Source organism: Cervus elaphus, chromosome 9, assembly GCF_910594005.1.
Source record: "Cervus elaphus chromosome 9, mCerEla1.1, whole genome shotgun sequence".
Taxonomy (NCBI): Eukaryota; Metazoa; Chordata; class Mammalia; order Artiodactyla; family Cervidae; genus Cervus; species Cervus elaphus.
In genome coordinates, this window is record NC_057823.1 from 97,424,495 (window position 1) to 97,492,823 (window position 68,329).

The 68,329-nt window shown below is 44.3% G+C and overlaps 1 protein-coding gene and 1 long non-coding RNA gene across 3 annotated transcripts; one reads left to right on the plus strand and one right to left on the minus strand.

Moving 5' to 3' along the window:
• Positions 1–17,760: 17,760 nt before the first annotated feature.
• Positions 17,761–31,269, minus strand: LOC122700643. Its single transcript, XR_006342845.1, has 4 exons — positions 30,798–31,269; positions 26,500–26,561; positions 22,086–22,213; positions 17,761–19,811 (listed from the first exon to the last, which is right to left on the minus strand). It is a non-coding gene; the product is annotated as an uncharacterized LOC122700643 (long non-coding RNA).
• RGMB (repulsive guidance molecule BMP co-receptor b) lies at positions 30,453–58,865 on the plus strand. Of its 2 annotated transcripts, none has more exons than XM_043913684.1 (5): positions 30,453–30,506; positions 31,532–31,607; positions 35,280–35,563; positions 40,711–41,219; positions 55,393–58,865. In XM_043913684.1, exons 2-5 carry the CDS (start codon positions 31,603–31,605, stop codon positions 56,056–56,058), a joined length of 1,464 nt encoding a protein of 487 aa, XP_043769619.1. In that variant the 5' UTR covers positions 30,453–30,506; positions 31,532–31,602; the 3' UTR covers positions 56,059–58,865. The 2 variants fall into 2 exon arrangements, with proteins under 2 accessions (XP_043769619.1, XP_043769621.1); XM_043913686.1 differs by lacking the exon at positions 30,453–30,506 and adding an exon at positions 31,278–31,434.
• Positions 58,866–68,329: the final 9,464 nt, after the last annotated feature.

Sequence of the window (68,329 nt, forward strand, 5' to 3'; positions counted from 1 at the left end):
ACAGTCCATTGTTTCCCCATGTATTTGCCATCAACTGATGGGACCAAATGCCATGATCTTAGTTTTCTGAATGTTGAGCTTTAAGACAACTTTTTCACTCTCTTCTTTCACTTTAATCAAGAGGCTCTTTAGTTTTTATTCATTTTCTGCCATAAGGGTGGTATCATCTGCATATCTGAGGTTATTGATATTTCTCCCGACAATCTTGATTCCATCTTGTGTTTCATTCAGCCTGGCATTTCGCATGATGTACTCTGCATGTACGTTAAATAAGCAGGATGACAATATGCAGCCTTGACGTACACCTTTTGCGATTTGGAACCAGTTTCTTTTTTCATGTCCAGGTCTAACTGTTGCTTTTTGACGTGCATATAGATTTCTCAGGAGGCAGGTCAGGTGGTCTGGTATTCCCAGTCTTGAAGAATTTCCCACAGTTTGTTGTGGTCTACACAGTCAAAGGCTTTGGCATAGTTAATAAAGCAAAAGTAAACGTTTTTCTGGAACCCTCTTGTTTTTTCGCTGATCCAACAGATGCTGGCAGTTTGATCTCTGGCTCTTCTGCCTTTTCTAAAACCAGCTTGAACATCTGGAAGTTCTCAGTTCATGTACTGTTGAAGTCTGGCTGGGAGAATTTTGAGCATTACTTTACTAGCGTGTGAGATGAGTGCAGTTGTGCGGTAGTTTGAACATTCTTTGGCATTGTCTTTCTTTGGGATTGGAATGAAAACTGGCCTTTCCCAGCCCTGTGGCCACTGCTGAGTTTTCCAAATTTCCTGGCTTATTGAGTGAAGCACTTTCACAGCATCATCTTTTAGGATTTCAAATAGCTCAACTGGAATTCCATCACCTCCATTAGCGTTGTTCATACTGATACTTCCTAAGGCCCACTTGACTTCACATTCCAGGATGTCTGGCTCTAGATGAGTGATCACACCATCGTGGTTATCTGGATCATGAACATCTTTTTTGTACAGTTGTTCTGTGTATTCTTGCCACCTCTTCTTAATATCTTCTGCTTCTGTTAGGTCCATACCATTTCTGTCCTTTATTGAGCCCATTTTTGCATGAAACGTTCCCTTGGTATCTCCAATTTTCTTGAAGAGATCTCTGGTCTTTCCCATTCTGTTGTTTTCCCTATTTCTTTGCACTGATCACTGAGGAAGGCTGTCTCATCTCTCCTTGCTATTCTTTGGAATTCTGCATTCAGATGGGTATATCTTTCCTTTTCTCCTTTGCCTTTAGCTTCTCTTCTTTTCTCAACTATTTGTAAGGCCGCCTCCAATAACCATTTTGCCTTTTTGCATTTCTTTTTCTTGGGGATGGTCTTGATCCCTGTCTCCTGTGCAATGTCACGAACCTCCATCCATAGTTCTTCAGACACTCTATCAGATCTAATCCCTTGAATCTGTCACTTCCACTGTATAATCATAAGGGATTTTATTTAAGTCATACCTGAATGGTCTAGTGGTTTCCCCTACTTTCTTTGATTCAAGTCTGAATTTTGCAATAGGGCCTTCATGACCTGAGGTCACCCCTCTGTTATGGCAGAGCCAGCTACTGTGGGTGCACTGTATGCATCTCTAGCTCCAGTCCAGCTGGTGACCAGTCCTGCATTGTGTGGAGGCTGCCAGGCCTCTGGTGGGTGAGTCTAGGTCCTGGCACAGCTGGCACTGGGGCCCAGAGTATCCCCTGCTGGTGGGGAGCAAGCCCCGGGGCAGCTACTACTGCAGGGCCAGGGCCGGGGGAAGGGGCCTCAGGACTGCTGAGTGGCTGGTACATAGATAAGCCTCCAGTGCAAGGAGGATGCCAAACGGTGCTTAGCAGCACCAGAGTCTTCATGGTAGAATGAGCACCCCGAAGGGTCTATGTCCCTAGAGGAGTTCCCCGTTGCCTCTTGCCTTTTGGGGGGCTTCCCTGGTGGCTCAGCAGTAAAGAATCCGCCTGCAAATGCAGGAGATGCTGCTTCGATCCCTGGGTCTGGAAGATTCCCTGAAGGAGGAAGTGCAACCTACTCCAGTATTCTTGCCTTGAAAATCCCACGGACAGAGGAGGCTAGTGGGCAACAGCCCATGGGGGTCACAAAGAGTTGGATGTGACTTAGCGACTAAACAACCACACCACAACCAAGATCAGCAGGCAGATTCGATCTAATTTGAAATGACTGCTTCTGCCCTAGGTCTTGGAATATGTGAGATTTTGCATGTGCCTTTAAGAGCAGAGTCTCTGTTTCTTATAACTGTCCAGCTCTCCTGTGTGCAAGCACCACTGGACATTCTCAGGGCTCATCTTCCTGAGGCAGAAGCACCAGGCCTAGGCAGCCCAATGGACTCCTCACTCTTGGGGAAGATCTCTGCCATGGTGATTAACCTCCTATTTGTGGATTGCCTACCTGGATCTTCCCTCGTGGTTCAGATGGTAAAGAATCTGCCTTCAATACAGGAGACCTGCGTTCAATCCCTGGATCTAGAAGATCTCCTGGAGAAGGGAATGGCTGCCCACTGCAGTATTCTCGCCTGGAGAATTCTATGAACAGGGGGGCCTGGTGGGCTGCAGTCTGTGGGGTCACAAAAGAGTCAGACACGACTGAGCAATGAACACTTCACCTGGGCCATACTCATACCTGGGCCCCTCCTACCCATCTCATTATGGTTCCTTCTTTAAACTTTCTGTTGTAGAAAATCCTTTCTGTTCATCACCAGGTCAGTCTCATCAACAGTTACTCTGCAAATAACTATTTTGGTATGCCCATGGAAAGAAGTGAGCACAGGGTCTTCCTACTGCCTCTTGGCCATATCCTAGTATCTTAACCCCCAAGTTATGATGTCTCCTTTTCAAAAATGCCATTCGTTCCTGCCTTTGATATCCCACCTCACATGTAAATACTCAATAACTCCATCTTCCTGACCTTAATTCTAAAAATCAGGAGTCCTGCTTCACTCAAATATGATTGTATCTACCTGCTTCAGGAGAAAATGGAAAGGAAAACTAAATGTATTTTCTGGTAAACACAAAATGGAGAAGCAAAAGAAGACATAGAAGCATTGCTGTATGTAGTAGACAAGATAGAAACACTTTTCTTGACTTCCAAGTCAAACATTGCAATGAGGTCGTGCTTTATAGACCATCTACTCCAAGCCACAGCAATAATAGGTGAACTATTAAGATAGACCCAAAAAGACATACTCAGATTTGTACAAAAGATAATATCCAGGCTATCCAAAGGGTAGATGGGGGTTCCCACCCAGGTGAAGAGAGAGCAACAGCCATTGGGAATTTGATTCTTATGGAGGAAGAGGAAAGTACTTTGTGCAAGAGGGGGATAGTAATGTCACTACTTGAAATCAGGGCCTGACGTGAGTTCTCTCACGTGTGAAAGGAATATGGCAGATCTGTTATCAGGGGCTGTAGCTTATCAGTAGCTCTGAGCCCAAGGAAAAGCATAACCTTGCTACTAGAAGCTCAGCTAAACTGCTTACTAGGTCTTCCATACTCCCATATATTATTCAAGTATGATTATAAATCTTAGTTTTTGACTGCAGGCCAGAGAACTAAGTGGAGTCAACCATAAAACAGGGAGTTCCCGAGCAGTCCTGTGGTTAGGCATCAGAGCTTTCACTGCCATGGCATGGGTTCATTCCCTGGTCAGGGAACTAAGATTCCACAAGCCTTCTGGTGCAGCCAAAGCCCAAACAAAAACATAACGTAGCAGTAATACAGGGGATAGAGAAACCAAAAACAAATGCACTCAAAATAAGCCTCCAAATTTTAAAACAAATTTTTTTTAAAAAATGAGAAGAGGAAAAGAAGCAGTGGAGAACATAAATTATACTTGAAGTGGAATTTATTTCATACAATGTAAAAATGAGTTTGAAATAACATTTGGAGATTTTCAAAGAGAAATAAGGGTGCAACATCCACCCAGAAATAAGAAGACACCATGACACCAAATGAGGCACAAAGGATATAACATTAAGTTCATGTTAAGAGGAGTTAATCAGGGTTCCCCTTATGATGTGGGTGTATATCCTCTTACCACATCTGACTCCCCTGCATATAACAACCATAAACTCTCAGTTCAATTCAGTTCAGTCGCTCAGTCGTGTCCGACTCTTTCCGACCCCATGAACCGCAGCACGCCAGGCCTCCCTGTCCATCACCAACTCCTGGAGTCCACCCAAACCCATGTCCATCGAGTCAGTGATGCCATCCAGCCATCTCATCCTCTGTCATCCCCTTCTCCTCCTGCCACCAATCCCTCCCAGCATCGGGGTCTTTTCCAGTGAGTCAGCCCTTCGCGTCAGGTGGCCAAAGTATCAGAGTTTCAACTTCAGCATCAGTCCTTCCAATGAACACCCAGGACTGATCTCCTTTAGGATGGACTGGTTGGATCTCCTTGCAGTCCAAAGGACTCTCAAGAGTCTTCTTCTCCAACACCACAATTCAAAAGCATCAATTCTTCGGCACTCAGCTTTCTTTATAGTCCAACTCTCACATCCATACATGACTACTGGAAAAACCATATCCTTGACTAGATGGACCTTTGTTGACAAAGGGATGTCTCTGCTTTTTAATATGCTGTCTAGGTTGGTCATAACTTTCTTTCCAAGGAGTAAGTGTCTTTTAATTTCATGGCTGCAGTCACCATCTGCAGTGATTTTGGAGCCCAGAAAAATAAAGCCAGCCACTGTTTCCACTGTTCCCCATCTATTTGCCATGAAGTAAAACTCTCAACAAAATACCAAAAGCAGCAATGTGAAGGCATCAGAGAGTAAACCAAAGCAAGGGCTGAGGTTCTCATTTTTTTACAGCTTTTGGCTTAAGGGCAACTGGAAGTTAACATTGCACAAGGTGGCTAAAACTCCAGTAGAAAAACCACAGTCTTTCTTGCCTCAAGAATCAGAGGACAGAATTCAGAGTAACCACAAACACTGCAACAGAGAAGGAAAGTCCCAAATTCTGTGTTTAGAATCTGCACAAATCTCTGGTTAATCCCTGAACCATGCATGTGTTGGACAGACTCCACTAAAGAAAAAAGAACCCAGTCTAAGATTTGAACTGTTTCCCAGGAGTCAGCGTTTGCAATTTGAGTGCAACCAAGTTGATGTCTGCTAAAATACAGAAATCAACACTCTTTGGAGGAATATAACAGACTTTGCACACAGAACATTTCACAATATCTAGGATAAAATCCAAAATTACTCAATGGAAAATGTGATCCATTTTCAAGAGAAAAATTTTATAAACAGAGACAAATCCTTGATGATCATAAATTGAAAAAAGCAAACAAGGTTTTTTAAAGCAGCTATTCTAACTATGCTCAAATACATAAAGGAAAAAATGTACACAATAAACAAATGTAAAAGATGGAAATTCCAGAACTAAAAAACTTATGTTTTTGTCCAAAATTTTTAAAAATATATATTTGGATAGTTTAATAGAATGAAGGTGACAGTGGCTAGCCAATGAACTTGAGGTTTGTTCAATAGAAATAAGAAAGAACAGAAAAATCCTTTTAAAAATTTTTTAAGAGATTAGAACTTTAGGGACCTGTTGGACAATAAGAAACAGCACATATATGTTTATGTGTAAGTAGAATCATCGCATTATTCATATTCTTGAACTTGTATGCATCTACTAGCATGCACTTAAAATAAAAAGCATATTCAGTTCTTCGCATCAGGTGGCCAAAGTATTGGAGGTTCAGCTTCAGCACCAGTGCTTCCAATGAACACCCAGGACTGATCTCCTTTAGGATGGACTGGTTGGATCTCCTTGCAGTCCAAGGGACTCTCAAGAGTCTTCTCCAACACCACAGTTCAAAGGCGTCAATTTAGCCCCCAGCTTCCTTTACAGTCCAACTCTCACATCCACACATGACCACTGGAAAAACCATAGCTTTGACTAGATGGACCTTTGTTGGCAAAGTAATATCTCTGCTTTTTAATATACTGTCTAGGTTTGTAATAGCTTTTCTTCCAAGGAGCAAGCATCTTTTAATTGCATGGCTGCAGTCACCATCTGCAGTGACTTTGGAGCCTGAGAAAATACAGTCTCACTGTTTCCACTGTGTCCCCACCTATTTGCTATAAAGTGATGTGACCAGATGCCATCATCTTCATTTTTTGAATGCTAAGTTTTAAGCCAGCTTTTTCGCTCTCCTCTTTCTCTGTCATCAAGAGGCTCTTTAGTTCCTCTTTGCTTTCTGCCTTAAGGGTGGTGTCATTTGCATATCTGAGGTTATTGATGTTTCTCTGGATAATCTTGATTCCAGCTTGAGCTTTATCCAGCATTTCACATGATGTACTCTGCATATAAGTTAAATAAGCAGGGTGACAATATGCAGCCTTGATGTACTCCTTTCCCAATTTGGAACTAGTCCATTGTTCCATGTCTGGTTCTAACTGTTGCTTCTTGACCTGGATACAGATTTCTCAGGAGGCAGGTCAGGTGGGCTGGTATTCCCAACTTTTGAAAAATTTCCGCAGTTTGTTGTGATCCATACAGCCAAAGGCTTTGGCGTAGTCAAAAAAGCAGAAGTAGATGTTTTTCTGGAACTCTCTTGCTTTTTCGATGATCCAAGGGATGTTTGCAATTTGATCTCTGGCTCCTCTGTCTTTACTAAATCCATCTTGAACACCTGGAAGTTCTCAGTTCATGTACTTGTTGAAGTCTGGCTTGGAGAATTCTGAGCATTACTTTGCTAGCGTGTGAGATGAGTGCAATTGTGCATTGGTTTGAACATTCTTTGGCACTGCCTTTCTTTGGGATTGAAATGAAAACTGGACTTTTCCAGTCCTGTGGCCACTGCTGAGTTTTCCAAATTTCCTGGCTTATTGAGTGAAGCACTTTCACAAGATCATCTTTTAGGATTTGAAACAACTCAACTGGAATTCCATCATCTCCACTAGCTTTGTTCATACTGATGCTTCCTAAGACCCTCTTGACTTCACATTCCAGGATGTCTGGCTCTAGGTGAGTGATCACACCATTGTGGTTATCTGGGTCATGATGATCTTTTTTGTATAGTTCTTCTGTGTATTCTTGCCACTTCTTCTTAATATCTTCTGCTTCTGTTAGGTCCATACCATCTCTGTCTTTATTGTGCCCATCTTTGCATGAAATGTTCCCTTGGTATCTCTAATTTTCCTGAAGAGATCTCTAGTCTTTCCCATTCTATTGCTTTCCTCTATTTCTTTGCAATGATCACTGAGGAAGGCCTTCTTATTGCTCCTTGCTATTCTCTGGAACCCTGCATTCAGATGGATATATCTTTCCTTTTCTCCTTTGCCTTTGCTTCTATAGGAGTCTACTTGCTTCTCTTCTTTTCTCAGCTATTTGGAAGGTCTCCTCAGACAGCCATTTTGCATTTCTTTTTCTTGGGGATGGTTTTTGATCACTGTCACCTGTACAACGTTACAAACTGTCCATAGTTCTTCAGACACTCTATCAAATCTAATCCCTTGAATCTATTTGCCACTTCTACGGTATAATCATAAGGGATTTGATTTAGGTCATACCTGAGTGGTCTTGTGGTTTTCCCTACTTTCTTCAATTTAAGTCTGAATTTGGCAATAAGTAGTTCATGATCTGAGCCATAGTTAACTATGTCAATAAAATATAAGAAAATACATGTCAACTGTTGAGAGCTAAGCGAGATTAGATGTTTTCTTATGTATAATCTTACTGAGAGTAGGATCTGTGTCTTTTGCATGCATTTAACTGGATCTGAGATGAAAAAGGACTACTAGAAAAGCCAACAGGTGTGGAGAACAATGACAGTCAATGGCTGTTTTTACCACTCAGGACTGCTCGTGTTTCTCTTGGCACGGTGCCCTGATGCTAGTTCTCCCTCCCTCTCAACATGTAGGTTCCAGGTGAGCTACCCCAGATAGCTTGGGGATGGTGTGTTACACAGACCTAAACCAACCAGCATGGCACATTACCAGGGCCAGGCTGACTGACTCAGTGGTGGGCCCCTGAGCCAGTTAGAGACACTTCTTGGAATCCGAGCACAAAGATTTGCACTCTTTTTTGCATGGCCTTTGATGACCAGACCACAAAAGGTTAATAACTGCTGCCGATCATGAGGGAGGACCCTCCTGAGGTCAAAGTCGGCTAGGACAATGTAGAGATGAGAGATAGACAGAGAAATCCCAGTCCCAGTTGGCACTGGTTGAGTGCCTATATCCAGCTGGACCACACGTCTGCCCGTCAGCTGCTACTCTGAAACCCAGGCTTCATCAAAGAAAAAGGACCTCTTTCTCTTTTCTTCAGTCTTCCATAAATGATTTCTGTGAGCCCGCTCATTCTGCCCCTCCCCAAATGTACCTGTGTTTCAGAATGGTCTTATGTGTGTGTAGGACTGTTTACCTTCCAAAATATGAGTTCACCCAGGAAAAGGATTATAATCTTATTCTTTTCACAGATCCTACACAATTTAACTTCTGGAATATAGTAGGCACTCAAACTAATTGTAGATATCGTGTGTGTGGCACTGTGGGGAGACTTGGACAGGAAGCACAACTGGGTTCAAACTAGGCACTGTCTGCAGTCTAGAGCATCTTAGGGCTTCCCTGGGGCTCACAGTGAAGCGTCTGCCTGCAGTGCGGGAGACTTGAGTTGGATCCTGGGTCAGGAAGAGGAGGAGGGCATGGCAACCCACTCCAGTCTTCTTGCCTGGAGAATCCATGAAGGGGAGCCTAGCAGGCTACAGTCCAAGGGGTCACAAAGAGTCAGACACAGCTGAGTGGCTAACACACACGCATAGACACAGAGCAATTTGGTACCTCAGTTTCCCCATCTGTAAAATGGGAATAATAGCTTTCACAATTTGTAGTAAAAATTAGATAAGGTTTGACACGTCTCTATGATCCCTAGCTTACAGAAAGTCCTCAGTAATTATTGGTTTTTTCCAACTCCATTCCCAGTAAACATTATATTAATTGATAATTCAAGCAAGTGGTAATGAGAATGTGATAGAGAACTATAGTTATAGGAAAAAAGAAGACCAAGTTTAGGAGCTAATATAAAGTAAAACAACACATTTTAGTGAAGGACTAAATTTAAAAACAAAAACAAAAACACGTAATTGAATGTAATCTAGAAGATGTGAGGACTGAGAGACCACTGATGATTTCATCATGATGCAGGGAGAAAAAAAGCACAGACCATGTTATTGCTGATTAACAAATCCTCCTCCAAAGTTCCAACAATGTAATTGGCAGTTGCAGTGGTAAACTATAATTTAACCACTGTGAACATGTTTATTAGTCAGACTCTAATTCTCTGTTAGGGCCTCCGTCAGCCATTCCAGTAACTAATTGCCCAAATTAAGCTGTAAGCATTGAGCTCATTGATAAACAGTTTCATGATAACACATAGCATATGGCAACAGCAAAAAAGAAATAGCTGAATATCCAAAGTGAGGTAAAGCTACCCTTAGAGATAATCTTAATATTTGGTTGGTACCAGGCCTTCTTATGGAATGTCCATTGCATCCATCTGATGAAATTTGCCAACTGGAAACATGAGGAATGTCTAAATAATAAAAGGAAGTGAAGGCTCAAACATCTATTCAGTATATGGATAGGGTACAGATCAGTGAATGAAATAATTTAGCCCAATAATCTCTTTTTCCTTACTTAGAAAAGAGTTCAACTTAATTTTGACAATGCATTTCCACTGATGGAGTGGACAGTGCCAGTAAGGTCAAAGAGATTATGTGTATATTATCTGTAGTATTAAGCACATTTCTATTCAAGCAATATAAATCTCTGTAACAAATTTAGACAAGAGAATTCCCTGGCGGCCCAGTGGTTCGGACTCTGTGGTTTAAGTGCAGTGGCCCAGGTTTAATCCCTGGTCTGGGAACTAAGATCCCATAGGCCATGCAGTGTGGCCAAAAGGAAAAAAAAAAATTAGACAAAGAGTGTGGCATCTAGGCTATGGGACCCTTGGTGAATAGATATATCTGGATAGTTGACTTTTTTTGAAAGTTGATTTCATAATTTATGCACCCAAACTCTTTTAATTGTGTTGAGTAGAATTCTTTCCAAAATAAACCACTAATTTTGCCTGACTCTTTAAACAAAGAATATTAATGACTCAAATTGGTCATTATAAATGACAATTGTTAAAGCCTCAAATACTTGAACACCCTTCCAACTATTATTTTCATTACTAGGAATTTACCTTTAGAGCATAATCATAAAGGTATACAAGTATTTTACTTCAAAGATACTCATATAATATCAGTTTCAGAAATGATTATTTGATGTATACTCAAAAGCCATGGAAATAGTATAGAATATGAATAGAATAGGCAACAGTTACAATATGTTTACAAAGTGAAAAATGACAGCGAATATGTCACACTATTTAAAAAGAAAAATATAAACAGTACTGTCAGAGATATTGTGCCGTGATGTAATGAACTTTGGAGCTACTAATGAGTATAGAGCTATTTGCTCTAACACACATACAACAATCAGGCTCTAGTTTAGTCCTTTTCAGGTCTGGACCTGACTTCTGAAATGTTTCTGCCTTTCTTCATGGCTGTAAGACTGTCTGCTCCATCTTCTCAGCACTGACAGTTACTTGTCCCTAGCAGCCCGCCTTTGTTTTCATTCTCTTAGCAACATGAGGTTGAATAGGACATCAGTGGTCACTGAGACCAATCACCTTCCAGATGTTTATGTCACCTCATTGACAACTCTGTCAAATGCCATCCAGCTGAAACCTGCACCCATCTACCTGGACAGCTGACTTCATCGTCTGGCTGCATATAGCTCCTTTCGGCCTTGTGATTTTTTTTTTTTTAATCTATTAGTCCCCTTACAATATTAATCTTTTGCTTTTATTGATAGCCATTCAAATCTCCTTTCTAGTTACAGCTTTTTTTAATATTTGAAAATAACTATCAAAGTTTTCTCTCTTCCTTCATTTCTCAATGAATCATTACTTACACCCTAGGAAAAGGAGTACATCAAGGCTGTATATTGTCACCCTGCTTATTTAACTTATATGCAGATTATTGAGAAACGCTGGGCTGGAAGAAGCACAAGCTGGAATCAAGATTGCCGGGAGAAATATCAACAACCTCAGATATGCAGATGACACCACCCTTATGGCAGAAAGTGAAGAGGAACTAAAAAGCCTCTTGATGAAAGTGAAAGAGGAGAGTGAAAAAGTTGGCTTAAAGCTTAACATTCAGAAAACTAAGATCATGGCATCCGGTCCCATCACCTCCTGGGAAATAGATGGGGAGACAGTGGAAACAGTGTCAGACTTTATTTTGGGGGGCTCCAAAATCACTGCAGATGGTGACTGCAGCCATGAAATTAAAAGACACTTACTCCTTGGAAGGAAAGTTATGAGCAACCTAGACAGCATATTAAAGAGCAGAGACATTACTTTGCCAACAAAGTTCCGTCTGGTCAAGGCTATGGTTTTTCCAGTGGTCATGTATGGATGTGAGAGTTGGATTGGGAAGAAAGCTGAGTGCCGAAAAATTGATGCTTTTGAACTGTGGTGTTGGAGAAGACTCTTGAGAGTCCCTTGGACTGCAAGGAGATCCAACCAGTCCATCCTGAAGGAGATCAGTCCTGGGTGTTCATTGGAAGGACTGATGCTGAAGCTGAAACTCCAGTACTTTGGCCACCTGATGCGAAGAGTTGACTCATTGGAAAAGACCCTGATGCTGGGAGGGATTGGGGGCAGGAGGAGAAGGGGACGACAGAGGATGAGATGGCTGAATAGCATCACCGACTCAATGGACATGAGTTTGAGTAAACTCTGGGAGTTGGTGATGGACAGGGAGGCCCGGTGTGCTGCGATTCATGGGGTCGCAAAGAGTCGGACTCAACTGAGCGACTGAACTGAACTGAACTGAGGGCTTCCCTGGTGGCTCAGAGGGTAAAGTGTCTGCCTGCAGTGTGGGAGACCCGGGTTCGATCTCTAGGTCGGGAAGATCCCCTGGAAAAGGAAATGGCAACCCACTCTAGTATTCTTGCCTGGGAAATCCCATGGACAGAGGAGCCTGGTGAGCTACAGTCCACGAGGTTGCAAAGAGTCAGACATGACTGAGCGACTTCTCTCTCTTTCTCTTTCTTTCTTTCTTTCCTTCCTCCCTTCCTTCCTCCCTCCCTCCCTCCCTCCCTCCCTTTCTTTCTTTCTTTCCTCTCTCTCTCTCTCTCTTTCTTTCTCTGGTGAGGGGCACTGCTCTAGACACTGAGAATGTAGCAATGAATATATCCAATAAGGTCCCTGTCCCCATCCAACTCACATTCTAGCAAGGGAGATAATATCAAGAAAATGAAGGAGTGAAACAAGATAATTATAGATCACAGGAGTTATCGGGCAGAACCTAAATGGGCTTTTGTTCCAGAAAGGCACTAGAAGAGACTGAGTACCTAAGGAAGCACCATATCTGAGTAGAGACCTGAAAGGTGATGCTCCACCCATGGGAAAGCACTTGAGGCAGAAGGAACAGAACATGAATTCACTCCTAGGTAAGGAAACTCACAAAGTGAGTGAGGCAAACAGCAGTGACTGGAGAGGGTGAGGAATGGGAGCAGCAGGGAGCGTGAGACGAGGTGGAAGAGGTACGCAGCACCAGGTCGTGTAGGGACTTGGTACGAGGCTTAGATTTCCTTCCAAATCCAAAGGCAAGTGACAGGCATGAATGTGATAAAATCTGATTTATGCTTGAAAAGATCATTCCGGCTGCCCAAACATTACAAATTCCTGCAACCATTTCTCACAGGAATGACTTGCATTACTTCTCTTGGGGCCACCCCTCTAAACATGCTCTAGTTTTTCTACATTCTTCTCCAGGAGGGAGCCCAGAGCTAAAGGTGGTGCTTTGGGTGCAATCTGATCATCTGCAGGAAAGTCACCTATCTTACCCAGGATGTTCTTCTACCACGTAGCTGAAGATTAAGAAGTCCACCAAGGTTGAAAATAGTCATATAAAGATGTTTGTCAAGAACAAAAGTAAATGAATGCTATTTGAGGGCTCAAAACAGTGGTTCTCAACCTTGCCTTTACAATAGAATCAACTGGGAAGCTTTGAAACAAAGATGGTGTCTAGACAACATCCCAGGCCAGTTAAGTCAGAATCTCTGGAGGTAGGCTTTCCCAAGTGGTTTCATTATGCACCCAAAGCTGAAAACCATGAGAGAATGGCTAGCTTGGTGAGTTCCAAATTTTATTTCGAGAAGGAGAAATGTGATAAAGGCAGGTTAGCAAATATGCTTTTGTGAGAGGGAAGCTTAATGTGCAGAGATATCATCTGAGGATCTAGTTAAAATACATATTCTGATTCCCTGGGTCTGGGGCAGAGTCCAAGAATCTGTATCTCTCAGTAATTTCCAAGTGATACCGTTGCTGCTGGTTTAAAAACCACACTATTGAATCAGCAAGGGGCCAGCCCAGAAATTCTCACAACGAGAGAATTTCAAGCACGAGAATCATTTGGAGGATTTGTTAAAACACAGGTTACTGGACCCCAGTCTCAGATATTCTGACTCAGCAGATTCAGGGTGCGGTGAGACCCAAGAATTTGCATCTCTAACACCTGCCCAGGTGGTACTGGGGAACTCCCCAGGTGATAGCTTGTACAGGGACCACTCTTTGAGGTCCACTGAGCTACCCAAGGAGGAAGAAACACACAAATTATGTGTTTGAAGTCTCTGAAGTCTGGAGCACACACTTTATGTTTGACTTTCATGACCTGCAAAATGTTTCAGGTCCTTTTGTTCTCCCCTGAATTCCATCCAGGCACACTGTTAATGTATATTTTCCACAGAAAAATGCTAACTAAAAGGAATTTTATTTCGAGAAGGAGAAATGTGGCCATGGCAGGCTAGCAAATATGCTTTTGTGAGAGGGAAGTTACTTTGGAACACTGAAACTAATCTTGATATGTTTTATCACTAAGAGAGGCTTTTGCTAAATTTTGAATTCTCTCTCTCATAGATTTTTAGCTACAGTCTGCAACCAGTTTCCCTAATTAGTAAAACCTCAAATATTCTGAATCCTTTTATTTCTGTTGTGTGTCTACCTATTCACTTCCTTGTTCGCTTTGTTTCAATGCATCTTTGTGTCTTATGAACATGCTGCATAATGTAAACTAATAAAAATACATACTACTGAAGTGTAAACAGTTGAGAAACATAAACAGAAAATAAAGTGAATTGCTCTTCCAGCACCAAGTGTTTTCAGCACATATTTTTCAGAATAACATCTTTCCTTCAGACTCCTCTGCATACCAAACATTTGACAGAGATATTATATTCCATCTGCTATATATATTTCTGATGTGACATCATCCATTTCCTTTTTCTATCATTCTGTGACTATTTTGTTTTATTAATAAAATGTATTTAACACAATAAACTAGAAAGTCTACTTTCCCTATCAAAATATTTAATCAACATATTTTTTGTTAATGTCCAGGGACTACAAAATAATACATGATCCACTGGCTATAACAGCTGCCTCCAACATTTTTGGCACCAAGGACTGGTTTCGTGGACAACAATGTTTCCATGGACCAGGGTGGGAAGGGTGGTTTCGAGATGACTTAAGCACACTACATTCATTGTACACTTTATTTCTGTTTGTGGCAATCTCAGGATATTCCGCCTTGACTTTAGTTTTCACACCTCTATGAGAATCTAAGGCCACCACTGACCTGATAGAAGGTGGAGCCCAGGTGGTAATGCAAGCAATGGCGAGCAGCTGTAAATATAGCTGAAGCATCTCTAGCACTCCGGCCATTCAGCTCCCGCTGTGCAGCCTGGTTCCTAACAGGCCATGGACCAGTCGGCGGCCTGGGAGTTGAAGATCCCTGGTCTATAACATACATACAAAAAAATCTACCAAGCTTAGCACTCTTCTGTGAATCAGTGAAGAAGTCATACAGGTGTGATGCAGCCTTTTTGTAAAAGCCCAAAAACAATTATAGCACAGTTCTCCTCAATATACCATGAATTCTTACAGCTGTCCGTTATAGTGTGAACATGCAAACTGCATACTTGTCAAATCAGACACGGGAGGGTAGATGATTGGAAAGCTTCACGTGTTGTTTCAGTTTTGACTCTTATTCTCAGAACAAAAGACAGTAATAAAAAGTACACAACAGAATTCTGTCTCCTATTCAATTTGTTTATTGATTTATGGGGATGATGGGGTGCTCTCCTGAGCTACAGAGGGGATGGTCTCTTGGTTAAGATAAACTACCAGTCAGATTTATTAGATTTGTCCACAGTCAGCAACTGTGATCTTCTGCTGGTCTTGCCTTTCTTGGACTGCAGAACTTCCACCGAATTCACATCCTCTTTCACTTTGCCAAAGACCACATGCTTGCCAAGTCCAGCTGAAACCGTTCACCTCAGATTAGAACTTGAATCCATTTGTCAGGACTGGATCCCAGCCAACACCCAGTTTGGGACCCAAACCTACATGGCTGGGCCTGGGACCCCACAATCTTCCAACAGAGATCATAGACCTCGTTTCAGGACCTAGTGAAGCTCAGGTTCTTGATGTCTCATCGCAGAAAGAATTTGGTGAGGGATAAAGTGGTAAGAAGTCAATCTATTCAGAGAAACACACTCCACAGACAGAGTGTGGGCTGTCCCAGAGGGTGAGTATGGTCTCCTATTCAATTTAAAATGTCAAATTACTTTACTTTTTTTTAACCCTCCTGATTAGAAACATCCTCTGAAGGATAACAGAAAGGAAAAGAAAAAAAAAAATCCTATCAAGGTACATTTTATTGAGTTATTTTTAAGAAAATAAAAGAGAAAGATCAACTTGAGGACTTAGTAAAGCTATTCTGGCAGAAACCCAAACAGAAACTAGAAGTTTCACACCGGGAAAAAAAAGAAAAAAAAGGGATTTGATGGGCATCTTGTTTAACATCAGTCTTGACAGTTTAAGAAATCAGTGAGTTAACATGGAAGGCCTTGCAAAAAAGTATAGAAAAACTAAACGATACACCGGGACTCAGATTCCTTGTGATAAGTGTTAGGTAGATGTCAGACAGTGGAATCAATAATAAGTAAAATTTTTATTTACCTCTTTCTCATGGAGTTTAGTTACACCCCTCAACCAGCTTTGTAATTTCTTTAACAACTCGCTTACTGGATTACCCAGTACTGACTAGCTCCAGGATACATGGGTGAAACTGCATTCCTGAAGTCACTAGGCTATCAGTATTGCAAATGCGCATAGCCTGAGGTATGCTTTTTAAGTGAGTTAGCCCTTGTAGGCAACCCTTGAACATTAGCATTTTGGCAGCTGGGAGGGAAAGATGACTAAAAGCACTGGTAGCCAAAACAGCTGTACCTGTCGACGTTGTTGTTGTTCAGTTGCTAAGTCGTTTCGGACTTTGCGACCTCATGGATTGAAGCACGCCAGGCTCCCCTGTCCTTCACTATCTCCTGGAGTTTGCTCAGACTCGTGTCCATTGAGTTGGCGATGCTATCTAACAATCTCATCCTCTGCCGCCCCCTTCTCCTTTTACCTTCAGTCTTTCCCAGAATCAGGGTCTTTCCCAGTGAGTCAGTTCTTTGCATCAGGTGGCCAAAGTATTGGAGTTTCAGCTTAGCATCAGTCCAATGAATAGTCAGAGTTAATTTCTTTTAGGATTGACTGGCTTGATCTCCTTGCAGTACAAAGGACCCTTGAGCGTCTTCTCCAACACCACAGTTCAAAAGCATCAGTTCTTCAGCACTCAGCCTTCTTTACAGTCCAACTGTCACATCCATACATGACTACTGGAAAGACCATAGCTTTGACTAGACGGACTTTTGTTGGCAAACTGATGTCTTTGCTTTTCAATATGCTATTTAGGTTTGTCTTAGCTTTTCTTCCAAGGAACAAGTATCTTTTAACTTCATGGCTGCAGTTATTGTCCACAGTGATTTTGGAGCCCAAGAAAATAAAATCTGTCACTGCTTTGACTTTTTCCCCTTCTATTTGCCATGAAATGATGGGATCAGATCCCATGATCTCAGTTTTTCTTAATGTTGAGCTTCAAGCTAGCTTTTTCACTCTCCTCTTTCACACTCATCAAGAGGCTCTTAGTTCCTCTTCACTTTCTGCCATTAGAGTGGTATCATCTGCATATCTGAGGTTATTGATATTTCTCCCAGCAATGTTGATTCCAGCTTGTGATTCATCCAGTCTGGCATTTCGCATGATGTTCTATGCATACAAGTTAGATAAACAAGGTGACAATATACAGCCTTGTTGTACTCCTTTCCTAGGAATTATTCAAGCCAATACTAAATGTGTGTAATTTCTTGGGGAACACATGTAAATCCATGGCTGATTCATGTCAATGTATGGCAAAAACCACTACAATACTGTAAAATAATTAGCCTCCAGCTAATAAAAATAAATGAAAAATAAATAAAAAATAAAAATGAAAAAATAAATAAATGTGTGTAATTTCTCCCATGACCAGAGATGGGAGAAACTAAAATCAAATTACTGGTTAGAAAATATTGCTAAACAAACAAAGAACAAAAAAAAAAAAAAAAATCAAATGCCATTTGACAAAAAAACAAGCCCAGAAAGTAATTATATGCAAATGTAAGATATTCCAACTGAACTGATCGGGAGAAAATGCTACTTAGAGTTCTATAGTAGTCCTTTAGAAACCAGTATCTTCAACATTTTGATTAAAAGCTTGGAGTGGAGATTTTAATACTAATAAAATTTATAAATGACTAGGAGAATATATATACGATGATATTTTTGAAAAATTAGAATTAAAATAGAATATGAACCTGAAAGTTCGTAAAATGGGTTAAAAACAAAAATAGTTCATTCGGTAAAGAAAAATGTGAAGTTGTTCACATAGAAAGCAGTGAGTAGTATAAAACAGTAATGAGAACAGAACACCAAAGAGCATTAAAAAAATGAAAAATATCAATAATGTGTCACTAACACAAAAATCCTGTAATGCACTTTATTCTTCATTAAATATAGTATTTAATACAATTGAGTGAGTTTCACTTGGAATGCTTTGTTTTAGTACCAAGTGGTTCATGCGGGTAGTATTACATAATAAAAGAGATACAAATTCGATCATTCAGAAGAGAACAGAAGAATTACTAAAAGGTCAATAAGGAAATTACTTCAATGCAAAAGTGATAGAAATGTTTTAGCCCAGAAACAAAAAGAAGACAAAGCAAAAATGATAGAACTCTTGTATAATATATAAATGGAAAATACTGCTAGGTGTAGTGTTTAGGAGATTTTATTTTTTTTTTAATTGAGGTAGAGTTGATCTACAACATTGTTAGTTTCCACTGTTCAACAAAGTGATTCAGTTATGTCTGTGGATACATTCTTTCTTGTATTCTTTTCCATTATAGTTTAGCACAGGATGCTGAATATAGTTCCCTGTACTATACAGTAGGACCTTGTTTTTTATCCATTCTATATATGAAAGCTTGCGTCTGCTAACCCCAAACTCCCAATCCATCCCTCTTCCACCCAGTTCCCACTGGCAACCACAAGTGTGTTCCCTGTGTCTGTGAGTCTGTCTGTTTTGTAGATGGGTTCATGTGTTGCACATTTTAAATTCCACATATAAGTGATGTGTTATTAGTCTTTCTCTTTCTGACTTACTTCATTTAGTACAGTCATCTCCAAGTCAATCCATGTTGTGGCAAATGGCATTTTATTTCATTTTTTCAATTCCTGAGTAGTATTCCATTGTATATATGTACCACATCTTCTGTATCCCTTCATCCTGCAGATGGAGGTTTAAATTGTTTCCATATCTTGGCTATTGTAAATAGTGTTGCTGTGAACATTGGGGCCCACGTATCATTTTTAATTATAGTTTTGCCTGGGTATATTCCCAGAAGTGGGGTTGCTGGATCACGTGGCAACTCTATAAGAGACATGTCAGACAGTGATTTTTAATTATCTCCTTCTCATAGATTTCAGCTATACTGTTCAACTAGCTCTTCAGACTCTGAAGTCTCTTATAGACATGTGTTTGAATCCTACCTCCTCAACTACCAAGCATGACTTCACCTTTTAATTTCTTTATCTGTACAATGCAGAAAATAATGGTGGCAGATTGGAGGGTGGTCATGAGAATTTAATGAGATAATAGTGTAGTTTACATTGGTTTCTGAGCTAATTTCCTACATTAATTAAGAGAATTTAGTTATGATTATGCCTTTCTAAAGCCAAAAACAAGTAACACAATACAGATCTCAACTATGGATTATTTTAAAATCAAGTTATTTTTTTCCCCAAAATAAAGGGGATAGTCTAAAACATATTCCCAAATGTGCAAATAACACTTGTTTATAATATTTTATTATATTTCAAGACTGCCTTTTGTCTTTAGACAAAACTATACTTTGTTCTCACCCTTATTATCTTTTGTTCCTTAAATTTTAACTTCTAAGATAAGATTTCTAAACTCAACATGTTCTTTCCTGCCTAAAACCTCTCTGTACTCATCTTGACTCATTCTACATTCATATGATTTCCAATCTACTTTTTTTCAGTCTTTTTCCCAAAAGGCCTACATTTCCTATCACTTCTCTGGCTGCTTTGATCAAACTGGCTGTCCTGAATTTCATATGAAATATGAGGCACTCTAGGTGTTGGCAGGACATGTGAGAAAAACCTAGATCATTAACCTCTAACACTATAACCAGATGCATCATTTTATGTATTTTATCATATATCGTTATCAAAAAGGTCTTTGTGTATCTTTACAAAAATTTACTAAAGATAGGTATTTTTTTTTAAGTGACTGGTCATCTGGGTACCTACAAGGAAAAGAACATAAGATACACATAGTTAAGTATGAATACGAAATCAGTCATAACAAGTACCCTGCAATCTTTCATGATCCATGAATCCTATCACTGAAAAGTGAAACATCTGAAGAGTCAGATGAAGGAAAATTTGGTTGCAATTTCATTAAAGTAATTTTAGTAATATGAAGGCTGTTAAAAACAAAAATATTTATACAAGAGAAAAATAATTCCGAGACTTCATCTGCTTACTGAAGTGAAATAAAATTGATTATTCAAATTGCACATTTTTGCATGCAGCATGAGAATTCAGGGCTGGATACAACACACATCTTGATGTCAGGCAAGGAGGTGTTAAAGAGATTTTTCACTATGAAATCTAACAGAAATCTTAGAGCTGATAAGTCCAAAACTAAAGTTTTGCTTTTCCTCACAGAAAATATTTAACTTTACCTGCATCCTCTGCTCCCACTCTTTTGTGCTTGAAGAACTGGCTAACCAAAAATCACCACCCTTCCCTCAAATATTTGAAGATAACTCACTTCCACTCTTCCTCAAATGACCCAGATGGGAAAGAGCCCTCCCTGTCCTTCCTCATGACTCCCATGAGATGACCTGATGACTCCATTTCGTATCTGCCTCTCTCTCAAGGTACTTTCCTTTTCTTTGAGATGGCCACCATTAATGAATTTTCTCCTTATTGCAACGAACTGAATAAAATCATCTCCTTAACTGGTGCATTTTGTCTTTCATACCCAAAACCTGTTCCAACTCAGCTCGGCTGATAGCAGTAGACCTTGACGGTGCTTCAGGCCAAAATCCTGAGAGCATTCCTTGACTCCTGTCTTTCTAACACCTCCATTTGATCTATCAAGAAATTCTCTTGATTCAGACATCGAAATATATCCAGAATCAAAACACTTCTAAACAATTCCTTTGCTACCACTATTGGTCTGAGCCACTATCATCTCTTACACAGTTCATTGAAATAATCATCCCACTGGACTCTCAGCTTCCACCGTGGCCTGGTCATCATGAATTCTCAACCAAACAACATGAATGAATTCCTAAAATTTAAATCAAATCATTCCTCTGCTCAAATTTCTCCTAAGCTTCCCAAATTCAGTTAGACTCCAGACTTCTTACAAAGGCCTTAAGGATCTGGGGCCCTATAATACATCTGAACTCATAAGTCTCCCTTGCTCACTCTATTCTGAGCAAACTGGCCTCAAAAATGCCAGGCAAGCTCCCACCTCAGAATCATTGCACTGGCTATTGCCTTGAACTCCCTTGCTTCAGATAGCTGCCTGGGTCACGCAATCAAATCCTCCAAGTCTTTGCTCAGATGTCACTTTCTCAGTTAAGCCCACCTTCACCACTCTTTTAAGAACCGTACCTACAAATAAACATTCCACATCTCACTATCATGTTCTATTTTTCCCAGAGCATGTTACTCCTTTTTATATACTCTACACTGTCTGCAAGTTTATGTTTATTTTCTCTCTCTCCCTCTAGGAGGGAGGACTTTTATGATTCATGCATTAATATATGCCTCAGTTCCTAACTTTCTTTTTCTTTCATTGATATATCCCTAGTGCCTAGAAAAGGGCTTCCCAGGTAGCTCAGAGGTAAAGAATCCACCTGCCAAGCAGGAGATGTGGGTTCAATCCTTGGGTCGGGCAGATCCCTTGGAGTAGAAAATGGTAACCCACTCCAGTATCCTTGCCTGGAAAATTCGATGGACAGAGGAGCCTGGTGGGCCAAAGTCCATGGGGTCACAAAGAGTCAGACACGACTGAGTGTCTGAGCATACATGCCTGGAAGAATAATGGCACATAGTAGGTAGTTCAGTAAATGTTTGTGGAAAGACAGATGGGCCAAATAGCTAACTGACTGAATGAGTGAAGTAGGGATAAAACAGCACTAACTCTTTTAAATGTAATAATGAGTACTGTAATGAAGCTGTGCACCAATAACTCAGATGACTTTCCATTGTGATTCCATCAGACTTTTTCCACAAAGTTACCTCTAGCACCCCTTCCAGGCTCTGAATGTGGTAGGAAAACCACTAATATTACTGTGCCTCTGGCATCATGGACACCACAGAAGCTTCGCCATAGTCACACAGCCCTTACTGGGGAGAAGACACAAGCTGTGCTGTGAAATGGGCGCGATTATGTCCTTAAGATAGTCCTGTTTGTGAATTCACCAGAAACATACTGGCATCCCACTGAAGCTGTGTGCATCCGACCACGTAGTTCCACAGTCAAGCCATAGGCTACTTACTGGCCATTTAATCAAGTGAAGACTGTTCAAGTCTTGACGAGAGCTGTACAGAGTGACAGATGTGAGCGGAGAGAATCTTCAGGTCTTTGCACAGTTGAGGAGAGATTCTTGCGTGGGCTAGATGAGACCTACGGGTTTAATTTTACATTTCTAAAATTAGTTCTTAATGTTTTTTTCCCAATAAGCTCACTTTTTAATTCTCCTATTAATGACACTCATGTTATAGGTCGGTGACACCAAATCATGATGATCTCTGTGCACGCTAACGCCAGGCCTGTCCCTAAATAACACAGAGCAGTGAAGTCTGGCGGAAACAAAACTGGACTTTAGAATCAGAAAGACTTGGTTCAAATCCTGCGCCAACCATGTGTCACGTACCTTTGGACAGGTTTTTCAATCTTTCGATCTAAATTTTCTCATCTACAAAAGGAGAACAATAACCTGTGATTAGAGAGAGGTTACCAGGCAGTTAGAGCTCATCCACCCCCAACCTCCGAGTCAGACACAAGCTAATTTAATACTAATTAAATAAATGTTCCTTCTGCTTCTCACCTTCCTAAGGCTTGGAAACAACCAGGACGTCTCCCTCATTCAAATTCCAACTGGGAATTGAAGAACTCTGCCTTAGAGTGCTAGAAATTCTCCCAGGTAAGGTACTTTTTTGACATAGTTTTTTCTTCCTTGAACTCTACAAGATTGTTCATACCTTGAGACACTGCCCTCTGTCTGGAACCCTTTCCCCCCACGTTATTCCAGGCCTTTCCATGATATCTCAGAGAGCCCTTTCTGCTGATGGTGACTCCTTCTCACCCTCGTTACTAACAAAAGCCTATTCCTTAAACTCGATAGCATTACTAAAATGATTGTGCTTATTGGCTTATTTACCTGTTTGTGTTCCCACCATCAGAATGTACATCACAATGTACATTCAGAGCCCTGTCTGAATTATTTGCAGCAACATCCATAAATTTTGAAGCTTGCCAGGCTCATTGGTGGATGCTCAAAAAGTATTTGCTTAATGGAAGGATTAAGAGAAAGGAATTACATTTGTGCATGATCCTTTCTGTAACAAAGACCAAGTATCCTGGATGCTGTCTGCTTCAGGGGGGCTGGGGGTGTGTATCCCCCACCTCCCTTGCGGCAGCCCCTCCAGGGGCCAGGGGCAAGGGAAACGTCATCTATTTCACATAGACCCCTGCACCAGGCATGCATTCCTCACATTCTTAGTTGATGGACAGCCCCAGCTGGGACAGCTGAAGAGCACGTCAACAACTCAGCAACAAGGGCCTGACCTCTGAGAATCCTCTCCCACTCTTGGTTTGACATGAGCCCCACTCTTGAATTCAGGCAGATTTATTTCATTCAAACTTCTGATGAACACGCACTGTTTTCATCCATCCATAAGTTCATTCACAGGCTTGAATCTAACCTTTCTTCTGGCATGGAATAACACTGCCTGAGTCTCTTTGTGTGGTTAGACCACTTGAAATGATGGCATGATGAAACATGAGGAAAAAAAACAAAATACTGTTTTTTGCATTTGTGATTATTTGAACATTGATTCCTTTGGCCCCATTATTTTTTTCAATTTTTTTAAGTTGGATTAAAATATATCTCCTTGGAATTTTCTCTCCTATCTGTAGGTATAAACATATATCATTTCTATATTAGAGCACACTTTTTTTATTATTAACTCTTAATTGGTAATGTTGGCTATTAGAATTGAAGTTATCCAATTTCTCAAATGTCTTAGGTTTCATGGTATTTTAAGGATTTTCATATCTTCTGTTGCATCATATTTTTATAATGTTCCTACCACTGTGTATACAGGTGAGTGTGGGAAAAGAGATTATACCTCTGTAAGAAGTTATGAATTACCATGGTATGTCTAAATTGGTTTATAGAAGAGTAACTCCACAATTTTTTACCTCTCTAAAAAGGTTCTTTTACAATTTCTTGAACTTTACCTTTTACAGAGTAAATGTCATGTAAAAGAAAGTGAATATTTCGGGGATGTATATGTTGCCTCTTAAGATTTAATTACAATAAACAAGTGGGTCCAGGAAATGGCAACCCACTCCAGTATTCTTGCCTGGGAAATCCCATGGACAGAGGAGTGGCAAGCTAGAGTTCATGGGGTCACAAAGAGTCAGACATGACTTAGAGACTAAACAACAACAATAAAATAAGTGGTACCTAATTAAGCCTAAAAGCTTTTGCACAGCAAAGGAAATTTGTCAACAAAACAAAAAGAAAACCTACTGCTTGGGAGAAATATTTACCAGTGATATGACTGATAGGGGGTAATATCCAAAATATATAAACAGCTCATACAACTCAACATTTAAAAAAAAAAAAAAAAAACAATTAAAATAGGCAGAAGAACCGAACAGATATTTTTTGACAGAGGAAACACAGATGGACAATAAACACATGAAAAGGTGTTCAACATCACTAATCATCAGAGAAATGCAAATCAAAACCACAATGAGATATCCCTTCACACCAGTCAGAAAGGCTGTCATCAAAAAGAACACAAATAATGAATATTAACAAGGGTATAGAGAAAAGAAAATCTTCATACACTGTTGGTAGGACTATAAACTGGTACAGCCACTGAGGGAGGTTTCTCAAAAAACTAAAAACAGAACTACCATCTGACCCAGTAATTCCACTGCTGAATATACGTCCAGAAACATACACACACAAATTAAAAAAAAAAAAAAAACATATGCCCCAAGTTCATAGAAGCATTATTTGCAATAGCTAAGATAAAGTCTGACTCTTTGCGACCCCATGGACTATACGGTCCATGAAATTCTCCAGGCCAGAATACTGGAGTGGGTTGCCTTTCCCTTCTCCAGGGGATCTTCCCAACCCAAGGATCGAACCCAGATCTCCCGCATTGCAGGCAGATTCTTTACCCACTGAGCCACAAGGGAAGCCCCTAAGATAAAGAAACAACTTGTGTCCCTCAATAGATGAATGGATAAAGAAGATATATATATACATACAGAAAATACTACTCAAAGCCATAAACAAGAACACAATGTTGCCATTTGCAGCAACATAGAAGACTCTTGAGAGTCCCTTGGACTGAGATATCCAGCCAGTCCATCCTAAAGGAGATCAGTCCTGGGTGTTCATTGGAAGGATTGATGTTGAAGCTGAAACTCTAGTACTTTGGCCACCTGATGCGAAGAGCTGACTCATCTGAAAAGACTCTGATGCTGGCAAAGATTGAAGATAGGAGAAGGTGATGACAGAGGATGAGATGGTTGGATGGCATCACTGACTCGATGGACATGGGTTTGGGTAAACTCTGGGAGTTGGTGATGGACAGGGAGGTCTGGCATGCTGCGGTTCATGGGGTCGCAAATAGTCAGACACGACTGAGCAACTGGACTGAACTGAACTGAACTGAAATGGGATGAACTTGGAGGGCATTATGCTATGTGAAATCAAGTCAGACAAAGAAAGATGAAATCAAGCATAGAACAAATGAGAAGCAGACTCACAGATACAGAGAACAAAGGAGTGGTTACCAGTAGGGAGGAGGGAGAAGGGTAACACAGAGGTAAGGCAGTAGGAGGCACAAACTACTGGGTTAAGACAGGCTGTATGTACAATGTGAGGAATACAGCCAAGATTTTATAGTAACTGTAAGTGGAAAATAAAATTGTGTGAAATTTTAAAAAGAATTTAAAGGACAGATTAGGAAATCTAGAAAATGTAATGTGCATGTGTTTATAATGAGTACAAATGAAAAACACTTATAAATACAATAAAGAGAAGGTCAGTCCCTGCTGTTCCTTGTTCTACTATCTCACACTAGGCTCAATGGCTGAAAGATTCATGACAAGAGCTTTTCTAATAGCAAGTCCATAAAAAATTGTAGTATCTTTTCCTAGCACTTAAAGGAGATCATTCTATGCTTTCTTATCACATATGTGTTCAAGAATATTAACTTTATTAATGCATTTATATATCTACTTTTTTGTGCACATATATAAGAATACTTCTATTTTTTTAATTAGATTGCTCTTCAAACTGTTTATTTGGGGTTTTTTTGCTCACTCCTCGAAGTATGTAGGGTGTTAGTTCCTCAACCAGGGATTGAACCCACACTCCCTGCTATGAAAGTTCAGGGCCTTAGTCACTGAACCTCTAGGGAAATCCTGTTCCTAGGAATACTTTAGAATTGCAGGGTTTCTCCAGAAAATCAGGCTTGCATTGCTGATAGAATGTAATAGTTTTCATCTTCTGAAGGATTTTTTTTTCTCTGCTCATTAGCTGTGTGTTCAGGGGTCTTATTTTAAAATTTATAATTTACCAGAATTCTTTACCTCAACCATCATGTGAACCATCATGTGAATCTTTGTATGGAGGGGATAAAAGCAAAGCAAATTCTCACCCTTTTACGAGTAGACGTAGGTCTTAGATCCTTTATGATGTCAATCAATTTAAACATTGATCCTGCAAAGTAAAAAAGATCTTGAGAAACTTCAGTAACATTTAACTAATTAAAATATTTTTATTAATCACTTATAAAAAGTAGCATTTTCTCCCAGCATTACTATATAAGTATTCTATTCCTTACCAGTCTTATTACTGGTATTACTAATATTTAAAACAGTGTGATTTATTAGCAATAACAATAATTCTCAGACTTTATGAGTAAATAGATCTGAGCATTAACCCAAAACTAGAGAAGAATTACAACAGCACATGCAAGCAAAGGGAAACAGGACTTCTGTGGTGGTCCCATGGCTAAGAATCCACTTGCCAATGCAGGGGACATGTGTTCGATCCCTGGTCCGGGAAGATCCCACATGCCTCAGAGCAACAAAGCCCTAGGGCCACAACTACTGAGCCTGCTGGGCCTGGAGCCCATGCCCCAGGACAGAAGCAGCCACTACAGTAAGAAGTCCACAAAGGACAAGACAAAGAGCAGCCCCCTCTCACTGCGACTGGAGGAAGCTGGTAAACTGGTGTGCGGCAACAAAGACCCAGGGCAGCCAAAAATATATGAAAAAAAAAAAAAAAGGAAAGGAAAAGAAGAGAATCTGAAAACTGGATTCATATGGTGCTTGATCATTGAGGTTACTCTTTCAATTTACAAAAGGACAAACTTAGAAATATCAAAAGTAAACAAACTATAAACTTGACAGCTGGAGAACTGAATGTGTACATTAGCTGAACATTTTAAATGCTAAAGTTCTAGCACGCGTAAGTGGAAATTCAGAGGATGATACAAATGCACATTGAATCATTAGAAGGTTTCTTTGCAGTCAATAGAGAAACGCTGAGTCAAACACTGAAAGCTATTTTTCTGTCTTTTTTCTATCCCCATCTTTGGTTTATTCTGGCTGGTATGAGAAAAAAGAGATTAAAATGAAATAAGAGAAAAAAGTTATGGAGCACTAAATAAGATAAAGAATGGGGAGGGGTGGATGGGAAATAAACCATGTTCATTTACTAATGAAACATACAGTGTGGTATTTAATTAGAAATATAACCATTGTTAGCATATATGAATGGGACGGTCATGAGGGTAGTGTGATGGATAGAAATGAAAGGAACAGAATTAGACAAGCTCAAAATGTTCCTCCATCACTATTGTTTAAACAATAACTTATATTTCCCAGAGAAAGTGTACTTAAGAATTATCTTCAATATTATAATTTTTAAGTGTGCATTGGTATGAAAGCTAAGCAGTTGTAAAATTCTTTCGTTGAAACTGAAGAAGAGATTTATAGTTTAAAAATTAATACTTCATTATGAAATTTCACCTTTTTTTGTTTTGCTTTCATAAAGGATTCACAGAAAACAGTCAAGTTTGTCCAGAGGGAGAAGTAAGGCTAAAGATTCCAAAGTGAGTAGTGAATCAAAAATTTTGGAAAGAATCATGAAAGAAAGTGAAAGTGAAGTCGCTCAGTCTGTCTCTTTATGACCCCATGGACTGTAGCCCGCCAGACTCCTCTGTCCATGGGATTTTCCAGGCAAGAGTACTGGAGTGGGTTGCCATTTCCTTCTCCAGGGGATCTTCCTGACCCAGGGATCGAACCCAGGTCTCCTGCACTGCAGGCAGACGCTTTACCCTCTGAGCCACCAGGGAAGCTATCCTGCTTTCCCATGAGGCTAAGGGAAAGTTATGTGTATTGATTTGATTAATGCATTTACATGATGACTGACAAGTTAGCACACAGGTTCCACTGATCAATATTTATGGAAAGAGGTGAAGGGAAAGGGGTCTGGCAGCTCCTGCCTACTATTTATGTGCTGTCCAAAGCCAGCTTTAGCAGGGGTTGTGGTGAAGGACTGGGGCTGCATTAGCAAACGTCCTCTGGGCTGGCTCCCTGGGCTTGCTTTGAACTCTTGTTCATCATTATTTTATGTGGCAGCTTGTCTTTGTGTTGGTGGAAGGGAAAAGAAAAACACAGGAGGCTTGCCTTCAGGTTTTAAATCAAAGCTCTGCGCTACTGATTGTTGGGGTGACTTTCCAAAGTGAGGACATTAAAATTCCTTGTTTCTGTGGACCAGGAGCTGAGGGTGATTATTTTTTTTTTTAATTCTCAGTAGCAAAAAGAGCATTTTTCAATATATCTAACGTTTATCATGAAACATCCCCAGTTTGGGTTTTTTTTTTTTTTTTCCAATTTGATTGGCACTTGGAGAAGATAAAGCCAAGTGGATAAATGCTTCAAAAGCGAAAAAGGAACCTACAGAGAGGGTGCCAGAGGGCGTGTCTCATCATAGGATTTCAGAACCAGAAGGAACCCGGCCACTGTCCCTAACCGCACCTTTCCGATAGTGACCCAGTTGTCTGACTCCTCTTCAGAAAGTCCCTAAAGGACCCGGCTCCCTGGATTCCCACTCCGCCTTCTTTGCCCTGCTCTTCGCTGCCTCTAGCGACAGACCGAGCAGCCCCAGAGGCGGGGCTGCAGAAGGCGAAGAAAAGCTAGAGAGGGTCGGAGAAACTTCTAAGGAGGCAGAAGGTGAAATGCCTAGGTCAAGACGCTGGACTATTTGCCCAAACGAGGAGAAGCAGCCTGCTTGTCTCAGGCCTTGATTGCACAGAATAATCATAGCTACTGCTGAGTAACCGTGATGCTTATTTTCAACTTTGGAAGGTCAGCTAGTCCCTTCCCTCTAGCCCCCCGCTGCCATCCCACCTTCTGCTCTTACACAAGGGACTGTCTTCCCTTGAACATTGCGTGGGCTGGGCTTGTTCTTTTTAACACGCTTCCTCACCTGTGTCTTAGATGTCTCTCCCCTGGTGGTGGTGGGGCGGGGGGGTGGTTTAGTCGCTAAGTCGTGTCCGACTCTTTGCGACCCCATGGGCTGTAGCCCGCCAGGCCAAGAATACTGGAGTGAGTTGCCATTTCCTTCTCCAGCGGAATCTTCCCAACCCAGGGATCGAACCCAGGCCTCTGGCATTGCAGGCTGATTCTTTAACCAACTGTGCTACCAGGGAAGCCCCTCTCTCCCCTCGTGATTCCCAAATCGTTGTCCTGGGCTTGTCCTAAGCTATAAACTCAAGCCCCTTTTAGAGGGACAGGACAGATCGCTGGATTCCTTATTTCAGCGAAACTCCAGAGGACCAATACTGCCCCCCTCCCCCAGTTTAGACATACTCGGAAGACACTCAGAGATCTTGTATGGAAAGCGAGGAAGGCATTTAGACGCCACTGGTGGGCAGCGAAAGAAAGGGGTGGAAAGGGGGGCATCAGCGTCTGTGCGGAAAGCGCAGAGTAGGAACCACGTGCCCACGTTCCCTACGGCCCTGCCCTGGCGACAGCTGGCACAGCCAGCGACCGGGAATAGGTTGGTGCGGGGGTGGGGGGGGTGGGGTGGGGCGGGGAGCAAAAGGCAATGCAGCCGGCGAGGAGGGTGGCTTTGGCCGCGTGAAAGGCTCTTTGTGCCCGCACTCGGGGTGGGGGCAACGCGGGCGAGCGGACCCGGAGGCTGGGCGTCCTGGCCCGCCGCTGCGCACCCCTCCGCCGCCGCGCTGCCCAGACCCGGTGCGCGCCGGCAGGGGGAGACGTGGAGGGGTGGGGTGGAGACCCTCTAGATCTGGTCTTTGATAACGGGAGGGAACTGAACTGAACGGGAGGGAAGAGACAGCAGCTTGGAGAAAGCAAGGACGCAGCTAAGGGCTTTTTGCCTCCCGCCCCCCTCCCCTAGGGAGCCGGAGAGATCGCGGCGGCTGCAAGGGCGCAGCGCCTTCCCGGGCGCTCCCTCACAGTCGGGGATCCGGGAGGGCGAGCCCCCCTCCCCGGCGCCCCCCAGGTTCCCGCCGCCCCCACGAAGGAAAGAGAAGCGGGCGCCGCGCTGCCTCGCTCAGCGCCCCGGCCGCGTGGCTTGCGGCTTATTTTCCCAGCTGGCAAGCGTCGTGCTGCAGACAAGGGAATGCCTGTGGTGAGTTGTTTATTTTGTTGAAGTTTGCGGTGGGCCAGAGGGCCGGGGTGGGGGGGGATGGCGAGCGGCAGGCAGCGACCGGGACTGTTCTGTTTAGGTCTCCGTCCACCTGTGTGGTATAAATCTGCCCGCCTCGGGGCGGCGGGGAGCCGGGGTGAGAAAAGCCCAGTCCTGCAAAAGCCCCTTCTTGCCACGTGCAGACCTAGAACCGCACTGGATTCCCCACTCCCGGCGTCGGCTGGACCGGCCGGATCCCGGCGAACACTACCCCCCCCAACACCCCACGCCGACCTTGCTCAGTGCTGAGAACGGGGCTGGCGCCCCAAAGGGGTAGTCAGCGCCCACCACCCGGGGCCAGCTGGCCGTCGAAGTTCCTTCCCGGGTACCCTCGCCGGTGCTATGAGGCTCGCAGAGCTGGAGGCTTTGATGCGAGGGGCGCTGGCGAAATTAGTGGGGACTTGTTGGGGCTGTTTCCCGCAGCAAGTCGGTTCAGCGATGTCGGGTCTGCCCTTGATTACAGCCTGGGGATCTGGGTTGGCCAGAGTTTCCCTGACTTGAAGCTGGGTGGGGTGGGGAGGGGGGGGCGGAGAAGGTAAGCGGTTGGCTCCCAGGGGAGCCCAGAGGAACGCCCCCCCCCACCCCCCAGGGGCTGATGGCAGTCGCGGTAGCGGCTGCGTTTGCCTGGAAGAAAAGCCTAAATACATTAGCGAGCTGGTAAAGCTTTTAAGGCCTTCTCGGGAATGAGTGGCTGGCTAATGAGAGGTTAATTCTGTTTGGAAGGGAAGGCTGCGCTGGTTTCCTGAGATAAATGGACAGGAAGCGCATTACCTCCGCGCGCTGGCAAGCGACTCCCAAATGCTTTTTGCACCTGCCGCTCTGAGCAGCGCGAGCCGCGGCTGAGCCCGCAGGGATCGCGGGGGCCAGTCGGGTACGAGCGGGTGATGAGCCCCACGCACGCCCCGGGCCCTCTCCTTCCGGGGGCGCAGCGCTCACCCCCGGCCCTGGAACTCCTCTGTCACACCCAGGTGCTGCGTGTTCCGGAGCTCAGGGGTCCCCCGATCCCGCCAAGCCCCCTCCAGGAGCGGAAGGGTTAAGAATGATGTAAGTACCATACACAAACCGCTAGCCGCCGGGCCGTAGGGCTCCGGGCTGCTTCTCCCCGGCTTTGCCGGGGAAGAACAGCGGGGAATCTTTCCTCGAAAATGGGTGGCACACATCGCAGCCCTGGGTCTGATTCCTGGCTCCTCTGCCCCGGGGTGGTCTGTTAGAAGAGGGTCCTGGTAGATCTCTGCAAATGGAGATTCTGGGTATTAACAGGGGTTAGACATCATGTTCACGAAAAGAAACCACGTCTGTTTAGAATCCATTAATGTTGCTGGCATGTGTTTTGTTTCTACCCATTTGGCACCTGCATACTGTGGGATGCTTTCCTGTGTCCCCTAATTGTACTGTTCTGCTTTCCTCTTTTCTTCCTGAAAACAAAGAGGAAGGAAGAAAGAATACAAGGGGCAAGACACAGGGTGGATTTGTTTGAGTTGTGCAAGCTGTCACGTCACGGTTTTCTTTTATATTAAAATATAAAACTTTTATAAGTCATCGATTTTATGTTTGTGTTCTAGCTCCCTCTCTAGATTTTTCTTTGTAGAGTCTTAAGACTCCTTAACTTGTGGCATACTAGCTGGGGAAGTGGGTTCGCTATAATTGACCGTTCACCACGCTCTTGCTTCCCAAGCTGACTTGGGATCTTGTTAACAGTCCGAATGTACCCGGCGAATGTGTCAACTAACCTTAATGTCCTGAAAATAGGAACCACCTTGCGGTTTAATTGTGAAAATTAACATTTTCCTCTAACATGCTGAACACTTATGCAGCAATAAAAAGTGAATTCTTAGGCGTATAAATCTTGGGCTTGTCAAACGTTTACAACAGAGGAGCAATAAAGCGCCTCAAAAGAAATGAAGTTTTTCCTCTAAGGAACAATAGTTTCATTTCAGGACGCTAGGACGTGCAGTGACTCGGGGGTGCCCTCTGTTGGTAAAATCTAGAGCAACCATGTACTTGAGGAACAGGATATAAGGGAGAAGAGGAAACGGAGGAAAATTATAGAAAATCAGGAGTGAAAAAACTCCTGAACTCAAACTAAACTCATACTAAACTGAATTTGACCCTTAACTCTTGGTTACATGTTTTAAAGTATGGCCAATAAAGTGGGATTCTTCTTTCATAGGAGTCGAACTAAATCTTGGGTTAAGGAAGAGGAAACATCTTACTATTAGTCTTTGTTAGCAAAATGCTTTGAAAGATGCTGTTTACATTGATTACTTTGAAAAAGAGGTTTACCAGGGTTTCATTGACTTGATTTCATTAGTAATATGTAGTAATTGCAAGAAAATCAATTTGGGGCTTAACAGTATTTACTTCACAGTATCACCTAAAAATCATATCGCATAACTCCCCCCCCCCCAAAGTCATTTCTCCAGGCAACTCTGAAGCTACTGTTAAGCATATTATGGATACACACAAGACTTGGGTTATATCGTGGGCAGTGAAAGGTGTGTTTACCACTTGAGTCATCACAGTATGTAATAACTAAGTAATGAAAAGTTGCAGTAAAAATAGATAGGCATCCTTCATTACGGAGCTAGTGGTTTGTATAATTCAGAACGTGTGTAATGAGTAAGCTGGAGCGATGGAAAGTTTGCCCTCAATTTTCCTGGTCCATTGATTGGCACTTTTTAACATGTGGAATACTAACATGTCCGTGGTTGATACGAAAATTCCTAAATTAGGGATTCTGAGTAATGTAGCAGGTAGAGTTGCAGACTTCGACTTGGATATAAGTGAATTTAAAACGGCAGCCCATTGCCGTTTGCGGTGCTGCTGCGCGAAGTCGCTCGGTCGTGTTGGGCTCTTTGCGACCCTACGGCCTGTAGCCCCGCCAGGCTCCTCTGTGTAGGGGATTCTCCAGGCAAGAACACTAGACTGTTGGAGAAAGGCAAAGACGAGGACAGTATGAAGTGGTTCCTGGCCTTTGAGGCCATTCTTGAGATTAGATACCACTTCACACCTGCTGATAACAAATTGGAACCTATCATCGACCTCATAAAACATGCTTTCCTGTATCTCTGGAAGCCTCTTTTCCCGCCAGCAATTGGTTTCCCTCTCATTTTTGGAACCATCCCATCGCAAAAGTAGAAACGGAACTGCTATTGAATTAATTTGCTAATAGACGATGAACATTTGTGGAAAAGCCACGGAGCAACAACAGATCATGGTATAAAATTACACTGCATTAAAAACTCACTATCCTCATGAATCTAACTACAGTGTAACAGAACACGTAGACGTTCCCCCTACTCTCAGCCCCCCCTCCCCAACTGCTTTCAGGAAGGGAAAAATGTCAGAGTGACAGGAACACCAGAGCCTCTCACAGCTGCCCGCGAACCCCACCAGGGAGCTGGCGGCTACCTTCCCAGGCCATCCGATTCGTTCTGGACCACGGGTCACATTCGCATTTCCAAAGCGACTGGCTTTACCGAAAGTCCCGAATGAGTTCAGAAGGCGTTGACTTTACTAAAAAAAAAAAAAAAAAAAAAAAAAGACTCAATTTGGAAAGACCCTGATGCTGGGAAAGATTGAAGGCGGGAGGAGAACGGCCGACAGAGGATGAGATGGTTGGATAGCATCACCGACTCGATGGACATGGGTTTGAGTAAACTCCGGGAGCTAGTGATGGACAGGGAGGCCTGGCATGCTGCGGTCCATGGAGTGGCAAAGAGTCGGTCACGACTGAGCGACTGAACTGAAGAACTTACTTAAAAAGAAAAGTCCGCAGCGGGCTCAGAAGGCGGCTCAGCAGATGCGATTGGCCTCGAAGGGACCTGCCGCCGGGCGCTAGGCATAAACGCGCCCGTTTCCTCCGAGGAGCCAGGGCCATAGGGCAGGGACAGGGTCGGGGAGCGGTGATCTAAATTAAATGCGTTACGGAGAGGGACGTCGAACCCGATCACTTTCCTCCTCGGAGAGGCCAAAGGCCGGCTCCTTTGTAACGACGGAGCTGCAGTCGCCCGTCTCCACTGGGCGCGGGGCGACAGTACATTGCAGGAGAGGGTGGAGGGGAGCGCGGAGGCCGCAACCAGCAGCAGGGAGGCTGGGCCGCAGCGCCGCCGACCCGACTGGCGGCAGGCTGGACGCGGAACTCGAATCACCCCGGGGAGGCTGGGAGCAGGGGGCGGGGCCCTGGAGGGGCGGGGCCGGGGCGGGGCGGGCGCTTGGGGCCCTATGAGTGACCGTCTGAGTCCAGAGGGCCCGCCTCTCGGCCAATGGGGTTAGGGTGGGCGGGGCGGGGCGGGGGCGGGGCCGGCGCGGATTGGTGGGGCTTCGGGAGGGGCGGGGCGGCAGTGCGGGGCTGAGATTGATCGAGCGCGGGGGGGCCCGGCGGCACAGAGCGATCGGGGCCGCCGGCGGCTGCGGGCCGCCGCTCGGGGCTCCGTCCGGTGCGTTTCCGCGCCCGCCGAGCCCACGCTGGCCCAGGGACGCCCCGCGCGCGCGCTGCCGGCCGGGCTTCGCACTCGCTCACTGTCTTTGTGTCTTTTCCTTCCCCGCCCTCCGCCCTCCCCGCCCGTCCTCCGCCGGCCCGCCGACTCCGGCCGCCACGATGCCTCCGCTCCCCGCGGCCGACGCCGCCGACGCGCTCCGCCCGCGGCACCCGGCTCGCTTCTGCTGCTCCTGCGGCGGCGGCGGCGGCGGCCCGCGTCCGACGCGGGGCTGAAGGAGGAAGAAGAGGAAGCGGGGCGCGCCCTCCGGCCCATGCCGCCGCCCCGGCCCGGGACCCGCCACGGCGCCCTCGCCGCCGCCCTCGCCGGAGCCCACGAAAGCTGCATGGACGGGCATGGGCTTGAGAGCAGCATCGCCCTCCTGCGCCGCCGCCGCCCCAGCCTCCGCAGCCGCTGCAGCCGGGGCTGAGCCGCGCCGCCGCCCCCGCCGCCGCCCGGGGCTCGGCCCGCCGCCCCTGGCGCTGCTGCTGTTGCTGCTCAGCCTCGGGCTGCTTCCTGCAGGTACGGGGGGCACGCGCGCGCGGGGCGGGTGGGAGCCGCCTCTAGGGTTGGGGGGTGGCTGGGTTCCCCGATCCCCCCACCCCCGGGGGGCAGAAGGCGCTGGCCGGGGCGGGAAAGGCCTCCGCAGCTCCTGACCCGCACCGTGGCCGGGCTGGCGGCGCGGCGCAGGAACACACCCGCCGACCGAGCGGCGCGCCCGGGGCACACGGGAGCGGCCTCTCGCCCTGCCTCCCGCCCGCCGTCCCCGCAGTCCCCGCCTTCTGCTCGGACCCTGGATGGATCTCTCCTCCCGCAGCCACTTATCAAAGATGTAGCGCGCGGGCGGGGGGCTGCGCTCCCGAGACCAACGTTTCGGATGCCTTATTGCTCTCTGCAAGGGTGTTTTACTGAAAGTCAGGCTGGGATCAGGTTTCCGCCGCCGCCTTCGCCTCCTAGGTTGGGGAGACGAGGAGCCTGGTTGCTGCTGCTGCCCTGGAGTTGGGGGTGGCGTCGAGGCGAAGAAATGGCACCCGATGGGAAGATAATTCTACCCGTTTGAAAACCTGGGGGTTCATCTCGAAGTCACTTAAGGACTTCTTTAAACTGGGATCGCTTTCATATTTGCGAAAGCCTCTTTTAATTTCAGCTTTCACCCTCTCTTTGGAAAAACTTCGTGCTTTGTGGCTAGCCGCGTGTTTTGAGGAGTTCCCAGGAGAGTAACCGATCTCTTGCCTTTGGGAACCTCCTTGGTGGAAGCAGCAGTGAGGAATCTGTTCTTAGCGAAGTAAAACCTTTTCGTCTTAGCGACGATGAGCCTTCCAGCGTGTATTGCCTGTTTTTCTTTTTAAGGTCTTTTAATTAACACAAAGATATATGTCAGTTATAGCTCAAGAAATCTGGGGGGAAAACGTCTAGAACGCCCTTTACAAATAAGTACCATCCCTAGGAGCATATCTAGACAAAAAGTTTTTTCAATGCCAAATTGAAAAAGACAATTTATCTTTTAGTTTGAGAGCACCTAGAGCATTAGATAGGTTATCCTTTGAGATCTTTTTGTCCTGTATTTGTGGGGCAGCAATCACAACCCTCTGATCTGGAGAATACTGAACTGTAATGCCACCCAACTGTGCCAGAGTTAATTTTTATTTATTTATTAAGTCATACCAGCGGTGTTAAAAATCCGGGAGGTCTTTTAAGTAATGGGGAAAAAATGTGACATTTGAGCAGATGACTAAATTTAGTTTTGCGTAACTTTGCATTGTGATGTAACAGCTGCATTTTAACACTGTCACTTGTGGAAACAGACTGAAGTCTTAATAGAGAGTGTAAATAGCAAGTTTTACAATGATGAGGGTTTTTAATTCGTGATTTTAGAACCTTAGTAAAGTCAGTCTGCTCACGGTTGCATGGAAAACTTTATGACGTGTCAAAAAATATATTCAGGAGTGTTTTGTGTGAAAAAAATTAAAAACAAAAAAAAAAGTGCCCATAGTGTCAAAGTGTAGATTTCTTGAAATGGAAATTGAGCTGGTGGGCAGGACTGTGACCCTCTTGACTGCTTGGATATTGCTTCCTTTAGTTGCCACAGGGTCCTGTAACAGGATTGGAATGTGGTCCTTGAAGCTTTCTTCTATGGCCTCTGAAAGGCCTAAGAAGTTGGTTTAAAGGTTTAGAAAATTAAGGTGCCTTAGTTCAAGAACTTGGAATGTGAAACTCCTCTCTGTATCCTAATGTGCTCACACTGAAGTCCCCATTAGATTCTACCCAGAGTTGCTGTGGTGAGTGATATCTGTGGATAGCTTGTTGGAATGAAGCAATTAATCTGGTTTTAGGAAAGAGGGCTCCTTTTGAGAGATTTCTTTGAAGAATGGTGCTATTGAAATGCAGGGGTTGTGTCTCCTCAGAGCAACCAGCCTCACCTCATGCTCTTTACAGATGGGCCCCCATATGTTTTATGCCTGGATCCTTATAATTTGCCTCCACACCCCAGATGGCTCTCCGTTTCACTTAATTCATTTCAGCATATCTCATTTCTTTTATTATAATCTGATGATTGGGCTGCAGATTCACCCATGCAGGCCTGACATTGCAGAAACCACCTTGAATGGTGAGGTCTTCGTGTCTGGATCATTCATGAGAGCTCTAGACTAACAAATCCTTTAGTAAACTTCATTTACTGGGATGAAAATACGATCACATCATAGATGGTATGATTTGAAAAAAATAGATCTGTAGCTGCAGATTTTGAATTCTGCCCTTGGGAAATGAAAAGAATACTTTTAGTCTTTCTTTTTTTTTTTTTTTTTCCTGAAGCAAACCTCTGCACTTCCTGAATGGAGATCCAGTATGGGAGTTCCTTGCTTACTCATACACTTCATGGTTTTCTTGGCTGCATCCTTGAAATTGTTTCTGCTCTGCATTGTCTTGGCATTTTGACAGGAGGCTTACTTTACCGCCTCTTACAGGCAAAGTGTGCATTGTCATTATAAATTCATGAAGCCTGGGTATTTCTGGGTGTATGCTGCAAATTAGTCATTATATACAGGAGCCTGTGATGGGGCTGAAACTGCTGACCCACATGCACTTTCTCTCTGGGTAGCCCTCCTCCATCCCACCATCTCTATTTAAAAAGTCTGTTAGAAACCTCATCCAAAACATAGGAATCCAAGGAACTGTGTTTTGTCTGAGATTTCTCAAAGGAATCAGCCCCTACCTGCTATGAAAAAGGGCATGGGGAAGGGAGGAAGGGAACAAAAAAGGATCTGGGAGTCTAGATTCTGCTTTTCCTTTCTAAACAGTTGCATCTGCTGGTCTTACTTTTGATATTTTTATGACTATTTGAAATAATTATAAGTAAGTGTACACTCGGCTAGATTTTATAGACCATAAAAAGAACAGAATAGGCACTGCAAGTTTAGCGGAAAGTTCTTGTGCTGTCATTTATGCATTGTCCAAAAGCTCTTCGTTACTGAATGAGCCTTGGCTCATATATTTATTTTCTTGCTTACTGCTTGCTGTGAATCTGATTTTAAAAGAAAAAGAGAAAAGATGTTGCTGTTCCTGACGTCTTTTTTTTTTTTTCTAAAGCTATAAAGTACTGTCTTGAGAATCAGAAATTTTGTTGGGGGAATGAAGATGAGATTTGAGGAAAGGCACTATGTGCTGGGCTTCATGCTGGCAGTTTACAGTCCAGCCAGGACAAGGCCTTTGGTGTCCCTTTGTGTTGATTTTCCCATCTGTAAAATGGCTTTAATGCCACTTTCGGGGTTGTTGGCTGGTCTTATTTTTTTGTTTCCACTTTTGCCTTTTTGAGTAAAAACAGTTGAAAGATGATTTGATCTACTTTGTAGAGAGGAATTCTATAAATACTAGAGCTGCTTTTGTCAACTTTGGAATGAGAAAACAAAAAAGAGGCCACACGCATAAAGATGTATCTGTGATTTTTATTTAGTGCCTTTAAGTAATAGCTGTAAATTCACAGCTCCAAAATAGTAAAATATTTTAATCTTCTCTTTTACTTGTGTTAAGTCAGATATCCAGTCTTGACTACATTTTCCCTTTTTGGTTTTGGAAACTTAGGAATGGTTGGGGAAGTGTCTTATGAGGTTGTCATCTTCTACTCCTTGTTTTCCCAGCTGATGCCTAGAACAAAGATTACATGCTATTTCACTCATTGAAAGGCAGTTTACTACTGAAAAGACTAAAATATCTTTCTACGATGATTATTAGTGTTAGTTTTAAGTCTTTATCAGATAATGTCCTAAATCTTGATATCATCCTGAAGTTTTGTTATGCCTAAATCTTGAATAATTACATATTTAATAATACTTTACTGACTGATGGACCCCCTCGGATATTTTCATGCCTAGAAAAGATCACAGAATTTACTTTAGAACAACCTACTTAATTCTCAGATGAGGAACCTAAGACTTGAGATTGAGGCTCCTCCATAGTTGAGATACCTATAAAGAATGTACAGGTAGCACAAATACATGTTACAGTTCATTTCTATCAAATTTGAGGTGGACAATAAAGAACATTGTTTTTCTTTTCCATGATTTTGGTGTTCTCATTTCAAGGAATACAACATTAAACTGATGAGTACACACACTGACCTAGTATTGGCAGTTCACTGTGGGTCTTGTGCTTTGAGAGATTTTGCAAACTTTTGTACAAGAAGTTAGGGGTAAACCATAATTTGAAAACTTACTGCTTAAATAGTAGGGCAGTAATCGTATGATTTTTCATTCCTTTATGTTAGCTTTGCTTAAATCATTAAGTTTATGAGAATTGTTGATTTAAGGGGGAAAAGTAGTTTTATATATATTCAAAGAATTCTGTCTCTGGTTCTGTCTCTAGAAAAAAACATAGTTGCTGGGATCCGCTGTCAGTGTGTGTACATTTTGAGTTAGTATACTTTTACTGTGAACTGTTGAGGAGCTAGAATCCTGGGGTGACTGATGTTATGGGATAGTGAATACCTAGCTTGGTCAAATCAGTCACTTAACTTTTTCAAAGGATCATTTACACTTTGTAGAAACCAGGGGATTATGTGTGTTAGTTTATATGCAACTTGTTGGTAAACATTTCTCAAGAAAGACAGGATAACTTAGTACCTGGATTTTTTCCTGATACTCTTTCCCTGTAGCCAGAGTAGGATCGGGTAAGGGTGTTTTACTAATCACGCTATAATTTGTTTCCCCTCCCCGAGGTGGACAGGCTTTACTCATGGTTTTGTGTACGGACAGTGCTTTTCCAAGCAAATTACTTACGCAATTTTCAAAATCAAAACAAAGTTTCCATCTTTGACTTGGCCTTAGAGCAAAGGGACCTTTCTCAAAATCTATAAACAAGAGCAAAGTTGATAAAATATTTCCTTTATCGTTCCCTTGTAGTTTAGCCTAAGAACACCTGGCTAAACTCCTGTTCACTCGCCAGGGCCCCTGTTTTAGCTGCTAAGTTAACCATCTGCATTGCAGTAGTTCTCCCAGTGAGAGGCCAAGAAGCCACCCAAGAAGCCACAATGCAACCCTATTTCTGAAGGCCTTCTTAAAATAGGAGTATAGGAAATAGAACCAAGTTCCCAGAGGAGAATGTCGTTTTCTCACGCAGCTCAGAAAGTTGTGAAGCCTTTTAAAAACAGTCGGTCTTACCCTTCTTTCTCCTAGGTGACTGCCAGCAGCCGGCCCAGTGTCGAATCCAGAAATGCACCACGGACTTTGTGTCCCTGACTTCGCACCTGAACTCCGCCGTCGATGGCTTTGACTCTGAGTTCTGCAAGGCTCTGCGGGCCTATGCTGGCTGCACCCAGCGGACTTCCAAAGCCTGCCGTGGTAACCTAGTCTACCATTCTGCTGTGTTGGGTATCAGCGACCTCATGAGCCAGAGGAACTGTTCCAAGGATGGACCCACGTCGTCTACCAACCCGGAAGTGACCCATGACCCTTGTAACTATCACAGCCACGCGGGAGCCAGGGAACACAGGGGCGGGGACCAGAGCCCTCCCAATTACCTTTTCTGTGGCTTGTTCGGAGACCCTCACCTTAGAACTTTCAAGGATCACTTCCAGACATGCAAAGTGGAAGGGGCTTGGCCACTCATAGACAATAATTATCTTTCGGTTCAAGTGACGAATGTGCCCGTGGTCCCCGGATCCAGTGCTACTGCGACAAATAAGGCAAGTGTACTTTTTCTTCTTCTTCTTCTTTTCTTCTGTAACTTTCAGATGTTTGATTCTTCAGACGACTGTTGAAGCATGATTCAACAGACCTTGTTTAAAAGGAACTTCTGTTGGTCAGCTCGGCACACAAGGTGGATGGAGGATTAAATGAAAATTACTTGGTAAAAAAAAAAAAAATTTCTCACTGGAATTCTTGTGGGTCTAAGTTTAAATAGGCAATGATATGAAAAATAAAAAGGAAACAGTGAAGTTGGGTTCTCTAGGGAAAAGGCAGGCCAGTTTAATGAAAAAAAAAAAAGTTATTTTTTTCCAGTGATGTCATTTTTGAGTGCAGATGTGTGTGGCTCTTGAAGAAATCCATGTTCAGATTTGTCAGACAACTGCAGTGGGTGTTCTGAATAAAGAACGCTGTGAAGTCTAAGAGAGCAACGCATCAGGAAATCTTATTGGAAACTTGGAAGCTATCGTAAAAACGTGGTGACCAGGGAAGTTAAGAAGTGGATTTTGCAGAGCAGTAATACCTAATTCCGTGTAACCTCAGGATAAAATTTAAGTCAACCAGAGGGGAAAACTGTCAAAATTAAGCTTACCGTGTCTAGCTGCCATTGCCTGTGGTTGGTGTTTATTTGTTTGTTCGTTTTAAAGAAACTGATGAAGAGAGATCCTCGAAGCCAATGTTAAGGCCCCAGAGCCTTAGTGCAAACAGGTGGCGAGGAGCTGTGACTGGGTTTCCAGTTGTCAGGCCAAGCTGATTCAGGCGTTAGTAAACAAAGAGGTCCAGAAGGGTTTTCCAGAAACATGGTGTCCCAGGGGCTTCCCCAGGGGCTTCCCCGGTGGCTCAGTGGTGAAGAAGCATCCGCCTTCCAGTGCGGGGGACACAGGTTCAATCCCTGGTCCAGGAAGATCCCACATGCCTCCAGACTGCTGAGCCCACTCACCACAGCTCCTGAGTCAGAGCTCTTGAGCCTGTGTCCCGCAACACAAGAAGCCACTGCAGTGAGAAGCCTGCACCCCACAACTGGAGAATAGCCCCCCCAACCCTGGGCAGCTGGAGAAGGCCTGCAGGTAGCAAGGCAGACCCATAAACAAACAAATTTTTAAAAATCTTTCTACTTTTTTAAAAAGTGTAACAACAAGAACCAGCTCCTTCGCTGTCTCCTCCAACTATAAAATCACACATACAGGTTTCCTTATCTTGTGTGATTTCATTTGTTTATTGTACCTCTTCATCAGTTGGTTTAGACTAAAATGTAATTGACAGCTAGCACGCTTTTATAATACTTAACGACTGTTCTCTTGATTCCAGGACATCCGGCCTTGCCTCCAAACATATGTAGCATAGTTTTTAAGTGAATTTAAATTATTTTACTTAGCATTTTTGTGGAGGGAATTCTAGCGCGTTTCCAGAGGATGTATGGAGACAGCCCAGGGTGTCACAAATCTAAGATTAGAAGTCATCGCCCTGAACAAAGGAGACTATACATTGGTCTAGACATCTTAGGGGAACTTAAAACTATTTACACTTCAATTCCCAATGAAACCCAAGCTTGCCTTTCCAAATCTTATATCTCAAATAAACTTTTCTTCCTCTGGTTTTTGTAAGTGTACAGATAGTTTTTCCTGTCTGTATACTACACTATGTATTTGCTATATGTTATGAAGTTAATAGTTGCAAAGTCATAAGACAAGCAGTGAGCAACATTTCATCATTGCAGACTCAAAGGGAATAAAACCTGGGAATAGTTTTTGAAAAGACATGACACTGAAAATTCAAGAAGGCAATTCCATTGAAAATGCACAAAATCATCACTTGTGCAGATAATTGAGGTCTTGGAAGGATAGCCTTCACATGATACTTTTGAGATTAATAAGTGCTATGTGCATGGGAAAATATAGTTGACCCTTGGACAACATGGGTTTGAACCCAGCCAGTCCACATATGTGGATTTTTTTCAGTAGTAAATACTACAGTACTACATGATCCCTGGCTGGGTGAATCCTTGGGTACAGAACTCTGGATATAGAAGGCTAGCTGTAACGTTCTATGTGGATTTTCAACTGCACAGGGCTCATTGCCCCTAACTCCCCTGTTGCTCAGGGGTCAGCTGTGTTGTTTCTTTTCACAAGCCCAGAGGTTTATTTTCCAGGCCTTCTATCCAGTCACATGTCACTCTGATTTGGTGTTCGGCCTTTCAAAATTCTGTACTTTTTACTGGTCATGTTGAAAATACCTGGGGATAGCTGGTTGCCTTATGAGTATTCATAGTATATGAATGCGACAGTTGACACTGAAGTACTTTAGATCATTCTATTTTAGTTGTGGTTGAACCTATCATAGCTTTTAGTAAATACATAAGTGCAATTTGCTTTCTCCCTCACTTTGGTGAGGATCAAAGGTTTTACCCTTTCCAGAAAAGAGAGAGGAAAAAGTTTTCTATCTTTTAACGTAAATTCAAGCAGACAAGGAGAATGTTTGGTCTTTAATTGCCCTATGGGGAAGTATTCCCCACATCTGGTGGCCATGCTATTCAGCAACAAATTACTCCATGGCTTCGTGACCTCCAGTGCTTGTTTCTTGTTTTTTTCTTGTCTCTTTTTGTAACTCTCTCCAACACCCCCCAAAAGCATGTGAAGGTTACTGTTTGAGGGCCTCTCTCCATGTTCATATGACCTTTGCTGGTGAAACCAAACAAAGACCTAAAATCATGCACTGCAATTCCTTTTGCTGTACCCAGGACCAAGATAAAAGTTTTAAAAAATTTCTAACCAATGAAAACAATCCACTCCAGTATTCACGCCTGGAGAATCCTGGTGGGTTACTGTCCCTGGGGTCCCATAGAGTCAGACACGACTGAGTGGCTAACACACACACACACACACACACACACACACAAGCCATGAAAAAAATGTGATGCTAAAACTGTCGTATCTAAGCCAGAGTAGGATCGGGTAAGGGTGTTTATCATCCCACCACCCTCAGCACTCAAGTAAAGCACTGGACTCAGGTATTCTGCTCAGACAACTCAGTCCTGGGGCCGTGGGCTTCTTGAGCAGGCCATCATCTTCAAGGCTGTCTTTGTGAGTTCTGCCTGCCCCCTGAACACCCAGGTTTCCTTCATCACGGAAAGACAAAGCTTAGAGGGGAAAGAAATCTAAACAACAGAGGGAAGGAAAACGAAGTCATCTCTGCTCAGTTCAGTCACTCAGTTGTGTCCGACTCTTTGCGGCCCCATGGACTGCAGCATGCCAGGCCTCCCTGTCCATCATCAACTCCCGGAGTTTACTCAAACTCATGTCCATTGAGTTGGTGATGCCATCCAGCCATCTCATCCTCTGTCATCCCTCCTCCTCCTGCTGGCTAAGCCTTCCTTGGCCAGGCCTGCAGTGCTTGACAGTGTGGCCTCATCCCCCTGGTCCACGTCCTCTCCCCGCTCCTGTGTGCACAGGTATGCCTTCTCAGGGCTGAGGCTCCGGGCCATGCCCAGCGCCAGCCTGTCCGGTTCCCTGCCTTCCCCGCAGTCTGTGGGCTCGGCCACCTGGCTAGCTCGATGTGTTCCTATAGGGGGCACTGGGGCTGTTCCTCCCCCCTCCCCACCCCGGGGGCGGCCAGGGCTCCTTGGCACACCTGCACACACCTCTGCTGAGATCCTTGTCCCCTCTGGGCTGCCTTCCCCACCTTTGGCTGCGAGAGGCGGGCAGCTTCAGGCCTGCAGATGCTCTGCAGAAGACAGGAGAGGGGACGGGCTGAGAACGGGCAGGGTTGGCTCTGTGGGAAGGAACACTGCTTGTGTTTGGGGCTCCAGGGGATACAGAGCTGTTTTCTCTCCTGGGCCTCAGAAAAATAACCAGATCATCTGTAGAGGATGCTGGGCAGTGTCCGTTCTCTTCCACGTTCTCTTTGCCTGCCCCTCAGTCTCCACTTCATGTTGTGTATTTAGGTATCCCTGTTTATGTGGATCTAAGAAGGAATTATAGATGCCCATGATTGCAGAAGGCACTTTTGGTGTGAATTGTTTCATAAAAAGATTGTGCACTTCACAAATGGAGTTCTAGTAACATGTATGAAAATCTCCAATCTTTCAGGTACTTTTAAAATGATTTCCTTTTCCCAAAAATTTCAAGGATGCATTTATTACAAATCTAAACAATGGTCTTCTCTCGTAGCTCAGTTGGTAAAGAATCTGCCTGCAGTGCAGGAGACCAGGCTTCGATCCCTGGGTCGGGAAGATCCCCTGGAGAAGGAAATGGCAACCCACTCCAGTACTGTTGCCCGGAAAATCCCATGGACAGAGGAGCCTGGCGGGCTACAGTCCGTGGGGTCGCAAGAGTTGGACAGGACTGAGCAACTAAACCAACAAACAGTGGCAATACTTCTAACAATTATTTTGTACAAATAATTTGTGTACTTTTGCTTTGTTTTTCAAACCTTTTGTTTCAATGTAATCATGTCCTTTCTCAACATTCTAGCTTGCTTATCCTATTCTTCAAAGTCAGGGAAACAAAATTATAAGTAGGAAGGGAGATTGAGATGACAGCCCATCCTTCATAGGTCTTCAGATCTTTCTGTACTTCATCCTTTAGTGAGAGAAGGTGGTTTACCTTCAGGCAGTTTGGTTTGGGGAGGAGGCGTGTTCCTTCTGCTTGACCAGGCCAGGTGAGCGGACACTCAGGTGCTTCGTATGTCCTTGCTGCTGCCATGAGCCCCCAGCTACAGTAACCCACGGGCAGCAGGGCTCTGTGCTATCCAGAGCACGAGAAGAGAGCCTATCTTTCAAAGTCCATAAATATCTGTACTTCTGGAGTTCTGGCTACTTGCTGGGACATTTTCCTGGAAATCGCCGCTGGCTGATGATACTGGAGATACAGGAAGGCTTGAGTTCCTGGGCTCCATTCTTGCTTGCTGCCCACAGTGTTCCCTGGTGATGAAATGCCCTTCCCTTGTAGGGTCCTAGAGCAGGAGTTGGGGCCTCTCCTGCTTTTGATGCCCCTAAGCATGCCCTGTTCAGCAGGAGAGTGTGGGCACAGAAACCAATGTTCTGGGTCATTCTCTGTTGGTTATAAAGTCGGAGCCAGACGTGCCTCTGTTGCAGAGCCTTCCAGTGATCGGCTTTTTTTAGGCATATCTCTGGATCAGGCTTTGGGAATCTGTCCTCTTTTGACCCTAAGCCTAGTGGATTTTTTTTGTAGCTAAGTTTTTGTAACCAGTTATGTTTTTAGTATCTTTATGGAGACTCTGTGAGCTGCACAGTGGTGATCATTCTTTTTTTTGTCCACTAAGGAAGATGCCTCATCCTCTTGTGTACAGAATTAGGTTTTGAATACATGGACACTGTCCTTGCATGCAACACTGTTATAGAGGCAATACACTGTTTTTGAGAATATAGATTCCTTCTGGGAGCGCACAAGTTTCCTTGCAGATTCATTGTAACTAACCCTTAAAATCTGATTTGATTATGTTTTTGATTATGTATTATCTGATTTGTTATGATTATCTGTTAATACAGATAACTCTTGCCATCTTTAAGTTTTGCATCTCATCCTGGCCCTCCTTGTTTTGCAGAAATGTTTAAAAAAAAAAGTTGCAAGATATATTAAGATATACTGTTGAGATATATTGCGGAACAGATGGGAAAGAAGTTTGCAGTTGTATAGCTCCCTGTGCAGCATACTGTGCTCATTTCTCTGATAAAATGTACTATTTAGTGTTGCATTGGAAACCCCAAGCATTGAAGGACCTATCGTGTCTGGGAGGTGCCAAGGTAAATGTAGTCTCGGCCTTAGTCTAAGCCCATAACTAAACTTTGCTGCCTTCATGTCATGGAGAATTTTGGGGTTTGTGGCGGGGGGCGGGGGGGCTGTTTTTAGGGTTTCTTTTCAGAACACTGGGGGCCTACGTTATAGGCTGGCTCCAAGTGCTGCAAGTTGCCTCGGTGGGTCAGGACCAGGAGGTTGGGCCGGAGAGATGGGCCGCTGTACCTCGGCCATAACACTGCCCACTGGCCACCATCTCAGGTCAGTGTTCTTACTCCTAGGACTTGGTCCCGTCTCCCTTTTCACCTCCTGCCGTCAAAGTGTACCCTCACCTACACCCAGATTTCCTCACTCCTCTGAGATACCCTAGCAGGGTCTGGAACCCTGGTTGCTGTTATTGAAAGGTAGTTGATCTTTAATACCCAAAAGCTTGCTAGGGTAGTTGACCATCAGAATCACCAGTTCTTAGTTAAGTTGATTTTTCAGGGTTTTGTCTCATCTTTAAGACTCATGTCTTGGATAATCCTTATCCTCCCTGAATTTCTTTATTGTAAAGACAATATTAAAAGAATAGTTCCTAGAAGAACAGAAATCAGCTGTAGTTGTTCCAGGTGGTAGTATTCCTGTTGGGCCTTGCTGTTTCCTGCATAGCCCTGGTTTGTACTGGATTTTAAGGTCTTAGCCCAGAAACTATTCAACTTCGCTTCATAGAGTTTCAGCAGACTACCTGCAGGTGAAAGTGGATTTGGGCAGAGGAAGCAGAAGAAAAGGGGGAGACATTCTTAGCTCCATGATGTATCTGTAATGTGAAAGATCATTTTGTGGGATGAAAACAGGCCTACCTTGGTTATTCTTGAGGCCGTACTTTTCCAAACAAGATCTGCCTTCATTTTGTCCGTACAAGTCACATGTACTCTGCATAACTAGGCTTCTATCTTTTTTCTGTTCCCTGGAAGGAAGAAACATATAAGATGTCAGTGAAAACTGCCTAAAAATGTATGAAATTTGTCTCTGTGTACCTTGTCAGTTTTCTACTTCGAATCCCTGTCTGTGCCAGCGTCTCCTTCCCAGATGTGGTTTGGAAGGATGGAAAGGACCCTCAGGATGCCCCGGGTGTAAGTGGCAGTAGCCCAGCGCCTGCCTGAGCCAGCCAGAATTCCCTGCGGGTGCTCTGGGCCTCTGCTGCTTTAAAACAAACCCACCCTCCTCCATAGTTTGAACCAGAGGCACCCAGCCAAGTCTGATACACAGCTGAGAGTTAGAACTTGTTTTTCTGTCACATTTCCAAATGTCTCTCTCTGCCCTGTTAAATTTTCTTTGAGTCAACATTTTGAGAGGAAGGGGCAAGCAGGAAACATTGGATGGTTGGTAACTTTTTTCTTTTTTTTTTTTTTTTGCTGTTGGCTTCAATTAATGCTAACCAAACAGTTTCTGCCCCTACGGAATGTGGCATGTAAAAAGTCATACCTACAGTGGCGAACAATGGAAGCTGCTACCTTACCCATTTCGTCTTTATTTGTTTTGACTGCACGTAGAACTTGCTCTTCCACTGGTTTGGATGTGGTGTTCTCCTGGGTGGGGTAACTTCAGGACTTCTTAAGCTGCTCCGCTTGTCCTGAGTATAACAGGAACGGCAGCCTACATCGAAGATGCAGAATTTCACGGGGGAGTCTTGCAGTGAAAGCCCGTTGCTGTTGGGTCTAGAAAGAACTTCAGATGAAATTGGGTCTGTGGAGAGAGGAGCTCATGAGCTGGTTATTTTAAGAGCCGGAGCCCAAAGAACCTTAGCTCCTGTTGGTGAGGTTGTCTCACTGCTGGAGCTGACTTCTGCACACTGCGGATAGGATTAATGTGCCAGCATTTAAAGGCTAACTTCTCATCTGCTCTGCGTGGGCCCCTGAAAAGGGTGTCAGTGTTTGCTCTTTCCTTTTAGAGGTGTGAGTACACACACAAGCACACATGTGTGTTTATGTGGGGTCCATGCCTTCCCCACTCCCTGCCTCAGGAAAATGAAGACAGAAGGATATTGTTTTGGAACTTTCCAGTTAACTGGCTTCTTGGAATATATGGTCACCACCTCTAACCACCTTGTTCCTGAGTGGGCTTTGCCTTTTTTTTTTTTTAAATAGCCCTGGGAACCTGAAACTGAACTTGGAAGTGACAGAATGTGAGTGCATTGTGAGACCTCTAAGCCCTTTTGCTTTTGAAATCACCTCCTCAAGCTGAAATACGATCAAAGGGGCTGTGATTTCCTGATAATCCCCGTAGGTTTGGGAAACAGCTGTGCTGAACCTTGGCCCAGAGCGTTCACCCAAGGTGCTGTGAAAGCCTGGGGATCTGTGTGTCCGCACCCTCCACCCCCTTAGGAGGGGGATCCCAGAAAGCCAGACCTGCCAGGACAGATTCCTGCCCCTGAGTGACTGTAGTATTTTTAGCCTCTGGTCCGAAGCACAGCGGCTTCCCTGGTGGCTCAGAGGGTAAAGCGTCTGCCTGCAATATGGGAGACCTGGGTTCGATCCCTGGGTTGGGAAGATCCTCTGGAGAAGGAAATGGCAACCCACTCCAGTATTCTTGCCTGGAAAATCCCATGGCTGGAGAAGCCTGGTAGGCTACAGTCCATGGGGTCACAAAGAGTCGGACACGACTGAGCAACTTCACTTTCACTTTTCCAAAGCATAGCGGCAGCCTCGGCCTGGAAAACTGTCCCCACGCGCCTGACTTCCCATCTAGAAGTCTAGCGAGGCCTCCTCACAGTGCAGAGACCAGGCACAAGCAAGAAGGTCCCTCTGGAGTTCTCCAGGTGCTGGGTCGGCCAAGGCATCCCAGGCGCCGGGTCGGCCAAGGCACCCCAGGCCTCCCCTCCTGCCTGTAAACTCAGCACCTCGTGCCTCTGGTCTGCACAAGGAAGCTGGCCCATTTCCCTGCCTCTGAGCCTATTTATGTCTCCAGTCTTCCTTGTTTTAAGTGTACAAAAATTGCTCTTTGGATGTCGACATTTTTTTTTTTTTCGCCTGTCGCTTTTATGTATCATTCCTGGGCCTGCTTCTCTCTCTCTCTCTCTCTCTCTCTCTCTCTCTCTCTCATGCTTTTTCCAGCCACCGAGCTTAATGCTTCCCCCCTGGACCACCCTAGCAGCCTCAGCCGTGGGTGTCCTTCTCCTCTGGTTGGGTTTCTTCTTTTCTCCAGCTGCTGCCAAGAACCCTCCAGCAGCCAAGGCAGCCCTTGTTCCTTCATGTATTACCTAGGGCAGCCCTGAAGAATAAATAAGTCTGATCCATTCTGTGTCTCTGGAATCCTGTGAGTCCTGCTACAGCAGAGCTTGATGGAAAGAAACTCAAGAGGACAGAGAAACCTACTTGGGTATCTTTAGGAGCTTATAGATTTTTGTAGTCTCATTCAAGCCCGAAAAGGAGTCTAGAGGGAAATTTCTTCTGCCACCCTCCTCTGAAACACACATACGGCTGTCTTTCTGTTAGCTATCTTGGCCTGGCCCAGTGAAATGACTTAAACTGTGCTTTTGTAGATGTTGAGTTCAGGCTTCCTGTAGGTAGATAGCTGATGCTAGGCTGAATTGCAGTGGTAAAGTTACATTTGTTCACACCTTCCTGGCAGATTTTTTTTTTCTTTGTTTCTTTTTGTTTGTTTGTTTTTAGTTTTTCAGGAAAATGATCAATGACATCAGTTACTGACCTCCTTAAGTATGATCCATGTACTCTTCTAGGCTTTGTATGAAATTGTTCAAACAGAAAGTTATTCTAGACAAATATGCTTTTATTTCCTGCCTCATAAAAAGGAGCAAAATCCAGAGTTCTCGCCAGCCTAACCGAGATCCTTCCTTAGTGCCTCGGAGCTTCCTAGTCTTGGACTTCTCAGCATTGAGAAACATTGGCCCCCTCAAGTTAAGATGACGTGTTTTAGAGCTGGCAATAGAGCACATGTGTTTATTTCTTTGAAACACACGCTCTCGTAGGAATGATCTCCTTTGTGCTTAAGCTCTGAGAGCTAAGTAGAGGCTGTATGCTGCTGACCCGGTGAGTGCAAAGGCCATGGGCACTGCGTTCTCTGATTTCTCCCAAGTCATCTGTTTTTTTCAACCTATAATTGCACCCAGAGGATCTGAGGAAGTAGACACATCAGCTAATTACATGAAATAAAATTAATCTTAGTTTTCTTAACACAAGCAAAAAAAATTTTTTTTCCAAGCAAAATTTTAACTAGATACCTATCAACATTGGGTTTCCCTGTGCTCCAGGCTGATTTCCTGTGATTTTCAGTTTGGTTTGCCGGCCCATCTTAACCGGAGAGCTGGGGCCCCTTGTCTATGAAAGTCCCGGTTCTGGTATTAAGAGAATTCCAGCAAGGTCCCACACATGCAGTGCCAAAATGGTCCGATTTAAACACTGATAAGTGTTTCTTCCAAAGAATGATAAGCACAAATAGTTCAGGGCACAGCCTGTGGGGAATTCTGCTGTTTGAAAACCTCCGCACAGCCCTGCGCAAGGCCGTCGAGCTTGGAGAAGCTCTGTGGTTGGCGAAGCAGTGTCTGGTTCTCTGGGCGATCTCCCTTTCATTTAGTTCATTTTTTTTTCCCCTGATGGAAAGGAGAGGCAGGTGCCTCTCAGTGTTGGCATTTCGCAGCAAACCCTAAATCCTTATTGCCTTTCACATGTGGAAAGGTTGATTTGTAGCTGCTGTCTTGCTTCTCCTAAGAGACCCAGTAGGTGGTAAAGATCTCAGGGAGTGAAGCATTAAAAATGAATGAGGAGACTGGAGTAGTTTGTCTGAGGTGGGGGTTGGGAGGAGCTGGGCGGGGAAGGTTTAACAAAAGGCATTGATGTTTTAAATGCACAGAAATGCCATCCATCAATAATAAATGGTGTGGCAGAGAACAGATGTGCCAAATTGAGTTATTACAGCATATGGATCAGTTCATAGAGACGGGGAAAGTAAAGAGCATAGCTGTTTTTAGGTTATCTGTTTAAGAGCTTTAGAACACAATTTTGAATGTCCTATTCTGACCCTCTGATAGCTGCTAGTTGGAGATAGAAAACATGTGGAATTTCCAAACATTTCAATGAAAATTTGAATGTTTTTAAAGTAAGAATTATTGAAAGTGAATAAATTTTATTTAATTTTTCTGAAGAGGAGAATAGAAATGGAAAATGAATTTCTGGCCCTTCCTGGCTGAGTTGAGTGCTTGCTTTTTAAGACCTCAGGTTGCAATTGTATGAGGGATGAAAATCCCTTACACGACTTGTCAGGTACTGTTACCTCGTGTTTGCTACATTTTCATTGCTTATATCTCTAGGTGCCTCTTCAGTATCTACTTAGACTGCAGAGGACCACTCAGGAAACCTCTCTCAAGCTTTGAGGTTAATTCATTACCCTCAACATCTTGATTCAAGGGCTGATTCTATACATAGACTCTGAGAGCAAATTATCTCACCTAACAGAGGAAGAAACATCAACTTCATTGTCTTGTAAAGAATATCACTCCTAGGAAATTCAACCGATCGGCAAAAATCCATTAGGTAAACTAGAATATTTTGTGAGCGTAGACAGTGGTACAGAGGTCGAGCTTTAAGCTTTACCTGATTTTCTGGAGGTGTGGGAGTTACCTGTTGGTGTTACAGGTAAAGCAGAGGACAGTCACGTGAGAGGTGTTTGAAATGACTCCTGAGTTGGAACTGGTGTGTTTAATGAAAACCGCAGAGACTTGGTGAGACAGGGAACTCTTCCATCCATGTTAATATTGACCCTTGCTTGCTTTTTTGGAAACTTCGTTGGAATTGGATTTCTCTGCTGTGTTTTCCCAACAAAACTAATTCCTCTGTGTTTTTCCTAAGGCAAACTGAAAAGTACTTAATTCTTGCAAATAAGGCCAAGTTGGTTTAAATTTGAGGTTTGTTAGATTGGAATGACAAATGGTTTAACTGTTGTAGAAGAAGTCATTTGGATGTTCTGGTTGAAAATGAGGATAACGGCTGTATGAAAAGTCTTGTTACTCTTATTGTAGCCATCTGTATTAACTTGCAATCCTTTCAGGTGCAGAATTTACTTGAATTAGGCTTTTCACCTCCAAGAGATCCCAGCTTGCCTCTAAAAAGCACTTGTCAAACTGTCTTTATAATCACCAAATAAATCTATTTTATAGTCCCATTAGATATCTAGCTCAAAAAATCCCACTCGCTCTGAAAGGTCGTATGGTTGGATGCACAGCAAATTTCCTGAAATCATCTCTGGTACACCTCCTTCAGGTTGTTAGGAAGGTGTTGAAACGTGAGAAGGCTGGTCGTGAAATTAAATTGTGGCTCAGAGTAATTAGGCAGGGAGACACCAGGCATTCTCACAGAGAATTGTCTGGCTTTTGGTTGCAGCTGCAAACAACGGATATGAATTTAACCAGTTGCTGCAGCCACAGCTGGTTCGGATCTGGCTTTACAACTGGCTGAAGTGAAATGAAATGGCTGGAAAATTCCAGTCAAGTAACACCAGTGGGAACATGTGGAATTAAATAGCGTGAGCAAATGCTGGCCGGGCCGGGGGAAAAGCCTTCAGACATGAACCCGAGGGTGGTGGGGAGGGCTTGTAGGGAGAAGGGTGGGGAGGGAGGCCCCGCGGCCTTTTTAACAAGGGTCTATTGTTTTGATTAGTCCCCTTGCAGGAGGTGGCCCTTTGCCTCCATCCAGAGTAATTTGTAGAGTATTTGGCCTGTCTCCCTTCCTCCTTGACTGAAGTCACCTGATACTTTTTTCTTTTCTTCAAGAAGAAAGCATAATAAAGCCATTACCTCACTTACAGACAATAACTCAAATCTCAAAATGTTGTCTTTTTTTACCCCCCTTGGGGACCATTTTCCCACCTGTGTGATCCAGAAGCCCCTATCTGTCTTAGCATCTTTCTATCCCCGTAGCAGAGATGTCCAGGATCACTAAAGGGAAGCTTTTGTATTATCAGTAGATTTTTTTTTTTTTTTCCTCCACGAGTTTTCTGCTTAATTTGGAGACTTGAGAGTTGACTGGGGAACAGATTTCTGAGAAGCTGAAGGGCCAGTGTGCTGTTTGGGGAAAACATTTGCTGTAACTAGGTTTAGGGTATTTATTCTCTGCCAGTGCTTGGGAGCGCACTTGCCAAGTGATTCCGCTGTCCCAAGGATTAGCCGGTCATGTGAGACGTTTGATTAAGAGACTCAGAGAATCTTTCCTGAGGCACATGGTTGGTAGCTGTTGCTGGGCTGGCTCCCTCCTCAGCTTTCTCTTTCTTCCCCGAGTGTGTGTGTATAGCTCAGTTTGTAGTGATGAGTCATAGGATATTGTTTTAGAGTCCAAGGGAGAAACTTTAAAGAAATCACAGTTCTGGTAGGTTTATTATTCATGAAGCCACTTAGAGCATCTGCATCACTCAGAATGGACTCTTCTTTCTTTTTTTCTCAGCGCAGTCTACCACAACTCATCTTTCTTTGGAAGGAGACAGGATACAAATGATCAATAAAACTTGCCTATATCCCAACAACATCATTTTTCTGTCTTAGGAAAATAAAATTTTTTTTGCTGATACACACTCTGTAGATCTGTGTCAGTTTTCCATTCTAAACACATAGGACTTTGGGACTTCCCTGGCTGTCTAGCGGTTAAGATTCCTTCGCCTTCCAGTGTAGAGGGGTGCAGGTTCAATCCCTGGTGAGGGGGCTAAGACCCCACGTGACTCATGGCCAAAAAAAACCCACATAAAACTGAAGCAATATCGTAACAAATTCAATAAAGACTTTTAAAAAATGCAGAATGAATACATGTATATGTATGGTTGAGTCCCTTTGCTGTCCAGGGGAAACTATCGCAACATTGTTAATCAGCTGTTCTCCAATATAAAATAAAAAGTTTAAAAAAAATAAAAATTAAAAAAAAAGTCCACATCAAGGGAAAAAACACAAATACATCAGTTCAGTTCAGTCGCTCAGCCGTGTCTGACTCTTTGCGACCCCATGGACTGCAGCACGCCAGGCCTCCCTGTCCATCACCAACTCCCAGAGTTTACTCAAACTCAAGTCCATTGAGTCGGTGATGCCATCCAACCATCTCATCCTCTGTCGTCCCCTTCTCCTCCTGCCTTCAATCTCTCCCAGCATCAGGGTCTTTTCCAGAGTCAGCTCTTCGCATCAGGTGGCCAAATTATTGGAGTTTCAGCTTCAGCATCCATCCTCCCAATGAATACATAGGGCCTTTAAAATTGTCCCTAACAGTGACACCATTCATTTGCAAGGCAGAAGCAGATAAGCTGAGTTGGGAGATTCTGTCGCTAGCCCATTCAGCCTCCAGAACGAAGGGCAACTCTCTCAGCCCAAGGATGCTGTCGTCCCCGCCCCCACCCCATCTCCCTCCCATCTGTGTTAAAAACTTTGTCCGCCTTCCTTCCCCCGCAGATCACCATCATCTTCAAAGCGCACCGGGAGTGTACGGATCAGAAAGTGTACCAAGCTGTGACCGATGACCTGCCGGCCGCCTTCGTGGACGGCAGCACCAGCGGCGGGGACGGCGACCCCAAGAGCCTGCGGATCGTGGAGCGGGAGAGCGGCCGCTCGGTGGAGATGCACGCGCGCTACATGGGGACCACTGTGTTCGTGCGGCAGCTGGGCCGCTACCTGACGCTGGCCATCCGCATGCCCGAAGCGCTGGCCATGGCCTACGAGGAGAGCCAGGACCTGCAGCTGTGTGTGACCGGCTGCCCCCTGGGCGAGCGCATCGACGACGGGCAGGGCCAGGTGTCCGCCATCCTGGGGCCCGGCCTGGCCCGCAGCCCCGCGGCCCCGGCCTGGCCCGGCTACACGCTGGAGACGGCCAGCGCGCGGTGCCACGAGCGGATGCCCGTGAAGGACATCTACTTCCAGTCCTGCGTCTTTGACCTGCTCACCACCGGCGACGCCAACTTCACGGCTGCCGCGCACAGCGCCCTGGAGGACGTGGAGGCGCTGCACCCCAGGAAGGAGCGCTGGCATATTTTCCCGAGCAGCGGCCGCGGGGCCCCCGGTGGACGCCCCCTCTGGTCTGTCAGTCTGGGACTCACATGCTTGATCCTTGTGTTTTTGTAGGGGATTGTCTTTTTTTTTTTTTTTTCCTGTTCCGTTTCTCCTCCTGTCTATAACAAAATTTTTAAAAAATATATATTGTCATAATATATTGAGTAAAAAGTATATATGTATATACCATGTATATGACAGGATGCAGGATGCGTGTGTCCCGGGATGCCCACCTGATTTGTACATATCGCGTTTGGCTGTTTTCCACGTGATGTTGGATGTAGTGTTCTTGGACCGTTACCGATTTGGGTTTTTTGTTTTTTTGTTTTTTTGTTTTTGCAGTTTTGTGAAATGTTTTATAACGTCCCTGCCCGGGGACCTGTTAGAAAGCACTTTATTTTTTATATATTAAATATTTATGTGTGTACCTGGTCAGTACGTATATAGTACACGCGCACAGACACCGTGTGCGGCGCGCCTTTGGAAGAGGACCGGCGACCTCGTTTGCAGCTCTTGCTGGCGGTGCCCTCCCGGCCTTGGCCATCGCCACGCGCCCAGCTTCACCTGCTGCCCTCCTGGGGCGGCTGCCTCCTTCCTTGGAACTAGGTCCTTGCCCGCTTCTGCTGCCCGCACTCCACGTGGAAGGACTGTGAACCGCCCCGCCCCACCCCCGACAGGTGCTCTTGGCTGTTAAACACTGATTCTAGGAAGCACTGTCCCTCCTGGACATCTGCCACTCGTTTTCAGCGGGTGGGGAGAACGTTAGCATGGTTGTTAGTAACTAGGATTGTTACGTCTGAGCGCTTAGAGCGTGGTAGGTTAAACTGTATGAAACTGCTGTTTTCCTAGGTCAGGAGGGGCTCGAGATGGCAACGGGTAAGGAGATAGCAGGCATCTTGCTAGAGCCCGCTCGGACATTCGTCATCCCTCATTCCCTGCTCAAACTGTCGCTTTTCGCGCCTTTAACTCCATTCTACATTGAACAAAGAAAGTGCAAACACCTCAGTGGAGCGATCGTGCCTTGCTCTTCCCTCTGTGATGTGTACAAGACCGCGTTCTCAGCCGCCGCCTCTGGCTGTCTGGGCTTGTTCTTACCCGTGTCTACACCCAGTAAGCCCTCCCCAGGCTCAGCGTAAGAGCGGGGAGCCCAGGCACTCCGGTGTATAGATTCCTTCATGTGGAGACCCAGACCCCATCACACAAAGGTTTCCTCTTCCTTGCCCCCACACCGTGGTCTTCCTCAGCCTCCGACTTTGCGTGCGTGTGTGTAATGGGATGGACTGGGGTGCTGACCACAGACATGCTTCCTTGGCCTGACCTTGTAGGCAGCTTGACTGGGTGCTGGGTCCTCAGACATTCTCATTGACCAGAGCTGCTCCCCACGTGGCCTCTCGATTTAATCACTTTCCCTCTTAATAGGCGTAGGTGACTATTGGTTGCTCATTTAACTTTATAGTGATTTCACCGAGCTACACGAGCAACGCCTTCCCTCTTCCATCCCTTCACTGTTGGCACCTCTTAAAACCACCAACACCCAAAGGCAAGAGCAGTGTGTGAGAACAGGAACTCCAGGATAGGTAGGTTTCTATTGTTATACCTAAAATGTAAATATCTGGTTCCAAGAATTAGTGGTAGAGTTTGTACTTGAATCATTTGCGTAAATGGAAACAGACGGTGAACTTGAAAGGCCACAGAGATTCGGGTCAAGGTTGTCCGTAGTTTTAGTTGGCCGGGTTAATTTCTTCCTTTTGATGAGTGGCACTGCCAGATTTGGTAGCAAAGAGGATGTCCCTTCGTGAAAGTTCTGTTTCTTTGTGAATTGATCTGTCGGTCACAGCATGGACTGTCGATTCACCAGAAGTGGCAAAGCTTCTCTTGAGCCCGTCTTCCGATGTACGAGAGAATGATCTTGGCCAGTCCGGGAAAATCCCGAAGGCGTCCTGCCTCTTACTGGGCAAAGATGCAGCACCAGAGAGCTGAATCCCAAACCTGTTATCCTTGTATCAAAGCTGGACGGGGGCCTGCCTTCCATCAGCTCTGAACCGTGACTGCTTTTGTTCCCTTACGGAATCACGTGCCCAGGTCAGAAGCCGTAGTTAGCAAGTACTTCTGTTATGTAACTGAGTAGAATGCAGAAGAAAAAATAATTAGGGTACCTCTAACCACTATTTTTGTGCAAATAGTCTAAAGGTGGAAAACGGTAGAAGTTTTCTACGATGTCTGGGTTTAGTGTGTACATGATGTAACATACCTGTGTCCTTTTCAGCGAAAGTAAAACAACCACCTCTCCTCATAGCTGGGAAAAGGAAACCGGGTGGTTTTGCCGTATCCTTTACCTGGAAAAGTTGCATCACAACTCTTAGTTCCAGTGGATTTGGCTGTTTTCCCTTTGCAGTCCGTGTCTCTCTGTGACTCTGAAGTCTTCCCCACGGATAACTGTTTCAGAAATACAGGTATTTGTCTAGAGAAGGGCCTGGCTTATTTTCTTCTGTTTCTTTCATAGAAAGTCTAGAGAAAAAAAAAAAAAATGCTCCTTGCACATGTTGGTTTTTGAAATCCCCCCCTTAACCAGAAGCGTTTTGGGTCATACTCACGCGTTAGGTAGGATGTCTTCTGGGGGAGCTTATCCTTGTGGGAACACACTGGTTTTCACAGATGCACCACATGGCTGTCTGAAGACTCAAAACTTTTTTTTTTGTCCTTCCCTTCTCTTTGTTACGCTCGGAAACCCCCACATTGTGTCGAGTCTTTGCAAAGAAATCTTTAGATGTGGTTCATAGGTATATGAATAAGTATCTGTGTAAAACAGTGAGTGTGCAGTGTGTAAATACTTTAAATTATTATGGTAGAAAAATAAAGTTACATACCCTGCTGTGGAATGTTTGTTCTGTGACTGTGGTGACACCTGCTGGAAGAGTGGAGAAATAGCAGAAGAAAGGGCGTGAGGGGGTGTGTGTACAAAACCCTTCATGGTTACTGACCATGAGTCATTCAACCAGTCCACAAACTCACTTCTTTTCTGAACTATATCACTACTATAGTTTTTCCTTTTTTAATTTCTAAGCAATTGGAAATAAGTCAGTATCTGTGAGATTAGACCACTGGTATCATCCCAAAGGTCTTTCTTTAGGGTTAGTTTTGGTCCCCAGCAAGCACAGAACCTGCATTTGGTTCTTTGAAGGCAGCTTGGATGGCAGCAACTTTGTTAGTCCTGGCGGGGAGGATATTGGGCAAGACTTTCTGGCTTTGTAAACTTTAGTAAATTCTCACTTCTTGGGTGTTCCAGAAAGAGACATCACAAGATCACAATTTGGTCTTTGTTCAAGAAACATGCCAAAGGGTAGAGAAGCTTGAGAGAGAATTAGACCCAAACTACGGAAGGCATAGAAAAGGACTGTTAGTGCCAGAAGGTAGAAAACTGAATGGGGCAAATTCTGATTGGGGAAAACATACGGAGTCATTTCTTAAAAGAGAAAGTTAATCCTTACATGTGGTGTTTGTGTGTGGTAGTTCAGAACAAATAGAAAAGGAAAATTGTGTCAACTGAACCACCCACACAAAGTAAGATGACAGTGTTATAACCACTGAGTACCTCGAGCTTATGTCTGTACTGAACGAACGCTAAGAAATCATCTATGTCACCATGAAGTCTACGCTTAAGAGGAAAAACATTCTTCACTGTATTGACGTCCAGACCTCCAGCTTTTCAGGGATTGAAATTTGAGCAGCTGTCCAAAGCCTTAAAAAGAAGTCGTTGTTGTCTTGAAGAGCCAATGGTGACTAACAGATTCTAAGAATCCTTTTATCTCAATTTCTCTCTTTATTTCGGTAGCCATAGCGTTTAGCAGCATCCTGTTGCCTATAATCACCCGGAATAAAGCACAGGCACTGCTGTTGCTGCCGTCCTTTCTGGGCCAAGATACTTTTGCCTCAGTTTTCCCCCTGTTCCCACAGTGATCTATTTGTATGTGAACCAAGAAACATCTCCCCCACAGAGAGTGTAATCCAGACATCCAAGAAGCAGGGAGCAGTTTCCAGTTCTTTATTTCACTCCCTAGCTCACCATATTGTTCCTCTATCCATTTTCAGCGTGTCTTTTAATTGGATGAGCCACATTCACATTTTCATTTCGAAGGTATTTTCCTTTGAATTTACTGTTCTTCTTGCCCAGAGTACCTCCTGTAAGCATGATGCTTAACACTATCAACTCAGTAATAGAACACGCAGTCCCTTGGGCCCTAAATGTGATGTCTGAGCTGTGTGCTTGGGGGGGGGGCTGTCTCTGTGTCCCCTCTTCCTTGCAAGGGTTGTGTGGCATGTCTTTATAAAGACTCTGGGCATCCAGACTCCAGGAGGATACACTGACAGATTACAGAGGTGGAGCATGTGCCGCTGGCCTCGTTAAAATGATGTTCAAGCCACTTGAATAAACCAGCCTTGTCAACTAAAATGTGTTAAAGTAGGTCCATCAAACATCACCCAGGGCTTCCCTGGCAGCTCAGTAGTAAGGAATCTGCCTGCCACTGCAGGAGACATGGGTTCGATCCCTGGTCCAGGAAGATCCCACATGCCACATAGCAACTAAGATGGTGCACCAGAACGGTCTAGCCTTGTTTTCTAGACCCCGGGAACCGCAGCTCAACCCCAGGCAGCCAGCACTGCAACTGCTGAAGCCCTCACATCCCAGAGCCTGTGCTCCGCGGCAAGAGAAGCCACTGAGATGGGAATCCCGAGCACCCCACCTAGAAACTAACCCCACTCTCTGCAACTAGAGAAAGCCTGGATGGCAGGGAAGACCCAGCACAGCCAAAAATAACAAATAAAATTATATTAAAAAAAAAAAACTCCAGCCAGAAGAAAACAACCAGGCAATGTTTTATAGGTGAAGGTTCTTGATAGGTGACAGTTCTAGGACCGTTTTTATTTTAATAACGAAAACAACTTCAAAAGAAGAGGGGGGAAAAAAGAGGAAACATTCTGCTACCAGATTGGATATACTTTGTCAACAAAGGTCCCTCTAGTCAAGGCTATGGTTTTTCCAGTGGTCATGTATGGATGTGAGAGCTGGACTGTGAAGAAAGCTGAGCGCTGAAGAATTGATGCTTATGAACTGTGGTGTTGGAGAAGACTCTCTAGAGTCCCTTGGACTGCAAGGAGATCCAACCAGTCCATCCTAAAGGAAATCAGTCCTGGGTGTTCATTGGAAGGACTGATGCTGAAGCTGAAACTCCAATACGTTGGCCACTTGATGCGAAGAGCTGACTCATTTGAAAAGACCCTGATGCTGGGAAAGATTGAAGGCAGGAGGAGAAGGGGACGACAGAGGATGAGATGGTTGGATGGCATCACCGACTCAATGGACATGAGTTTGAGTAAACTCCAGGAGTTGGTGATAGACAGGGAGGCCTGGCGTGCTGCGGTTCATGGGGTCGCAAAGAGTCGGACATGACTGAGCGACTGAACTGAACTTAAAGAAGTGAAGCGAAATTGCTCAGTTGTGTCCAACTCTGCGATCCCATGGACTGTAGCCTACCAGGATCCTCCATCTATGGGATTTTCCAGACAAGAATACTGGAGTGGGTTGCCATTTCTTTCTCCAGGCGATCTTCGCGACCCAGAGATCAAACCCAGGTCTCCTGCATTGTAGGCAGACACTTTACCATCTGAGCCACCAGGGAAGTGGTGACCAAACCACATACAAATTAACCAAGTATGAATTGCACCTACCTTAAATGACATTTTAAAAACCCGGATTCTCTCAATCAATAAGGTAGCCCTGCCAAGGGAAAGGATGCTACTGGATGGCATAAAGGGCTTCCAGAGGCTTCTAACAGGAAGCAGTAAGACAGAAGTCACTGACGGGGAGGATGAGGGGGACAGCCAATTCATTTTCCCTCAAGACCCTCTTTGGAGTTGCCAAGTAGCAGCTTTGCCATTAACGCTTGTTGGCCCTCAGTGCAGAGATGTCCGTGGAGAGCTATCGATCGGCTCGCTCTCAGGGAAAGATTCAGAGCGAGTCATCACGTGAATGTTCATCTTCCTTCTTGGGAGGAAGGGAATCGTGAAATAACCTGGGGCAGCACAAAATATAAGATCCTCGGGGTCCTGTCAAGATGGACATTTGGGTGATATTTAGAGGCTGGGTAAGACGTGAAAGTTTTACCTGCGGGCCTGGATGGGAGGGTGGTCACAGAACTGGTGGAGCTCACAAACCAGAAGGACGAACATGGAGGGCATACTGACCGCATTTGTGGCCAAGAGCCACTCCTAAGGGTTCATTCGTGTGTCGGTGTGGGTTTTATATCCTCTTCCTTACAGGAGGCAGCATAGCCCGCTGGTCAAGATTACGGATGGTGGAATCACCCCGTTCCGAGTACAAATCCACATACTGTACTAGGCGTTCAGCCTCAGACATGCCAACCCACAGCCTCATCTTTAAAACGAAGATCCCAATAGAAATTCACATCTCAAACATTCACTGAGAGGTAAATGTGTTACCACATCTAAAGTTCTCAGCACAGCGCCTAGTACAGACCCACCGTCAACGTACATTACACAAAAATGTACCTGAGATGAAGAATTGTGTGTTTACTATTCTTGTTGTTTAGTTGCTAAGTCATGTGTGACTGTCTCGTGACTCCATGGACTGTAGCCCACCAGCCTTCTCCAGGGGATCTTCCCGACACAGGGATCGAACCCACATCTCCTGCTTGGCAGGCAGATTCTTTACCGCTGAGCCACCTAGGAATCCCATGTTCACTTTTAGGAACTCACAAACTCTTGAGCTGTTTCTAGAAGTAAATTTTTATATAGACGCCTGGGAACATTCTACAATTTAGGGAATTTAGGGCCGGGTCAAAGTTCTACCAATCCCTGAGAATAGACACATCCATGAGGGCAATGAACTCTCTAGGAGAATCAGTTCAGTTCAGCTCAGTCGCTCAGTTGTGTCCAACTCTGTGACCCCATGGACTGCAGCATGCCAGGCTTCCCTGTCCATCACCAACTCCCAGAGCTTGCTCAAACTCATGTCCATTGAGTTGATGATGCCATCCAACTATCTCATCCTCTGTCATCCCCTTCTCCTCCTGCCTTCAATCTTTCCCAGCATCAGGGGCTTTTCCAATGAGAGTTTTTCACATCAGGTGGCCAATGTATTGGAGTTTCAGCTTCAACATCAGTCCTTCCAAGGAACACCCAGGACTGATCTCCTTTAGGATGGACTGGTTGGATCTCCTTGCAGTCCAAGGGACTCTTGAGAGTCTTCTCCAACACCACAGTTCAAAAGCATCAATTCTTTAGTGCTCTGCTTTCTTTATGGTCCAACTCTCACATTCACACATGCCCGCTGGACAAACCATAGCTTTGACTAGACAGACCTTTATTGGCAAAGTAATGTCTCTGTTTTTTAATATGCTGTCTAGGTTGGTCATAGCTTTCCTTCCAAGGAGCAAGCGTCTTTTAATTTCATGGTTGCAGTCACCATCTGCAGTGATTTTGGAGCCCAGGAAAATAAAGTCTCTCCCTCGGGGAATGGGTGAGCCCAAAAGCAAAAGCCTTGCATACCGGTTGCCTCCTGCCTGCCTCCTCACCGCACCCCCCGCCCCCCACCCAGATCTCAGTGCCAGTTCTTGAAGGACTCTACTGAGAGAGTAGTTCTGACTTGTAAGCGACCATTTGCCCTAGACAGAAGCTCACGGCTTAAGAGTGACCTGGAGACAGGAAGAACTCTGCCACCAGTAAAATAACTGCTGGAGATTTCTGGTCATGTATGTATATGTATGTATATATATATATATATATATATATATATATATATATATGTACCTTAGCAAGTAGGAGTCCCAACAGAGAGAGCATCCACCTTTGGAGAAGGACATTCTGAAGTGTCGTCCTAGATCCAGTTGCATGTAGAAGGCTGGGCAGCAGGACCTTCAGTAACTTAGATCTAACTCATGCATCTCTTCTAGCTGTGCAGACCAGGCCGGCTTGTTGACAACACACGGCTATCTTCTCAGAATCGCTCATAGTGGAACATGGAGAGAGCGAAGAGGGGAGGCCACGGTGGCGGGGGGCGAACTGAGCCAGTCTTTCTGGTGTGAGGATTTTTTTCACACGTTGAGAAGTAAGAGGAGAGGAATTGTGAGAAAGTGCACACAGACATTCAATAAAAAGACAACACAGGGGAAAAAAAAATTAATGAGAAAGGTGTGGGAAACAACTGCAAAAGCAACAGAAATAGGAAAGAGAAATGGAACATGTGACAAAAGAGGCAAAGGGTGAGGCGGGGGTGATTGAGACCTGTAGACAGCAAATAAAACAGACTAGAGAGACCCAGGTGCTTGAGGGATTTTTGAAGAAAAGCAGTGGCATGGAGGAATCGGATATCCCCGCACAGTTAGAGTTCTCCAGAGAAGCAGAGCCAGTAGAACAGACACGTGAAGAGCTTTGTTACAGGAACTGGCTTATGTGATTATGGAGGCTGAGAAGTCTCACCATCTGCTATGCACAAGCTGGAGAACCAGGAAAGCCTGACTGTAATTCAGCCTGAGTCCAAAGGCTTGACAGGGACCGCTGGTGTAAGTCCCAGAGAAGTCCCAAAGCCTGGAGGCCTGAGAACCAAGAACTCCAGCATTCAAGGGCCGGAGAAGTTGGACATCCCAGCTCAAGAAGAGAGAATCTACCTACCTCCACCATTTTGTTCCCTTCAGGCCCCCAGTTGCCTGCCCATACTGCTAAAGATGATCCCTTGACTCAGGCTCCTGAATCAAATGCTAATCTCTTCCAGATACACACTCACAGACGCACCTAGAAATCATGTCTGGGCATGCCTTAGCCCAATCAAACTGGCATATAGAATTAACCTTCACATCCTTCTGTTATGTATTTGCTTATACATTTTGCTATACATCCCTCGGGCATCGGAGGGACTGAGATGGAATCAAGAATCTGATTTCATCAACAAAACCTAATTCAAACTACCAAGCACAAAAGCAGAAAGGAGGGCCTTGTTTTAAGTTATAGTGCATCTTATACACTGTAAAGCAAGTTGAGCACCAAAGAATTGATGATCTTGAACTGTGGTGTTGGAGAAGACTCTTGAGAGTCCCTTGGACTGCAAGGAGATCCAACCAGTCCATCCTAAAGGAGATCAGTCCTGGGTGTTCATTGGAAGGACTGATGCTGAAGCTGAAACTCCAATACTTTGGCCACCTGATGCGAAGAGCTGACTCATTTGAAAAGACCCCGATGCTGGGAAAGATTGAGGGCAGGAGAAGAAGGGGATGACAGAGGATGAGATGGTTGGATGGCATCACCGACTCAACGGACATGGGTTTGAGTAAACTCCGGGAGTTGGTGATGGACAGGGAGGCCTGGTGTGCTGCAGTCCATGGGGTCACAAAGAGTCGGACACCACTGAGCGACTGAACTTGCATAAAATGAATCTGGGGCAAGAACCGCACCTGGCCCATAGAGGCTGAAAACAGAGTCTGCAAAGCTGTTGGGGTCTCATCTCTGCTTCTGTCTCTAAATGCACTTTCTTCCCTCTCACTCTGCAGGCTGAATCCTCTACTTTATAGGAACTCCTGGTGAGACAGCTGAGTTACCCACCTGCATAGAGTTCATGTTCCTGGGGGATCTCTTTGGCCCAGCTTAGGCCAGGTAAGCAAACATAACATAGGATGGCCGCAGACACCCCCTTCACGGCAACCCAGCCTTCTGCAGTTTGGGCACTGGGGCGCTCTAGTGGTGTGGCCCGCTTTATTCTGGGCACATGACTGGCCTGTCTACAATGGTCCCCCCCTCATTCTCTACTCCCAGACCCTGCATGGTTTGTTTCTTCACTATCTTACAGTACACTGCGTTCCATGTTTATGTGTTTGTTGTGCTTCCCCTGCTAGGATGTAAACTGCACAAGGACAGAGGTTTTGTTTTTTCCTATTTACTATTTTGTCCCTAGAGAAGACCATGGCACCCAGCACGTATTAATAGAGTACCTATGGAAGGAAGGGAGGGAAGGAAGACAAGCTGAAATTAAACTTAGTGATCCCTCAAGAGAAGAGCTAGGACTGGAATTAGAAGAGACAAAGAATGGGCGAGTTGAGAACAAACTGTGAGACAAGGTTATTATAATCAGCAAGACCTCGAGACAGTGGTAACCGCTTCCTGACACATCTGTTAGGAATACTGAGATGAGGCCGTGTGGAAGGGGAGGAGCTGATTCCAGAACTGGACTAATCCTGCGTCCCACAGAGGTCTAATAGCTGTTGATCATTTGTTATGACCCCACACAAGGCAGGCACCTTGCAAACCCTATGAGCTGTTAGACTGTGGTCACAAGCCATGAGAGGTGGAGCTTATTAGCAGCCTGGGACCAGAAAACCCATGCTTGCAGTGAGAGAGCCCAGTGATCTTACACTGTTACTGTATGGTTTGTGCGTGTGTGCTAAGTCGCTTCAGTCATGACCCTGTGGACTGTACCCCGCCAGGCTTCTCTGTCCATGGGATTCTCCAGGCAAGAATACTGGAGTGGGTTGCCATGCCGTCTCCCAGGGGTTCTTCCCGACCCAGGGATCGAACCTGCGTCTCTTACATCTCCTGCATTGGCAGGCGGGTTCTTTACCACTAGCGCCACCTGAGAAGCCCTCTGCATGTAAACTGTATGGTTTACCTTCAGTTATAGTACCTGCTTGAAGGGAACTGCTAACAACATCGGGTTAAATAGTCTGTTAAACAAATGTTCTTTTATGAATAGTGAAGGTGGCTCAGACGGTAAAGAATCCAGCTGCAACATAGGAGACAAGGGTTCCATCCTGGGTCCGGAAGATCCCCTGGAGAAGGGGATGGCAATGCACTCCAGGATTGTTGCCTGGAGAATTCCACGGACAGAGGAACCTGGTGGGCTACAGTCCATGGGGTTGCAAAGAGTCAGACACAACTGAGTAACTAACACTGTCATTTATGAATAGTAAATACTACAAACTATTTGTCTTCCTGCAATGCAGGAGACCTGGGTTCGATCCCTGTGTCAGGAAGATCCCCTGGAGAAGGGGATGGCTACCCTCTCCAGTATTCTTGCCTGGAGAATTCCATGGACAGAGGAACCTAGTGGGCTACAGTCAAGGGGGTCGCAGAGTCTGACACAACTGAGCAACTAAATAACAAACTACTACAAATTACTATTTTGATTGTTTGCTAATGATGAGGCACCTAAAATATTTGATAATATTGTCATAAGAAGGTAAATAGTACATATATAATCTTATTTATCAAACATTTTACTTAATTATTACAAAAATGAAGTGTATCTTCCTTATTTGAATCAATGGGATCAAAAATTAAAGAATGCTGAGTCTGTTTTATGTGTAAATACCTATATAAACACATATGTATGTGTATAACATTGATAAAACCTTGTATAAGTTTCAGCATTACTAATCACCTGACGAAAAAGTGCCAAAACTTGTCATCTCATCAGAACCACATTCCTTGGCAGTCCTAGGGTAGGATTATGAATTCTATTTGTAAAATAACTCACTGTCATTGAAGAGAAATCTTAATGAGTAGGCAAATTGGACTGAATGCAGTGTGAAAAGGAAGAGCTATTCATTTAACAAATGTATACTGAGTATCTACTAAATGCAAAATGCTGTTGAAGTATTAGGTTGGTGCAAAAATAATTGTGGTTTTGCATTGTTGAAATTTGCCGTTTGATGTTGGAATACATTCTTAAAGAAATGTGAAAAAAAAAAGAAATGTGGTTATTTCATATATCATTTTAATGCACATTTCTTGCTTTATGTTTTTTGCTAGTGAATTATGACTTGCTATTTATATTTATTTTAAACTATAGAAATTATGTTAGACCAAAAGCAAATTCGAGTGATTTTTTTTATTCGAGTTCAAAATGAGCTGTAAAGTTGCAGAGACAACTTGAAACATCATCAACACATCTGGCCTAGGAGCTGCTAGCAAATGTAGTGTAGTGGTGATTGAAGAAGTGGGGATTCATGGTACTCTGCTACAATTCAAGAAGTTTTGTGAAGGAGACAAAAGCCCTGAAAATGAGGAGCATAACTGCCAACCAGCAGAAGTTGACAACAACCAATTGAGAGCCATCACTGAAGCTGACCCTCTTAAAACTACATGATAAAGTTGCCAAAGAATTCAATGTCATCCATTTTATGGTCATTCTGCATTTGAAGCAAATTGGAAAGGTGAAAAAAGCTCAGTTAGTGGGTGCCTCATGAGCTGACCAAAAAAGAAAAAAAAAACCAAAGTGATCATTTTGAAGTGTCTTCTCTTATTCTATTGCAACAAGGAACCATTTCTTGATTGGATT

Bases quoted from the DNA above. Each gene is read 5' to 3' on its own strand.
- RGMB (XM_043913684.1), top strand. The intron at 35,564-40,710 runs GTACGGGGGGCA...TCTTTCTCCTAG, and splicing joins CCTCGGGCTGCTTCCTGCAG to GTGACTGCCAGCAGCCGGCC. The intron at 41,220-55,392 runs GCAAGTGTACTT...CTTCCCCCGCAG, and splicing joins GTGCTACTGCGACAAATAAG to ATCACCATCATCTTCAAAGC.